The sequence below is a fragment of the Hemitrygon akajei genome, chromosome 23 (genome assembly GCF_048418815.1).
Source record: "Hemitrygon akajei chromosome 23, sHemAka1.3, whole genome shotgun sequence".
NCBI lineage: Eukaryota > Metazoa > Chordata > Chondrichthyes > Myliobatiformes > Dasyatidae > Hemitrygon > Hemitrygon akajei.
This window is the reverse complement of record NC_133146.1, coordinates 36327776-36399864: the sequence shown is the minus strand read 5'-3', so window position 1 is coordinate 36399864 and position 72089 is coordinate 36327776. Positions and strand designations below refer to the sequence as shown.

General features: G+C 40.7%; 1 protein-coding gene across 1 annotated transcript; it reads right to left on the bottom strand.

The window, feature by feature from the left end:
* Positions 1–23418: 23418 nt before the first annotated feature.
* Positions 23419–63675, bottom strand: LOC140715039 (5-hydroxytryptamine receptor 7). The gene is made up of 2 exons (XM_073026767.1): positions 63128–63675; positions 23419–25208 (listed from the first exon to the last, which is right to left on the bottom strand). The coding sequence occupies exons 1-2, from the start codon at positions 63673–63675 to the stop codon at positions 24455–24457; spliced, it is 1302 nt and encodes a 433-aa protein (XP_072882868.1). The 3' UTR covers positions 23419–24454.
* Positions 63676–72089: the final 8414 nt, after the last annotated feature.

The following is a 72089-nucleotide window of genomic DNA, read 5'->3' as shown; positions in this document are numbered from 1 at the left end:
GGCGGACAAGCACAGAAAATTCACCCTCCTTCTGCCTCAATCCGTTCAATGGTCATACATCCCATCTCCTCTGACGTCTTCTCTCTTTTCTGCGTTGCAGTAATTTCAATAAAAGTAACCCTTGTTCAACATTTATTAGCTCCAACTCCAACATGATGCGTTCAGTCACCATTAGAAACCCCACCACCAACTAGCGTTTTGGCAGTGAATTGCAGAGTGACACAGACACACCAACGCACGAGCTCACAACGGCGCAGGCCACGTACGAAGGCTGCAGCGTCGGCTACTATGCAGAAGTATAAATCAGCCTTTAAATGAGCACCAATTGACAATGACAGTAAATATGGAGCAAACATTCTGAGATCACCACTCTGGCTATAGGGAGCGGCCAACTTTATTTCCCACTCATCCACCTGTGGTTGTTGATACCAACAGAATTTCAATAAATTGATATAACCTTGAAGTGTTGAGACAGGGAGAATCATTAACTCTTTGCAGGTTAGTTACTCATTGACTGTCGGTACAATTGTACAAGTATATTTGGCACTGTTCTTTCAAGCTGCAGAAGTCTCCTGTCTTTATTGCATGGAATAAACCAGATGCCCCCACACCTCGGCATAGCTTGGGAAACAGTTTGAGTGGGTGGAAGAGCGGAGGGCATGAGGAGATGGTCAAGCTGGTGAAAGAAGTTGTATGGGAGATAGAAGAGGAAGGGAAGTGTGAATCACAGCAGAAGACCCCAGAAAGCCACTCAAACACCTGAAGTTGAAATAAAAAATAGTCCACATTTAAAAAAAACTTTCATCGGGACTGGAAAGTGGGGGGGTGGGGGTGGTAAAGGCATTATAAACCAGGGTGAGAGGGAAAGGGGTACAAGCTGGCAGGTGATAGGCAAAGCCAGTGAGGGGGTAGATAGATAGGAGAGAGGGAATGAAATTAAAAGCTGGGAGTTTCTTCCGTGGTAGATACTGAGATATAACAACATTTTTGTTTTGTTTATTGTTGAGTAAGTGTTGTGGTGTATTAACTTCTGTTAGAATATTAGATGAAAGTCTGAACAATTCCACTGAAACTTTAGCTCTTTGTGAGATTACAGAATTTAAGCTGTCTGTACAAGTTAAGCACTGTAGGCTTGTTAAATGTTTGTTAATAGCAGTTGTATTCTTACAATACAAGTTTGTTAAATCATAAAACACAAGAAAATCTGCAGATACCGGATCCTGGAGTCCTGATAAAGGATCTTGGTCCGAAACATTCCTTTCCATAGATGCTGCCTGACCTGTTGTGTTTTTTTGACAGACAGACAGACATACTTTATTGATCCCGAGGGAAATAGGGTTTTGTTACAATTGCACCAACCAAGAATAGTGTTTGGTTTGTTAATTGTTTGCTAATGGCATCTGGATTTTTTCCTTAGCCTCAGGCACTATCTGCATGAGAACAAAAGACCAAAGAGTTTATTTGTTTCTCGTGTCACTCAATGCTCGTTGATTGAACCCTTATTTATTGAGGCACATTTTGCTTGGTTCTTGGGACTCCACCTAGATCAAAGTATCATGATCATTAGGTGCTTAGGCTGGACCCAGGGTGATTTCACGAGTCAGAATTCAGAACTCCCCCAACAACGGTGGCAATCAAGTGGCGGCTGAGAATCGTGAGCCCTGAGATATTTGTGGAAATCTTTGCAACTTACTATGTAGTATTTAGTGTGGTTTATTTGTGCTTTCTGTTTTATTATAATAAATTAGCTTAAGTTATATTCTTGTGCTTGTATGCTTATTACCATTTCTTCTGGTCACTCGAATTGGTTTGGGTCTCTTAGGTCTGATCAACCTAGCCATTACATTTTGGCGCAGTGAGCAGGAATATGTCCATAGTCCTGCTGTTTGCCATCATGTGGCACAATACCTGCATGAATGTGACCTATCCCCCAGCATTGAAGTAACTCACTATATAGATGACGTGCTACTGCGGGGATCCTGTGGAACCCTTAATACTTTGATTGATCAATTTCATTGGTGGAACAAGAAATTAACCCCAATAAAAAACAGGGCCCAGCTATGACTGTTAATTTTCTGGGAATATAACTGACTAAGGGCGATTGGATAATTCCAGATAAGTTCAGAAATAAGATCCTATACATAGTAACCCCTACAACAAAACAAGAAACCCATTGTTGGCCTTTTGGGATACTGGCGGCACCACATACCCCATTTGACTATGCTCCTTCGACCCTTGTACTCTGTGACCAGAAAGAAATTTAGTTTTGCATAGGGCCCCGAGCAACAATCGGCTTTTGAGGCTGAAAAGGACGCTGTCTCTGCAGCCTTACCCCTGTCTCCTCATCAAAAAGGCCTCCCCTTCGAAGTGCAAGTTTCTGTTAAAGATGATGTGGCTGTCTGGAGCCTGTGGCAGAAGGACATAAGGATGAAGTAATGAATATGCCTCTGGGTTTCTGGTCCCGAAGCTTTCTGATGCTACCAACAGACACGTTGCTTCTTGCCTGTTACTGGACTTTAGTGGAGACTGAAACACAGCTAGGAGATTCTCTTGTCTCCCTCCACCCTGGGATGGGACGGGTACTCTCTGACAGACTCACCCACAAGGTAAGGCATGCACAACAGAGTTCAATTGTCAAGTGCAAGTGTCATTTTTCTGAATGAGCATCAAAGCCCCAGGAACCACTTGCTGAGTGCCCTCAGGCTGTGTTACCCACAGCTGAAGTTACTCTGATGGAAGTCTCGCCTGCTATGTGGGGGAGTTCCTTGGATCTTCTGACTCCTGCTTAGCAGCAACACACCTGGTTCACTGGCGGCTCTGCAATATGGAAGAATGGTCGGCATTGTTGGAAGATGGCAGCCTTTAACCCTCTCACCCAACAAGTTCAGAAGAAGGAAGGCTCTGTTAGGTCAAGTCAATATGCAGAGCTTATAGCAGTGCGTATTGTCAACATGCATGAAACCAAAGAAGCTCATGTTTACACCAATTCTTGGGCTGTTGCTAATGGACTTACTGTCTGGTTGCCCCAGTGCACCTAGTAGTCTTATACTGTTACAGGACGCCCGTTATGGGGAACAGAGTTATGGAGGGACATTTGGAACTAATCATCGCATGTCACTCGCTTGTGTTGACACAATGACATCTAGCTGTCAGCCTCAAATACTGTTATTGCCACTTGCCGTGAATCTTCTGGTCATTTGGGGGTACAGGGTACCGTGGAGTGGTCTAGGCAGTGGGGATTATTCCTTCCCACTGATGTAGCTCGTACAGTGGTAGGGAATTGTGGGCTATGTTTAGAAATTAAGGGTTGAAAGCTGTTAAAGTGACCCTTGGCTACTATTCACCGTGGGTGTGCACCTGCTCAGATTTGGCAAATAGCATATGTTTGTCCCCTTCCTTTACGGAAGCCATTCCATTACCTCCTCACCATGGCAGACACTTATTCTGGTCTTTCGATGGCAAACACTACTGCTAAATCTAATCAGGATGGTTCCATTTGGGGACAGGAACATCTTGTTCTGCATATGGCCATTGGCTTGAAATTCAATCTGATAATGGTTCAGACTTCATGGGTTCCAGCGTACAAGGGTGGGCTGTCTCTAACAGTGTACGGTGGGTCTTCTGTGTCCCCTATTACCTAGGTCAGTGGTCTGATTGAACAAATAAATTGCCTATTAAAACAGCAAATTCATTTACTTATTCCTGCCCTAACTGCTCTGGATGGTTACCTGTCCGTTCTCATACTTTGCATAATTTGAACAACCGCCCATTGAAAGGAGGCACTCCCTTTTTGATGATGGGACAATTTATTTCTTTTGTTCCTGATGGCACAGCTGAGAGCTGATTCAGTTCTACATTGGGGGTAAAGTTTTTGTGACATATTGTGTACTGACAAGGAAATACACACAGGGTGATGGTATGACAACAGACATCCTGTGTGTGTGGATAAGGGTAAACTGACTAAGAGATGTTTTCTAACCATCTCCCTGCTTTTGTTCTGTGGCTTTGTTCTGCTTTAATGCTTGCCTTGTGTTTTGTCGGATATTGTACTTCTGTTGAGACCTGACAAGCCACTGATAACCTTGTGATTTGTAAAAATATTACTGTTTCGTGAAAATGTACATCATGTGAGAATTGTGCTAAATAGGTTCCTATAGGTGCGAGAGGATGTTGCAAACCTAAAATGGTTGACCTTATACGACTCTTGCAATCTTGATCACAATGTAGTGTCCGTAAATCTTACACATTGTGTTTTAATTATCAAGAAGATGTCATTAGCACTCTTTAAGGGTGAGGACATATATTTTAAGAGATCCTTAAGGTTAATAATTGGATTTGTTTTATGTTTCATGATAGTATTAGCTGTCAATCATTCAAGGGATATTAATATGCATTTTAAGCCAAAGGAAGAGTTCTATGTGTCTTTGAATTGCTCAGTCATTCAGAGGGGAGGATGTGTTGTGGCTAAAGAATTTTGTAAAAACATTACATGAAGTCTGAACAATTCCAAGTGACACTTTAGCTCTTTGTCAACCTGCAACATGTAAACTGTCTGTACAAGTTAGACACTGTACATTTGTTAAATGTTTGTTAATAGCGGTTGTACATAGGTTTGTTAAATGTTTACTGATATCCTCTTGATTCTTCCTTAGCCTGAGGCACTAATGGCATGAGAGCAAAAGTCCTAAGAATTTATCTGAACACAAAAATATTTGCAGGTGCTGGAATCAAATGCAAAATCCTGGAGGAATTAATTAGGCCAGGCAGCATCTATAGAAAGGAATAAATATTTAGTGTTTTAGGACAAGACCCTTCATCAGGGCACATCAGGCCTGAAATGTCAACTGTTTATTCTTTACTATAAATGTCGCCTGGCCTGCTGTATTTCTCCAGCATTTTGTGTTCGTTGCCAAGGAATGTATCTGTATCTGCATGTCTCTCAATGCCTGTGGATTGAACCCCTATTTATTGTGGCAACCTTTGCTTGAAGGTTGGGACTTCACCTAGACTAAGGATCATGATTAATAGGTCCCTAGGATGGACCCAGGGAGATTTCATGAGTCGGAATTCAAAGCGCCCCCAACAACAGCGACAATCAAGTGGTGGCTGAGAATGGTGACTCCTGAAACCTTTGTGGAAATCTTTATAACTTACTATGTGATTGGTGTAGCTCATTTCTGCTTTCTGTTTTGCAATAATAAATTACTCTTAAGTTACTTTGTTGTGCGTGTACACTGATTACCCCATTTCCTGGGCATTCAAATTGGTTTGGGTCTTTTGGGTCTGATCAACCCAGCTAAGTAAGGAAGGTTAGTTTTTATATTAATTTTTATATCCTTTCAAGGGATATTGGTTTTTCAGGCTGAGACAGCATTTAAGTACCCGTGCTTAATTGTCCTTGAGAAGTAGAAATAAGCTTCCTTTTTGAACAGCTACAGACACTGAGGTCAACAATGCTGTTAGAGAGACAGAGATCCAGTATTTTAACTCAGCAGTGAACAGCATGTATTTCCAAGTCTGTATGGTGTGATTTGGTGGGCAACTTTCCAGGTAGTGCCCCCATACTTCTGCATCTCTTCACTGAAAGAGTTGTTAGTGAGATATAATGAGTGGTTTGCCAGATCTTCAATCTTTTACAACCCATATAAATGACAGGGACAAAACAACCAATGTGTGGTTGCTAAGCTTGTTGATGACACAGGGGAAGTAAATTGTGAGAGGACATAAAGATGTTACAGCGGATTGTTACGTACCCCGTAACAAGGTCACTTACCAGCAAAGATAGAGAGGTCCGTTGAAGTCTGATGGTACTATTTTTAACAGTATTTATTGATAAAAATACACAAAATAATATCAAGGCAAACTTACAGATAATATACGGCGTCAATACTAAATCTAAAAGCGCGTGTCTAATAGTAATCAATAAGAAATAGCTCTATCGTTGTCTAGGGGATAATGTATTGTCCGATGGAAATATAAAAGTCACTGTCATTCAAGCTGCAGCTTTTGGGTTGGAGAGAAAGACGGGTTAAAACTTGCCCATTCCTTTTATGATGTCAATCCTTCGAGAGTCGTTGGGAGTTGATTTCCCCGTTGTTAGCTAAAAACCGTTCTTCCGTGGTAAAGGCCACCGATTCTGGGGCAAATGGAAACGGATGCACGTGGCCCTCCCACCGGGTTTCGCTGTTACGGGATCGCTAGCGTTTCTTCTGGTGCGTCTGAGGGGCTGTTCCCACAGACCCTCTTTTTATCCTGACTCACAGGGTCTCAGGTGTCAATCAGGTTGAGATGATGCAATCCCTCCACCAACCTCCCCCTCGGTTCATTGCCTGGGGCTTCGATGCATAGTACAGGATGCAATACACAAGTCCGTTTCCAAGAGACAATAGCCGGTATCAATGGGTCCGCCTTTCGGAGGCCAGGACACATTCCAACTCTTTGTGGATTCTGCATGTCTTTCTCTCATTTCCTGGGCCTCCTGAACTGACTTACTAGTGATCTTGCGATTCTCACAAAGGAGGGGGGCTACCCCGCACCCTTCGGCCCCTCAGAGCTGTGGCACATTCGTAACAGGATATAGGTAGATGGACAAAGCTTTGGCAAATATTACATAATACTGTATGAGAAAATGTGACATTGTTCAATTTGACAGGAAAACTAGAGATGTTTTCAAGATAGAGAGGGATTACAGAGCTCTGAGATGCAGAGGAATCTGGGTCTCCTGGTAACACACACAAAATGCTGGAAGCACTCAGCAGGCCAGGCAGCGTCTATGGAAAAGAGTAAACAGTCAATGTTTCGGGCTAAGGATGACTATTTATTCATTTCCATTGCTGCTGCCTGGCCTGCTGAGTTCCTCCAGCATTTTGTGTGTGTTACTTTGATTTCCAGCATCCGCGGATTTTCTCCTGTTTGGGTCTCTTTGTGCCTGATGTGCAAAAGGCAAGAACTCAGATACATCAAGCAAGGAGGAAATTTAACAGAGTGTTATTGAGAATTAAATACAGAAGTAGAGAGGTTTATGCTTCAGTTCTATAGGCCACTGGTGAGACTGCAGTACTGTGCTCAGCATTGGTCCCGAAATTTAAGATATTTTTCTTAGGAAGTAGAATAGAGAGGGTTGACTAGCAGTAATAGCTGAAGTGGATGGGGCACACAGCACCACTGGACTCAAGAACAGTTACTACTCCACAAGCCGTCTGGTTGATCAACAGATCCACCCACTAACCCACCCCACCACCACTGCATACACATCACCTAGTGTCACTTTATGTACAGTCCATGCTTATAAAAGTTCCTTGTATAATGTGCTTTATAGGATTGATTTTATATTTAGATTTATTTGTTTTTTTATTGTTTATGTGTTTTTATGCTGCATCAGAACAGGAGTAACAAGCATTTCTCTTTCATTTACACTCGTGTACTGAAAAATAACAATCAGCAATCACGATTGACTGATTCTCTGACGAGGAAGGAATGGACAAGCTTGACGCATCCATTGGAGTTTAGAAGAGTGGCAGTAGGCATATGTAATATATGGGAGCTGGAGGAGCCTAGACTGGTAGAATGAAGCTAACAGTCAAGCTGGTGAGGACTGCAAGCAGAACAAGTGCTACCCCTGCCCCTACAACTCCTCCTTCACTACCATTCAGGTCCCCAAACAGCCCTTCCAGGCGACACTTCACCTGTGAGTCTGTTGGGGTCATCAACTGTATTCGGTGCTCCTGGTGTGACCTCCTGTATATCGGTGAGACCCGACATAGATTGGGAGACTACTTTGTCCAGCACCTATGTTCCGTCTGCCAGAAATAGGATTCCTTGGTGGCCACCCACTTCAATTCTACTTCCCATCCCCATTCTGACATGTTAGCCCATGGCCTCGCCTACTGCCACGATGAGGCCACACTCAGGCTGGAGGAGCAACACCTCATATTCTGTCTGGGTAGCCTCCAACCTGATGACATGAACATCGACTTCTTGAACTCCCGGTAAGTGTCCCCTCTTTCACCATTCCCACTCCCATTCCATCTCTCACCACACATCCTTATCTGCCCATCACCTCCCTCTGGTGCTCCTCCCCTTCCTTTTCTTCTATGGTTTCTATCCTCTTCTATCATATTCCTCTTTCTCCAGCCCTTTATCTCTTTCACCTATTAGTTTCCCTCCCTATCTCCCGGTTTCACTATCACTTACCACCTTGTACTTCTTCTGCCATTGCCCCCAACTTCTCATCTTTTATTCCAGTCCTGATGGAGGATTTGGGCCTAAAACCTCGACTGTCCTCTTATCCATAGATGCTGCCTGGCCTGCTGAGTTCCTCCAGCATTTTGTATGTGTTGTTTGTGTAACATCTGTGCCCCCAATTTACCCCATTCGCCTAGGGTGAACCTCCGTTGCCCCGCCAACAGTGCAATACTTCGGTGTAAATACAGTATAATGCCCCCCCAGTACACGCTCGCAACACAAGTATCAGACAATCACCAAAGGCGAGTAAATAACTACAACTTTATAGTTATTTCTTAGTGATGGGTTAGTAGAAACAGATAACCTAAAGGTGCCAAATCAGTAAATTTATCAGTTTGTGAACATAATATTTTAATACGTTGGAGCTCACGTCTCCTGTTCCATCCACAACAACCTTCCGAGCCTTTGGCCACCTTCTGAACTGCCGATGTCCAGGATTCGCTGCCCTGGAACTGCTGTCCACTCCTCACATGTCCGTCCTCCTCGCTCGCCTCCCAAAAAAGACCGCGAACTCCCGCTCAGCTCACACATACAAGATAGCATAACAATTCTGCAGTGGTTAGCTCCCCCCCTTATCTACAGTTATAACACAAACATTCCAGCTACAGAAACCCATTACAGCACAAGTAACATTACAGAGAAGCCATTTTTGTAGCCTGAACAGTTAACACCACAGTTAATGGTACTGAGAGCCCTACATTTGGATTTCCAGCATCGGCAGACTTTCTCATCCTGGTGAAGATTGGCATATATACTCTCATCAGTCAGGGCATTGAATATAGAAATTTGATATTCAGTTGCAGTAGTATAATTTGGAATATTTTGTTCAGTTTTGGTCACCTTAATCTAGGAAAGATGCCATTGAGTTGGAAAGAATGCAGAGCATATTTACAAGGGATTTGACGACTTAAAGGACTGAGTTATGGAAAGAATTTGAGCAGGTTGGAACTTTTTCTACCTGGTGCTTAGGAATGAGCGGTGCTCTTGTAAAGTCGTAAGAAGCATAAATGGAGTCAATATCTACAGTCTTTTTCCCAGGGTTGGGGAATTAAGAATTAGAAGTTTAAGGTGAAAGAGGAGCTATTTAATAGGAACCTGAGAGGCACCTTTTCACTCAGAGGGTAGTCTGTGTGTGGAATGAGCTGTCTGAGGAAGTGGTTAGGCAGTTATATTAATGACATTTCAAAGACACTTGGAGAGGTATATGGGTTGGTGCAGTTTAGGGGGATGTAGCCTAGACATTGAAAAATGGTACAAACTCAGATGGGAATTTTGGTCAGCATGGACCAATTGGTGTGAAGGACCTGTTTCCATTCAGTATGACTTTAAGACTATGTGAAGGTGATATTTCCTCTTGTAGAGCAATCTAGAACTTGAGATCATAATTGAAAAATAAGAGGTCATTTATTTATGACAGAGAAGAAATTGTTGAGTCTTTAGAGCTCTTGCAAAAAACAATGGAATCATAGTTTTGAATGTTTTAAAGGCAGAAGTTGAGAAAAAATAAAGGGTGAAATATTGCCATGAAAATGCAGGGTTCACATTGTAACCAGGTTAGCCATAATCTTATTGATTTGTAGAACAGGGTTAAGGGGCCAAGTAGACCATTCCTGTTCCTAATGAACTAAGAATGTCGGCTTTGATGTGCTACCAAGTGACTTTGGCTGCAAATACTTTGCTTTGAAAGTGCCACATATGAAATAAGAAATGCAAAGCAGCTGACTAGAAGGAAAATCTCCCCAAAGTCAGTGGATGCATTACCACATTCTCCCAGAGAGTTGTGGGGGTGTGGAATGCACTGCCTCGGGAGGCAGTGGAGACCAATTCTCTGCATGCTTTCAAGAAGGAGCTAGATAGGTATCTTATGGATAGGGGAATCAAGGGATATGGGGATGGCAGGAACCGGGTATTGATAGTAGATGATCAGCCATGATCTCAGAATGGTGGTGCAGGCTCGAAGGGCCGAACGGTCTACTTCTGCACCTATTGTCTATTGTCACATATAGGGCACCATGTAGATTCATGCTCAGTTTTAACCAGTAATCATGATGTTTTTGTACTGGAGTCTGAATTAGCTGTTCAGTCAATGATCCAAAGGATGAGGATCTTGTGAAAAGGGTGTGAGCAAACAATAAGAAAGGTCTGTCTATATTCATTGTTCTTCAAAAGAAAGTCTATTTCTTCAAAGAAACATAGATGATCTTATTCAGACAAAAGATGCTGAGGGAACTTGTTGGGGTAGATTTGAAGATTTTCCTTTGGTTGAAAAATCTTAGGATAAATCAGGGTAAGTGATGACTGAGATGAGGAGAAATTTATTTAAACAAAGGAGTTTAAATTGTTGGTAATCTCAACTACAAAGGATGTGGATCTTCAGTAATTACATTTTTAAAGGCTCAATGAATCAAATTTTTGAGACATTAAGATGTCCGTACAATCTGGCGAATGAAGCACAGGCTTGGTCGTGAAGTTACTTAATTGTGGAACGAGTTCAAGGGATGATATGGCAGTGACCATTTCCTAGGTTAGCAGTCCACTTTGCTGCTTCTATCTGACCCAACAAGTTCAACCAAAGAGTGGCTGCTGAGCAGTTGACAGCATGAGCTCACGATTCTAATGGACAACTCATACCCATGTGGTCAATAGAAACCATAGTCCAACACAAAACAAGTTGGATTGGATGGCTAAAACAAAGCTACTGCTACGCATGCAGTCCTGATGGCTGGCTGTGCAATCTTGCACCATGAGTGGACATAAGAATCAGCAGTTCTAAAGCTGAGCAGGCAGCCAAAGGCAATTACCACACTCCCAGTCTCTATGCCAATGTCTCTTTGCAATGCTGCTCTCAGTCAATGAAATTCAGATGGCCTTAGACTTCAAATCAAGAAGCCCAGCTGAAGACTACACTATTTCAAGTTGGGTAATGCACACAAACTGGTGAAAAGACTGTGGTAAAGCCATGACTGTTGGCATCCTGAGGGAGGAGAGCTGATCTGAACACTACGGAGCTCCTGCCATACCCCCAGGATAATGCCTCAGCAGTCTAGGTAATCACTCTGTAAACATCCTTCGTCGTCATCGTTAGGCCACATCTGAAATTTCCAATTGGCGGACGATTTCCCTCCACACCGCTCTGACACATTGGGAAATCATGTACTCGGCAGGTTACAGCACTGGTTTGCCTTTGCCTACTGCCGGGTAAGTTTAAAGAGATTACCACCTCTTGCGGTGGATGACGTGTCTTGTCGTGCTCTTAGCACACCACCAACGCCTGCTGGCCTGCCTTCTTGACCGTTGGACCATTAATCGGTCTCCTCCGCTCAATCTGCCAAGGCCAGACTTCACACGCTGAGACAGGCAGATCTCCTACCTCACCAAGGGTTGAAGACCCGTTGGCTACCCTCACCTGGTTTGGCCCATCTGCCCGTTTACCGGCGTGTGGCCACTGTGTGTGTTACAGCTACTTGGAGCCGCAGGTGAGAGCTGAGTGCCAGGTGGGGACCAAAGGCGGACAAGCTACCCTGTAAAGGGCACAGCAGGCCCCCCACATCAGAGGTGCTACCCCTCCCTTGACACCCCATACATCCTTACCTGTTGTAATTCACAGCTTTGATGATAGAAGTCTGAATATACATGGTGGCATTTAATTTAAAATGACTTCACCATCTTTTTTCTGTCTGCCTCTTGGGCATCAGTTCTCGATGGATCCCCAGCATCCCCAGATGTTTCAAAAAGGCGGCATCTGTCTGACTTGATTCAGATTCTGATTGTATTGAAAGAATCAGAAGTTCAGTTTTTACACATCATGGTAAATTTTTGCAAAATGGATGGCTAACCCAGGATATTGGCCCATTTTACACTCTGCCTCTCAGGCTTCAGTCATTTGGTTTCAAATTACAGAATGTATATGAAATATCAAAAGTACATTTTCTGTTAAGATCCAAAATTTCAAAATTGGTATGACTTGTTATGTCATCAAAGACTATAGCAAATTTCTACATGTACTAATGCAAGTATTCTGACTGATTGCATCACTGTCTGGTATGGAGGTGCCACTGCACAGGATCCTAATAGGCTTTAGAGAGTGTAGACTTAACCATCTCCATCATGGATGTGAGACTCCTCATTAACAAGGACATCTTCCAAAGGTGGTTCCTCAAGAAGACAGCATTCATCTGAAGCACACTCACCATCTGGGACATGCCCTCTTCTCATAACCACCATTAAAGAAAAGGTGAAGAAACTTGAAGACACACACTCAACATTTTTGGAACAGCTTCTTCCCCTCTGCCATCAGATTTCTTATGAACACTATTTATGTATTTATAAATTTATTTTTATCGTAACTTACAGTAATTTGTGTGCCTGTTCTGTACTACTGTCAAGTTTTAGTGACTTATGTCAGTGACAAAAAAATCCTCATTCTGATTCAAACATGTGGTGCTTTGAATTTTATTTTGGTATGGTTGTCCTAATTCTTCAATGAATTTAACAATCCAGCCCTTCTTTCTATCTCTGCCATTTCTCTTGTTCAAAGGTTTAAAGGTTCACTTTAGGTAGGTCAAATATGATGGCAAAATATAGTATTAATGGTAAGACTCTTGGCAGTGTAGAGGATCAGAGGGATCTTGGGGTCCCAGTCCATAGGACACTCAAAGCAGCTGCACAGGTTGACTCTGTGGTTAAGAAGGCAGATGGTGCATTAGTCTTCATCAATCGTGGGATTGGGTTTAGGAGCCGAGAGGTAATTTTTCAGCTATATAGGACCCTGGTCAGACCCCACTTGGAGTACTGAGCTCAGTTCTGGTCATCTCACTACCGGAAGGAAGTGGAAACCATAGAAAGGGTGTAGAAGAGATTTACAAGGATGTTGCCTGGATTGGGGAGAATACCTTATGAGAATAGGTTGAGTGAATTCAGCCTTTTCTCCTTAGAGGATGAGAATGACAGAGGATGACAGGTGACCTGATAGTGGTGTATAAGATGATGAGAGGCATTGATCATGTGGATAGTCAGAGACTTTTTCCCACGGCTGAAATGGCTAGCACAAGAGGGCACAGTTTTAAGGTGCTTGGAAATAGGTACAGGGAGATGTCAGGGGTAAGTTTTTTATGCAGAGTGGTGAGTGCGTGGAATGGGCTGCCGGCAACGGTGGTGGAGGTGGATACAATAGGGTCTTTTAAGAGACTCCTGGACAGGTACATGGAGCTTAGTAAAACAGAGGGCTATGGGTAACCCTAGGTAATTTCCAAGCACAGCTTTGTGGGCCAAAGGGCCTGTATTGTGCTGTAGGTTTTCTATGTTTCTATATTTTGTTGTCAAAGTACGTACACAGAACACAACTCTGATATCTGTCTTCACCAGATACCCATGAAATACAGAAAAACCACGCGAGCCTGCACTGAACAGACAATAATGTGTTTGCTGTTACAGCCTCTCCCTGCATATTATATTCTTTGTTATAAAATATGGTGTGATGTTCCTTTATTAATGCAAATACATGTTTACTAATGTGCGTGAGTTTGTAAGCAGGACGATTGCACTTTACTGATACAAGTCAGTTAATTATTCCAGGTCTACTCTCATTCTGCTCTACTTAACCTTTGTAAAAAGTGGGGAATTAAACCGAACCAACAGGACACCAACCGATGAAACATTTAAACCAATCCAATGACAATTGAATAATGAAAGGACATGTGAAAAAAGTCGCACATAACTATTCAGTGACATACATAAATAAACAAAATCTAATGTTTCAGGGCAGCATTGCAAGATTTATATAAGCTACTTCACATTTGTATAAGTAGTATATTGCACAGGCCTGAAACAGTTTTAAATATTTATAGTTCCAGCAGGAGCTGTCAAACATTTGTCTTTAGCACCTAGGTTGCTCTTTGAAGACTCTCATATGGGAAACCCTTTCTGCCCTTTATCTTTTCTCTATAAGGTGTCTCTCACACTAATCGTTTTGGATGGCTACCCATGTGACAAGAATCACATAAAATAATTCAAACATGTCAAAACCTAAAGCTGACAGATCTGCCTTGGTGTTTGAATCTGCAGACTTAGGTAAGCAACAGTTCAATTATATTGCAAATGCAACATTTTGTCGGCAATCTTTACAACCAAATCATGGTTTCTTTTAATCTACATGCTCTCTGCATTTACTGGAATAAAATATCAGAAAAGTAGTAACAGAAACCTTACTCATTCCCACCTGCTTCTTGATCCTATCTAGAATTAGCTAGCTCTGAGTAGATTGCTGTATAATCACAGTGATTGTGTCATGAGTCAGGCCAAGATTCAATCACAGGGATCTCCAGAGCACCAAGCAATTTTGTTCAATGCTGAAGATGAATGCTTATCCTAAGCTTCACTGCAATATGTTATCTGAAGTGATAATGGGCAATTTAAAGAAAAGCAGCTTCTCTTGCAGTAGTTTGTTTAATGATTACCAAGAAAGACACTTCATTTAAATTGGAATCTCTCACGATAACTCCTGTGTAACTACAATTACAAATGCAGACATGAACATCTAGTAATGGCTTTGATGTAATTAGGCCAAAGTGATGTAACAGAATGCATTTTTTTATGAATCTGTCTCCCATCAATTCCACGATGCTCAAAGCAGGAATTTTGAATGGGGACTGTAGTAGAGGTTTGTTTAGTTCCTTTCAATACAATTTGTAATGGAGTTCAAACACTTGGCAATCAGAAAATTTTCCATCTAAAAAATTACAATACATATATGAAATATATACATATACTTCAGACACAGAGAGGACAAAAGCTTAGGTATACACATTATTCGTTTGGTGCTTATGTTTCATACAGCTTACATGACAGGAAGCATAGTACAAGAACAATACAAAATAACGTATCTCGGTACATGGAACCTCTGTCCACATTATAAACAGGATTAGCTGTTTGTCACGATTTCCATAGCTTTGAACGTTGAGCGTCTGCTGCATGTGGCAGTAATTTGCAAGAGTTTAAGAAAGCCCATAAAATTGTAACATGCTGCGATATGTGAGGAGTATATTACATGAGCTCTCCTACTCCCCCTTTCTGTAAGCCCAAGAGGATGAATTTTTACCAATTACTTTAACTATTAAAAAGATAAAGAGGTGCCCAGGATGGGATATGAAGCCAAAACATTGGAGGAGACAGCATGTTGCTTATTTATCTCCTCACTGCCATTTAAATGCATTTGGTGGTGCTTATTCTAAAGAGGCTACAGGACAGTTGATGGTAAGTATTTCGGTTAGTTCCACGACAACTATAAACACAGGAGATTTTGCAGGAGCTGGAAATCTGGAGCAGCATGTCCAAAATAGCTCGAGGAACTCAGCAGGTCAGGTAGCATCAGGTGAAGACTGGATGAAAGTTCTTGGCCTGAAGTGTTCACTATTTATTCCTCTCTGTAGATGCTGCTTGCCATGCTGAGATCCCCAGCATTTTGTATGTGTTTCGGCATGGACTAGAAGGGCCAAGATGGCCTGTTTCCGTGCTGTAATTATTATATGGTTATATGGTTGCTCTGCTTCCAGGTCTGGTGGTCATGTTGATTTCAAATTCCATTTAAAGGGATACTCATCACTTCCATAAAGTATCACCTTTTCAAAGGTGTCTCGAATGCAGGGAATATTGAAAGGCTTTCTGGAACAAGGTTTCACTAACATTGAACCAGCATTTATTCTAGAGGTCCATAAAGGAATTCATTTAAAAAGAGACACTGCAGTGCTCGTCCAGCCTATTGAATCCTATACATGTGTCACAGACGGAGGGACAGCTTAGTCATTAGCAACTATGAAGATATCTTCTATCTGCAGAAGGAATGGAGGAAAGCATGATAGCCATGGTAGGACTATTTCTGCTTTCATGGTCTCCTTTCTGGCCCTGTACTAGATATCCTGCCCTGCCTATACCTTCCCCACCAGGACCTCGCTTGAGAATGGATAGCCCTGAGTTATCTAACAGCATGCCAGCCACTACTCACCTCAAAAACAATTGGAAGTAAAGAGCCCATATATAAAGATCATAAGACATAGGGGCCATTCGGCCCGTCGAGTCTGCTCCACCATTTCATCATGACTGATCTATTTCCCTCTCAACTGCATTCTCCTACCTTCTCTCAATAACCTTTCATGTCCTGACCAATGAAGAACCTATCAAACTCTGCCTTAATACTTCCGGTGACCTGGACTCCACAGCCGCCTATGGCAACAAATTCCACAGATTCACTACCCACTGGCTAGTGAAATTGCTCCTTACCTCTGCTCTAAAGTGATGTCCCTGTATTTTGAGGCTGTGCCCTCTGGTCCTGGACTCCCCTACCATAGCAGCCATCCTCTCCACATTCACTTTATCCAGGCCTTTCAGTGTTCAATTTGTTTCAATGAGATTTTAAATTCCAGAAAGTAAAAGGTCCAGAGCCATCAATCGTTCCTCATACATCATTCTCAGATCTTCCTCTGAATCCTCTCCAATGTCAGCACATCCTTTCTTAAATAAGGGATCCAAAACTGTTCACGATACTCCAAGAGTGTGCTCACCAGTGCAATGTAAAGCCTCAGTATTATATCCTTGCTTTTATATTCTAGTCTTCTTGAAATGAATGCTAACATTGCATTTGGCTTTCTCACCGCAGACTCAACCTGCAATTTAACCTTTAGAGAATCCAACACAAGGATACCGAAGTCCCCTTGCACCTCAGTTTTTGTACTTTCTCCTCATTTAGAAAATAGTTTATGCTTTTACTCCTTCTACCAAAGTGCAAGACCATGCATTTCCTCACACTGTATTCCAATTGACACTTCTTTGTCCATTCTCCTAATCTGTCCTTCTGCAAGCTCTCTGCTTCCTCAGCACTACCTGCCCCTCCACCTATATTCATACCATCTGAAAACTTGGCCACAAAGCCAACAATTCCTTCATCCAAATCATTCACACACAACGTTGAAAGAAGAGGTCCTAACACCGATCCCTGCAAGACACCACTAATCACAGTCATCCAATCAGAAAGCTCCCTCATTCCCACTGTTTGTTTCCTGCCAAACAGCCAATGCTCTATCCATGCTAGTATATTTCCTGTAATACCATGGACTCTTATCTTATTAAGCAGCCTCACGTATGGGACATTCTGAAAAATCCAAATACACAACATTCACCTATTTTCTCCCTTGTCTATCCTGCTTGATATTTCCTGAAATAATTCTAACCGGATTTGTCAGGCAAGATTTTTCATTAAGGAAACCATGCTGACTTTGGCCTGTTTTACCATGTGCCTGCAAGCACCCCAAAACCTCACCAACACCTTCCCAACCACTGAGATCAGGCTATAATTTCCTTTCTTATGCCTTCCTCCCTTCTAGAAACATATAGTGACACTTGCAATTTTCCAGTCCTCCAGAACCATCCCAAAATCAAGTGATTCTTGAAAGATTATTCCTAATGCCGCCACAATCTCTTAAACCACCTCTTTCAGAACTCTGTGGTGTACACCATCTGGTTGAGATGACTTATCTACCATTGGCGCTTTCAGCTTCCTCAGCACCTTCTCCCTAGTAATAGCAACTGCACTCACTGCACTCTCTTCTGCCCTCTGACACTCTAGATCCTCCAGCACACTGCTAGTGTCTTGCACTGCTAGTGTGATGCAAAATACTTACTTAGTTTGTCTGCCATTTCCTTGTCTCCCACTACTACCTCACCAGTATCTTTTTCCAGCGGTTCAATATCTACTCTTGACTCTCTTTTAAACTTTACATATATGAAAAAACTTTCGGAAGCTTCTTTGATATTGTTGGATAGCTGACGCTTTGGCTTTTTTAGTTGTCTTCTGTTGGTTTTTAAAAGTTTCCCAATCCTCTAAGTTCTCACTAATTCTTTTGCTCTATTTTATACCCTCTATTTTGTTTTAATGCTACCTTTGACTTCTCTTGGCACCCATGGTTGTGTCATCCTGCCTTTAGAATACTTCTTCTTCTTTGGAATGTATCTATCCCGGATCTTCCAAATTGCTCCCAGAAATTCCACCCATTGCTGCTGTGCTGTCATCCTTGCTAATGTACTCTTCCAGTCCTCTATGACTATCATAACATTGCCCTTTTGACAAGCTTTTTCTGTTTGTAATTTTAGCCTACATCTTGGCTACTGTTCAGAGGCCTGTATATAATTCCTACCTGGGTCTTTTTAGCCTTGCAGTTTCTTAACTCTACCCACAACGATTCTATATCTTCCAATCCTGTGTCATCTCTTTCTAAGTATTTGTTTTAACGTTTTACCAACTGAGCCGCCACATCTCCTTTGCCTAACTGCCTGTCCACAACGCCATTTCGGCCAATCTCTAACTACGCTACAAGATCATTTCCTTTCTTCCATGTAAAGTGCATTCAAATATAACACCTTCAGTCCTGTATCCAAAACTCATACTGATTTTTTCCCTCTTCTGCACTGCAACTCATCCCACTGACTGTAATTTTGTCATCATCTGCCTGTCTTTCCTTATAGTCTCCATATCAGCCCCATCACTCTGGTTCCCATCCCCTTGCCGAATTAGTTCAAACCCTCTCCAACAGCTCTAGCACACCGGCCCGCAAGGACATTGGTCCCTTTTGGGTTCAGGTGTAATCTTTCCATTTGTACAGGTCATACATTCCCCAGAAGAGATACCAATGATTCAGAAATCTAAAACCTTGCCTCCTGCATCAGCGTCTCAGCCTTGCAGTCATCTGCTAAATCATCCTATTCTTAACCTCACTAGCATGTGGCATAGGTAGTAATCCAACGACTGCCATCTTGGACTTTTCAGCTTTCTACCTAGCTCCCTAAGTTCTCTCTTCAGGACCTCCTCACTCTTCCTACCTATGACAGCGGTGTCAATATGCACCAGGACTTCTGGCTGCTCACCCTCTGCCTTTAGAATATCATGGACCCAATCTGAGATGTCTCTGACCCTGGCACCTTGGAGGCAACATATCATCTGGGGTCTCTATCGCATCCACAGAATTTTGTGTCTACTTCTCTAACTATAGATTCCCCTCTCACTACTGCCGTCCTCTTCTGAGCCACAGCATCAGACTCAGCGCCAGAGACCTGGTCAATGCGGCTGCCCAGCCTCATCAGATCGTCCCCTTGGCAGTATCCAAAGTAGTATACTGTCTATTGAAGGGGACGGTCACAGGGGTACTCTGCACTAGCTGCCCATTTCCCTTCCCTCTCCTGACAGTCACCCATTTTCCTGCCTCCTGCAACTTAGGGGTGACTACTTCCCTGTAGCTCCTATCTATTACCTGCTCAGTTCTCCATATGAGCTAAAGATCACATGGGAATATTCCAGAAAAACAATTATTCTTATCATCCATTTAATTTTAAGCCTGCAATAATCTTTCTCCAAGCCCAGGCAAGTTCAAATTATAACAATTAGGACCAAAAATATTCTCTGAACATGGATGCTCACGATGCCTGCTATACTAGTGCTGAAATTATTTGGCACCTGTTTTCACCATTCTATCAAAATAATTTCCCAGGCAATTGCACAGAGATGACTATTTAATTCCACACAGAATTGACATGCTCAGACTCCTAACCAAACCAGACAAACCTTCTTGGAATTTGGAGGAGAAGGAGAGGTAGGATCATAATTTAGCACCATTAGAAGTTATTTGGTGAAAGAGCTAAAGCCTGCAATGTACACACAACACCTTCATCCAAGACTCACTTACAAAACTAAGCACTTAACATAATACCAGAGAACAATAAAATTCCAACCAGACTTTACAGCTTATGCGTTCATTTTCAAGGACTCTACAACTCATATTATCAGTGTTATTTATTATTATTATTTGTTTTATGTATTTGCACAATTTGTCTTGTTTTTCACATTGGTTGTTTGGTAGTCTTGATTTTGCGTGTAGTTTTTCATTGATTCAACTGTATTTCTTTATTCAACTGTGAATAGTTGCAAGAAAATGAATCTCAGAGTACTTTGAACTTATGAACTTTGGAATTTTTCAAAGCCATTGTATGTGAATAAGCTGGACATTAAACTTATTGTTCAGTCAGTGTGTTGACAGTTCTTTGCAGATACTGTTAACTGAACTCTAATTAAGCAGAACCAAAGTAAGATCTATTGAATGAGTGGAATAATTTGAACTGGCCTCCTGACCTGCTTCTCAATCAGTGAAATGGTTGAATAATGCCCCTTACTTGAAACTGAAACCTAGACATTGTTAAGGGTTCTTTCATTGTAGGGTTCTCTTTCTAGAATCACCGAGCACTTCTGTAATTAAGACAAAGAGTCTGTACACATCTCCATGTCAGAACTTAAGATTTTTAGTTAATTGATCAATAAACTGAAGATTTAAGATCAAGAAGAAACTTCAACTTGAGTCTTAAGAACCAAACTCTCCCAACGCCAAATCGATTAAGGTTGATCCACAACTCCAGCAAGCACTTCACTGGCATTGCAAGCTCAACTAATAATACAGACAACTAGTGGGCCCCTTGAGAAGCTTAGAAGTTGGTCTGGAAAGCTTTTTAAAGTGCTGAAAAACTGATGAGAGACAAGCTTTACATTCCACAGTCCAGAGGTTTGAACAGTACATGGAGTAACTTGACTGTGTCAAGTTTCGATTCAGGAACAGGAGAACGTTTGTTTGAATGTAAATGCAAAGTGGTTCATACAAAACAACACAGTAAACAAAAAAAATGCTCTGATAGCCTCAACAGTATTAAACCCAAAATTTAAACAGGGAATTCTAGAAATACTCAGCAGATCAGGCAGCACCTGTGGAGAGAGAAACAGTTAATGCAGGGTCCGCAGAATCCTTGCTTAATGGTATTGGTCTATGGCATAAAAAAAGGATGGGAACCCTTGAGTTAATGCTTCAGGTTGATGAACTCACATCACTTCTGAAATTCACTCGTACATTTCCTCACCTACCTTATGATCCAGCACTTAAAAAAAACTTTTGTTCAGGCCAAACTGATTTGATAAGTGCATAAAGAAAATGATTCTTTCTGTTCACTACTGTTTGTGAAACCCCAATAAGTGAAAATGGCTGCCCCATTCCTTACATTGTTGGAGTAACTATTACTTTAAAAAATGATATTAAAGAGCTTTGGGAAGTTTAGACTTTGTGTAAGTGCTCCTCAATTCTCCAGTGTGCCTGAGGTTGTTGTAAGTTTTTATACAGAGATTGCCTGTGCATTTTGTGCTGAAGGACCCAGCTAATGAATAACATGAGATCTCTGGCAGTTTCTGCAGAGTTAGGATACTACAGTCAGCACCTTCATAGAGTGGCTCATGGAGATGAGGGAAGACCTGATGAGTGTCTGAGGACAGAGGATGTCATTCAGCCCACTGGGGCGGGTTGTAACTTGGGCACAAATAAGGTATCAGCCACATCCAAAGGTTAGACCCTGTTTCTCACATTTCCACAGAAATAATCTGAATTTCCCAGCTCCATCTTTGCACTCCCAGATGATCCCATTGTCAAACCTGTCCACTTCAGGTGCATTTCACCAGGCCTTGGATATTTGGCTCCAAATCCATTTAAAATGGTATCAGCAGGTGTGCTCTATTCAGGTGCCAATAGGCCCACTCCAGCTCCCAGTTACCTTAGAGTTAATTCTGTCCATGGGTTCTGCACAGGCCTTACTTTCATAAGACATTGCTGACCTAAATTTGTCGGGTAGTTCACAGTTGATAGCCACAGGTCATGCACAGAGAATGTGAGGATGATCTCTGTGGAGAGATGCCTTGGGTGATGAAGAAGGGAAGAGCAGAAGGTAGGATTAGTACAGGGTCCTCAGTGATTAGGCTGGGCTATCATGGAACTAGTTTTTGATTGACTACAGAAAGAGGGTGGTCAATTTGGGGTGTCAAAGTCATGATATACCAGACAGAATTGACTGTGAGCCCAGTATGGTAGAACAGCTTGACAGGGTCAGGGTACCACAATACTGGGAACAATAGTGAGAGCCAGAACAAGTGGATGGATTCCTTAACATTTCGGCATCTACCTTCTGTCAATATAAAGCACTTGATCTCCAGTTCTCAGGGTATGTACTCGGGCCATTCTCCACAGCCTATGGCTTCTTCCCACAAAGAAAATTTTTAAATCAATTCTATTTTCTCAGGATCTTCTCTGAATGATGTTCAACCCATCCCTCAATGAAGTGCCCTGGGGAGACCCGTTCAGCTGAACAGGTTTCGGCTGAGGTAACTAGGTACCAGCTGGTCTTCTGCAGGATATGAAGTTGGAGACAACTTTCCTGTGCTCTGCCCCCCAAACTGACCAACTTCCAGTTATCTTAAGGATGCTCAGCTCCTCTTGAAGTGTGCAAGGGCACTACTTGGGTAATTGACAATAGAAATGCACGTGGGTAAAGTCAATTCAGATGCTTGTCATGCATCTTTGTTTTTGATTTTCATTTCCACTGGCATTGAATCTTGCAATAACAATTAAACAAATAATGGATCAGTATTAGAAATATATGATTGGCGCATTTCATCTGTTGACGAGCTGTGGGTCTGTTGCAACATTTTACAGCCTTTGGTGGCTCAGTAGGAAAAAGATTATTTACACAAGAAATTCTACAGACACTAGGAATCCAAAGCACCATACATAAAATACTGGAGGAACTCAGCAGGTCAGACAGCATTCTTGGAAATAAATAAACAGTTGACGTTTTGGACTCAGCTCAAAATATCGACTGTTTATTCATTTCTGTAGAAACTAAGTTTCTCCAGCATTTCATGTGTGTTGCAATAGATTATTTAGCTTCTCTCAAGAACCTCTTGTAATCACAAGTCTATTTGTTACAGCATGTTTAGTATGCAGTTACCTGACTATTATACTGTATTTCCTCTCCAAAGTGGCAAGGCCCTAATCATTTGGACGAGGGATTGAATTTTGAAGAACGTCCTGTTGTCTGCTAATGGATGGTCCCAGTACCTCCACAACTCTTTACTCCACATTTTTTTCAAAATAATCTTGCGTCAGTTCCTCAGTTTTCAGTGCCATTGTTTACAATCTTTAACTGTTTAAAAATTAGATCATTTAAACATTATAATTTACATTATGGCCTCGTACCCCTTTGTTTCCAGTCCTGATAAAGAGTCTCAGCTTGAAATATCAACTGTTTATTTATTTCCATAAATGCTGCCTGATATGCTGAGTTCCTCCAGAATTTTGTATGTGTTGCTCTGGACTGTCTTATGATTATAATTTTATTGTATGTGTGAACCTGATGGGTGAAAATTGACATCAGTGTAACAATGGGAATACTTCAAAAAGTTATCCCACTGGTGGTGAAGCACCTTAACATGACTTGAGTTTGTGATAGGAAGCAAAGAAATGAAAACTGAACTTGTTCTTTTGCTGGCTTCTAAACTAGGAAAAGATGTGGTCAGACACCAGGAATTGGGTAATTGTCACTTTTCAAAATAAAGGGATGAAGAGCTGACACAGCTGTGGAAATCCTGTGACCTTCTGTGACAAAAGGACAAAAATTCACGTAAAGTTTGGTTCCTAATCCATATGTCCACGTGGACCTGTATGCTTTCAGTTCTGTAAACAGTGTGCCAAACTGAGGGGACTACTTAGATTCAAATGTCAGTGTGGGAAGCCAATAGAAGCAGTGAGAAACCCAATGTATTTTCTTGGCATTTAGCAAATGTTCTTGTTGAAGAAATCTGATGGTCTCTTTTGCACATTATCCCAGTAGATTAAAAGGGATGGGGTAGGTTGGCAGCGGTGCAGATTAGGGGAAAAGTGGGTTGGGGGTTTGGATGGAAGCATCACAAGGAAAGGTTATGCATTGTGATAAAAAGTGTTTTGAAGACCCAGGAGAAATGTTAATATAAGCAATGCCAAGTGCCAATAAGAGTGTACTCTACCCAGCAATATTTCCAAAATGCATGGTGATCTTTGACATCCTAAACTCCAGTTTGCTGAGATAATCCACTTCACAACATGCATACAAAAAGGTACCAAAGCATCAAAGGGAAGGAGCCTGTATGTCCCACTGCCACCTGTACTCATCTGAACTGTTTGTAGATGCAGTCCAGTGTCCCTGATGCATGAAGGATATCTGAAGAATAAGGTATTTCCAGCGTAAGAGCCCATTTTACAGCAACAATAGTTTTCAAAGAGAATTCTTTTCTTCCTGAGGTATTTCTGTTTCAGAGAGCATACTCTGCCTACAGTACCAGTTCTGGTCTCTCTGCTAGCTTCAGAGCCTCGTGCATGCCTGCAGCAGAGAGCTTACGATTAATATTCCTGTATCTGCACCTCAACAGATTGTGATAGGTTGTCCGCAGGTCCCGGTTGAATAACGCATATATAAAAGGATTTAGGAGTGAATTTGCATATCCAAACCACAAGATCGTTCTTTCCAACCAAAATGGTATACAGCTGCACTTGGTGCCACAGATAAAAGGTCTTGCTGTGGAAAGTATGAAGAATGGTAACCAACATAAGGTGAATGCTCCAACTACAATGCCAAGAGTGGTCGCGGCTTTCTGTTCCCTTTTGAAGATTGACATGTTCTTACGCTCATTTTTGAGAAGACGGGTAAAGTTAGTACATTCCTCTGACTCTTTGCGTGGCTTAAACCCTCTGTGATCTGCCTCAACCATGTTCATATCTCCAGGCCGAGGGAATCCAGTAAAGGTGTGCTTGGCAGCACACTTCTTGGCGGCCTTGAAAATCTGGTGATACATGAGAAGCATGACTGACATGGGAATATAGAATGCCACTGCCGTAGAGTAAATGGTGTAACCAAAGTCTTGGCTGATCAGGCAAACCTTGTCATCGTTGATATTCTTGGCCCAGCCGAAGAGAGGTGGTAGTGTGACAGATGCAGCCAGAAGCCATACGCAAAGGATCATTTTGGCCATGCCTTTCCCACTCTGTCTGACTGGATACGTCAATGGTCTTGTTATTCCTAAATACCTGCAATAAAAAGAAAATCGGTGATTGGCAAAGCCCATTCATCTGACGTACACTTTGTCTACTGTGTTTCTGGCATTAGAACAGCAATTACCTTTCATGGATGTGGCATGCTTTCAGACAGTCTGAAAATAATATGCAATTAATCCAAATCAGTTTTGCTCATAAAAATCTATCAAATAAATCAGGTGTCACCTAAGGGTCTCAACTATTTGTATATACTGAGGAAACTGTGAATGTATTGCAACAGCAGTTGGCGAACACTGCCAATGCACTTCATAGATATAGTTGCCAAATAAAACAGGCATGAAACATAAAGTTATATACACAGCAATGCAAAATAATATAACCAATATAACAACAAAGCAGGATCAAAGTTTTTCATAGCAAATATCTTTAAAGAGACAATGATAAACCATTATTGTGTAACGATTTGATCTCTATGAACAGTATGCAAGACAAGCTTTTCAATGTATTTCAGTGCACATGACAAACATTTTAAAAAATCCAATTCAAGAATGATAAAATGGAACAGTCCATGTTCCAAGCCTACATTTGGTAACATTTTCTCCAACTCTCTCTATTCAACATCAACCACTGCATTGGTGCTGCTTCCTGCACCCATGCTGAGCTCATCAATTTCATCAACTTTGCCTCCACCCTCCACCCTGCCATCAATTGCCGACGGGACATCAACTGTCTCGACTTCACCACACCGTGTTCCAATTCCAATCTCACTCCTTCCGATCGCTCTGCTCTCCACTTTCTCCGCACCAATCCCAACCTCACTATAAAACCCATTGATAAGGGGGGCGCTGTTGTAGTCTGGCATACTGACCTCTACCTGACCGAGGCACAGTGACTAATCTCTGATACCTCCTCTTACTTACCTCTTGATCATGACCCCACTAAAGAGCACCAGGCTACTGCCTCCCATACCATCACCAACCTTATCAGCTCTGGGGGTCTCCCATCCACTGCCACCAACCTCATAGTTCCCACACCCCGCACTTCCCGTTTCTACCTCCTACCCAAGATCCACAAACCTAAGTGTCCAGGTAGACCCATTGACTCAGCTTGCTCCTGCCCCACCAAACTCTTTTCTGCATACCTTGACACTGTTTTATCCCCCCTTGTTCAATCTCTTCCCACCTATGTTCATGACACTTCTCATGCTTTGAATTTTTTCAATGATTTTAAGTTCCCTGGCCCCCACCGCCTTATTTTCACCATGGACGTCCAGTCCCTATATACCTCCATCTCCCACCAGGATGGTCTTAAAGCTCTTCGCTTCTTTTTGGATTCCAGACCTAACCAATTCCCCTCTACCGCCACTTCCCTCCGTCTAGCGGAATTAGTTCTTACTCTCAATAATTTCTCCTTTGGCTCCTCCCACTTTCTCCAAACCAAAGGTGTAGCCATGGGCACCCGCATGGGTCCCAGTTATGCCTGCCTTTCTGTTGGCTTTGTGGAACAGTCCATTTTCCAAGCCTATACGGGTATCTGCCCCCTCATTTCCTTCGCTACATCGACGACTGCATTGGCGCTGCCTCTTGCACACATGCTGAGCTCGTTGACTTCATTAAATTTGCCTCCAACTTTCACCCAGCCCTCAAATCTACCTGGTCCAACTCCGACACCTCCCGCCACTTTCTTGATCTTTCTGTCTCCATCTCTGGAGACGGCTTATCTACTGATATCTAATATAAGCCTACAGATTCTTACAGCTACCTGGATTATTCCTCTTCCCACCCTGTCTCTTGTAAAATTGCCATCCCCTTCTTGCAATAACACCCTCTCCAATGCATCTGCTCTCAGGATGAGGCTTTTCATTCCAGTACGAGGGAGATGTCTTCCTTTTTTAAACAAAGGGGCTTCCCTTCTTCTACCATCAACTCTGCTCTCAAACACATCTCTCCCATTTCCAGCACATCTGCCCTCACCCCATCCGCCCACCACCCCACTCGGGATAGGGTTCCCCTTGTCCTCACCTACCACCACACCAGCCTCCAGGTCCAATGTACAATTCTCCGTAACATCCGCCACCTCCAACGGGATCTCACTACCAAGCACATCTTTCCCTCCCCCCCTTTCTGCTTTCCGCAGGGGTCGCTCCCTACGCAACACCCTTGTTCATTCGTACCCCCCATCCCTTCCCACCGATCTCCCTCCTGGCACTTATCCTTGTAAGCGGAACAAGTGCTACACCTGTCCTTACACTTCCTCCCTCACTACCATTCAGGGCCCCAGACATTCCTTCCAGGTGAGGTGACACTTCACCTGTGAGTCGGCTGGTGTGGTATACTGCATCCGGTGCTCCCGGTGTGGCCTTTTATATATTGGTGAGACCCGACACAGACTGGGAGACCATTTCGCTGTACACCTACGCTCTGTCTGCCAGAGAAAGCAGGATCTCCCAGTGGCCACATATTTTAATTCCATGTTCTGATATGTCTATCCATGGCCTCCTCTACTGTCAAGATGAAGCCACACTCAGGTTGGAGGAACAACACCTTATATACTGTCTGGGTAGCCTCCAACCTGATGGCATGAACATTGACTTCTCTAACTTCTGTTAATGCCCCTCCTCCCCTTCTTACCCCATCCCTGATATATTTAGTTTTTTCCCCCTCCTCCTTTTTTTCTCTCACTCTGCCTGTTCTCCATTACCCTCTGGTGCTCCCCTCCCCCTTTCTTTCTCCTGAGGCCTCCCGTCCCATGATCCTTTCCCTTCTCCAGCTCTGTATCCCTTTTGCCGGTCACCTTTCTGGCTCTCATACTCACCCCACCCCCTCCGGTCTCCTATCATTTCACATTTCCCCGTCCCCCTCCTACTTTCAAATCTCTTACTATCATTCCTTTCAGTTAGTCCTGACGAAGGGTCTCGGCCCGAAACGTCGACAATGCTTCTTCCTATAGATGCTGCCTGGCCTGCTGCGTTCCACCAGCATTTTGTGTGTGTTTCATCAAATTTATGTGTCTCTCTCTGACACCTCTCTCCCCTTTCCTGATCTCTCTGTCTCCATCTTTGGAGACGCACCATCGACTGATATCTTTTATAAACCTACTGACTCTCTCAGCTATCTTGACTCTTGACTATATCACTTCCCACCGCGTCACTTGCAAAAACACCATTCACTTTTATCATTTCCTCCATCTCCATCGCATCTGTCCTCAGGATGAGCTAAGAATCTGAATCAGGTTTATTATCACCAGCATGTGAAGTGAAATTTGTTAACCTAGCAGCAGCACTTCAATGCAATATATAATATAGAAGAAGAGGAAAGTAGTAAGTAAGTAAGTAAGTAAATAAATAAATAAATAAATAAATAAGTTGCAGCCTATATATATTGAATAGATTAAAAATCATGCAAAAAAGCAGAAATAATATATATTTAAAAAGTAAGGTATGTTCACGGATTCAATGTCCATTTAGGAATCAGATGACAGAGGGGAAGAAGCTGTTCTTAAATCGCTGAGTGTGTGCCTTCAGGCTTCTGTACCTCCTACCTGATGGTAACAGTGAGAAAAGCCCAGGGTGCTGCAGGTCCTTAAAAATGGACACTGCCTTTCTGAGACATTGCTCCTTGAAGATGTCCTGGGTACTCTGTAGGCTAGTAGATGGAGCTGACTAAATTTACCACCCTCTGCAGCTTCTTTCGGTCCTGTGCAATAGTCCCTCCCCATACCAGACAGTGATGCAGCCTATCAGAATGCTCCCCATGGTACACCTATAGAAGTTTTTGAGTGTATTTGTTGACATACCAAATCTCTTTGAACTCCTAATGAAGTACAGTTGCTGTCTTGCCTTCTTTATAACTGCATCGATATATTGGGACCAGGTTAGGTCCTCCGAGATCATGACACCCAGGAACTTAAAACTGCTCGCTCTCTCCACTTCTGATCCCTCTGTGAGGATTGGTATGTGTTCCTTTGTCTTACCCTTCCTGAAGTCCACAATCAGCTTTTTCGTCTTACTGTTGTTGAGTGCAAGGTTGTTGCTGCGACACCACTCCGCTAGTTAGCTTTTCCATTCTATAACACCTGAGGTGTCCATCTTATTCAGAGAACAGAGTTTGCTTCAACCACCATTGATGTGCCCTCACCCTCATCTTCCCTACTCCTTGCACAGCTACCTTCACTCTATCCTCCCAGCACCATTTCTTATTCAGGCATCTTCCCCCTTCTTCTCCTGTTCTGATGCAGGGCCGTGTTTGCTGCTGGAAAATGAGGATCTTGGTGCTGCTCTCTACCACCATAAATCACTCTTCATTCTATGTTACATGTCTTTCAGGTTCTGAGTCCATATCCAGCTCATCCCCCAGCACCATTCACTTTGTACATCCCATACATTTAATGTTGGGTGTGACTCGTCTGCTGGAGGCTTTGGTATCTCATCCTCCATAAAAGTGATGTCATCCACAATGATTCTGCGGCTTGCCCGTGATAGGACTGTAAATTGGTGTGACCAGTCAAGGAAGCGGAAGCTAGACCTTGCCTCCATGATCCATTCCTTAACACTTGGCCAGTTCCAAATCCCTTTGGATGAACACTTCCCAGAAACATGCCATTCAAGATAACCTTCTGCTGGTCCAAACCTGAATACTTCTCATTGATGAAACTACCCCAGATATTCAACAGGCGTCATTATGGGCAAACTCGATGCATGAAATGATACACTTTGAAAAGTCAAACTTGAAGACTGAGTGCAAGGTCAATGTCAGGATTCTTAGTAGTGTGGAGATCAAGAGCAGCTCAGTAAACCTCTGGTTAGACCACACTTCGAGTATTGTGTTCAATTTTGGTCACCTCATTATGGGATGGAAGTTTTAGAGAGGGTGCAGAGGAGATTTACCATGATGCCGCCTGAATTAGGCAGCATGTCTTAGGAAAGGCTGAGCGAAATAGAGCTTTTCTCTTTGGAGTGAAGGGGGATGAGACGTGACTAGATAGATGATAAGAGGCATGGATTGAGTGGATAGGCAATACCTTTATCCCTAGGTAGCAATGGCTAATAGAAGAGCATAAATTAAGGTGATTGGAAGGAAGTATAGGGGTAATATGTGGGGCAGTTTTTTTACATAGAGAGTGAGAAGTGCCTGGAACACACTACTGGAGGTGGTGGTAGAGGCAGAATCATTAGAGACATTTATTTAGATAGCTACATGGTATTTGGGAGAGAAGGGTTAGGGCGATCTTTGTATACATTAAACGTTTGGTGGAATACTGTACTTTGTTGATTAGTTCTGTATTCTATGTTTTATGTTGCATGTTTGATGAGGAAGTTAATGTTCTAGGGGGACCTTGATCTCTGCAGAGAGAGCAGTCTACATTAATGTTAGGTTTTTCCAAAACATGTTACAACACTGTGATGACAGACATGGAAATCTGAGCTGTGGAGATATTACTCATTAGAGAGGACCAGTTTGGAGATCTATCCAGGTTTGACTGTAAAATTAAAATCTGAATCAAACCTGACCCAATTACAGCCAATCTGATCCATCCTTGAACTCAAGGACATGCCTTGTTCAATATCAGACATGACCTAAATTCAACACTTTGCAATCCAGTCCCATCAGGCTTGAGTTGTGTAGACAGGGTCAACTACTGAGCCTTAGTATACTTATTTGTAAAGAGGCCTGAACTCACTGCAACCCAGGAACTTACAATCAATTTATTGCCTAATCTGATAGCTGCATGCAACTAAGTCAGACTCAAACTGAGTAGCCAAGTTCTAGACCAGATATGCTGTGGCATCTTTGTAGATTTTCTGGGAAAATGTTTTCTGCAGATGAACAGGAATTCACTACCTGCTTTGACATCTCCAACACCCTCTAAAGGGGTAATTACTGTAATGCCACAACAGCACTGCCTGCAATGGGTTGCTGGTAGCATTTTCACCACTTGGGCAATATTACGTGAGTATCTCTGCAGCGAAATGTTGCAGAAAACGTTCATTGTAACTTACTTGTAGCTCAAAACGTAAACATTGCTTTAGCAGCCTGTGTTAGCTCTAAAGCTGACTAGTCTGGTGTGCAGACAAGAGCAGAATGCCCCTTTAAATGGTTTGCTACTGCTTGGTGTATTCCTCGAGCATTTTGCGAGTGCTTGTGTACCCCTGGTTGTACTATGAGTCCGCAATGGCCATAGACTGCATCCCAAAAAGATACTCTATATTAGGTTGATAAAAGACAAAAATGCAATTCTTGGCTCACAATAACATTTGGAACACAAAGAAGGCTAAGAAATCTTCTAAGGGTTTATGACATATTTCAAACAGAAGTGTGCTGGCCAGTTTTTCAAAGGACATAATTTTGTCTGGAAATGATCATGAATGGACTTCATCCAGATTAATTGCTTTTTATAAAACCATATGATTATTGGAGCAGAATTAGGTTATTTGGCCCATCAAGTTTGCTCTGCCATTCCAACATGGTTGATTCATTATCTCTCTCAGCCCCATCCTCTTGCCTTCTCCCCGTAACCTTCGATGTCCTGACTAATCAGCATCTGCTTTAAATGTACCCAAAGACTTGTTCTCCATGGACGTTTGTGCAATGAATTCTACAGATTCACTCCACTCAGGCTAAACACATTCCTCCTCATTTCTGTTCTAACTGGATGTCCTTCTATTCTGAGGTTGTGTCCTCTGGCCCCACCCTCACCAACTAAAGGAAATATCCTCGCCACATCCACTTTTTTTGCCCTTTCAATATTCAATAGGCTTCAATGAGTTCCCTCATCATCCTTCTAAACTCCAGTGAGTACAGGCCCAGAGTAATCAACTCTTCCTCATATATTAACACTTGCATTCCACAATCATTCTCATGAACATCTTCTGGACCGTGTCCAATGCCAGCACGTCCCTTCTTCGATAAGGGGCTCATAATTGCTCAGCATACTCCATGTGCAATCTGACTAATGCCTTATAAAGACTCAGCATTACATCCTCTCAAAGTGAATGCTACCATTGCATTTGCCTTCCTTACCACCAACTCAACCTACAAGTTAACCTTCAGGAAATCCTGCACAAGGACTCCCAATTTCCTTTGCAACTCTGATTCTTAAATTTTCTCCCCACTTAGAAAATAGTCTATGTCTTTATTCCTTCTATAAAAGTGCATTATACATATTTCCCTACACTATATTCTATCTGTCACCTTCTTGCCCATTCTCCTAATTTCTATGTCCTTCTGAAGACTTCGTGCTTCCTCAATACTACCTGCCCCTCCAACCATCTTTGTATTGTCAGCAAAATAGCCCATAATGCCATTAAATCATTGACCAATAACGGGAAAAGAAGTTGTCCTAACACTGACCTCTGCAGAATGCCACTAGTTACCAGCAGCCAATCAGAAGAGGCCCCTTTTATTCCCACTCTTTGCCTCCTGTCAATCAGTGGATCTATGCTCGTATCTCTCCTGTAATACTGTGGACTCTTGCTGAGCAGCTTCGTGTGCAGCACCTTGTCAAAGGCATTCTGAAAATCCAAGTAAACAACATCAACTGACTTTGTATCCTGCATGTTATTCCTTCAAAGAATTCCAACAAATTTGTCAGGCAAGATTTCTCCTTCTGGCCCGCTGCGTTCCACCAGCATTTTGTGTGTGTTCCGTGTTGACTTTAGTCTATTTTAACATGTGCCTCCAAGATTCCCAAATTCTCATCTTTAATTCTGGACTCCAACATCTCCCAACCACTGAAGTCAAGCTAACTGGCTTATAATTTCCTTCCTTCTGTTCTTAAAGATTAGACTGACATTAGCAATTTTCTAATCCTCTGGAACCATTCCAAAATGCGATTCTTGAAAGATCACTACTAATGCCTGAACAACATCTTCAGTGAACTCTTTCTGAAACCTGGGCTATGGTCCATCTTGTCCAGGTGACTTCTCTACCTTCAGACCTGCCAGCTTCCACAAGCACCTTCTCCTTAGTAACAGCAACTGCACTTACTCTTCCTGCCTCCTTCTCCTCTCAGTACCTTCAAATTTCTGGCTTACTGCTAGTGTCTTCCACAGTGAAGACTGATGCAAAATGCTTATTAAGTTTGTTCACCATTTCTTTGTTCTCCCCACCACCATTACAACTTCTCCAGGTCGAATATCCACTCTTGCTGCTCCTTTATTCTTTATATATCTGAAAAAAACCTTTTCGCATCCTCTTTTATATTATTGGCAAACATGCCTTCATACGTCTGCTTTTCTCTGCTTATGTCTTTTTCAGATGTTGATTTTTAAAAGCTTCCTAATCCTCTTGCATCCCACAATTTTTTGCTTCTTTCTAATAGCCCTCTTTTACTTTTATTCTCTCTTTAACTTCCCTTGTCAGCCACAGTTGCAGATAAGAGAGAGAGAGAATAAATTGTGTCCATAGTTCACTGATGTTAATAATAATTGTTGTAGAATTTGAGGAAAAATAAAAGTAATAAACACCAGGACAAGAGGCCGCTAACTAAAACACTCAAAATGAAAGTTAATGCCAACACTGTTGATGGCAGCAATAACTAAATATTTAATACCGTTCCTTTACAGTGTCAATCAAAACAGTCATCTTCTTTCCCGGATAAGGATGAGGGTAAGCAGGGAGCATAACTGTTAAGTTTTGTAACTTAAAAACATTGCAACAATAAACATTTCTGAGCTTTTGGTCAAGTCTCAACAAGTATAGAACTTAAAGAAGGGTGTTAAGTGCCACCAGAATGAACCACTACTTAGCTGGAATATGCAGACACATGAGTGTGATTGCCCAAGCTGTTCCGAAGCCCACCTGCGCGGGCACGTAGACTGCATGGCAGAATATACGGTTGTGACATTCTTCTTTGGGATGTATCTATCCTGCACCCTCTGAATTGCTCCAAAAAATTCCAGCCATGGCTGTTCTGCTGTCATCCCTGCTACCTTCCAATCAAATTTGGCCATCTCTTCTCTCATGCCTCTGTAATGCCCTGTACTTCACTGTAATACCGACATCTCAGCTTAACTTCTCCCTCTCAAAGTGCAAGTGAATTCTATTATATTATGACTACTGTCTCCCTAATCAAATCTGGTTCAGTACTGAACAGGAAATCCAAAGTTGTCTCTCTCCTAGTGGACTCAACCATAAACTGCTCTTAAAAGACATCTCATGGGCATTCTACAAGTTACCTCTCTTGGGATACAGCACCAATCCAATTTTCCCAATCTATCCTTGTTCTTGCAATCTTGGTCTTTTTACAAGCCTTTTCTATCTCCCATTGTTATTTGTATCCCACATCCTGGCAACTGTTTGGAGGCCTGTATATAACTCCCATCAGGGTCTTTTTACCCTTGCAGTTTCTTAACTCTACCCACAAGGATTCTACATCTTCCAATCCTATGCCACCTCTTTCGAAGAGTTTGATTTTAATTTTTACTAACAGAGCCATCCTACCCCCTCTGCTTACCTGCCTGTTCTTTTGATTCAATGTGTATCGTTGGATGTTAAGCTCCCAAATATGGCCTGCTTTTAGTTATTACTCAGCAATGCAATTGCCTTACCTGCCATCTCTAACTGTGCTACAAGATCATCTACTTTATTCTGTATTCTACATGCATTCAGTCTAACACCTTCAGTACTGTACTTGTCACCCTTTTAGATTTTAGACCACAAGGCAGAGAAACAGAATTAGGCCATCTAGCCCATCGAGTCTGCTCCGCCATTCAGTCATAGCTGATCCTTTTATCTCCTCCTCAGCCCCACTCCCTGCCCTTCTCCCCTTAACCTTTGATGCTGTGTCCAATCAAGAACCTATTAATCTCTGCCTAAAATATACCCAACTACCTGGCCTCCACAGCTGCATGTGGCGACAGATTCCACAATTTCACCACTATCTGGCTCAAGAAATTTCTCTGCATCTCTGTTTGAAATGGATGCCCCTCTATCCTGAGGCTGTGTGCTTTTGTCTTAGACTCCCACCATGGCAAACATCCTTTCCACGTCTACTCAGTCTAGGGCTTTCAACATTCAAAAGGTTTCAATGAAATCCCCCCCCCCCCCCCCATCCTTCTAAATTCCAGCAAATACAGATCCAGATCCACCAAACATTCCTCATACGATAACCCTTCATTCCCGGAATCATCCTTGTGAACCTCCTCTGAACTCTCTCCAATGCCAGCTCATCTTTTCTCGGATGAGGAGCCCAAAATCGTTCACAATACTCAAGCCTCAGCATTACATCCTTACTCCTGTATTCTAGATCTCTTGGATGAATGCTAACATTGCATTTGCCTTCCTCACCATCGATTCTACCTGCAAGTTGACCTTTAGGGTGCTGTGCTCGAGGACTCCCAAGTCCCTGTGCATTTCAGATTTTTTGATTTTCTCCTTGTTTAGAAAATACTCTGCACACTTATTTCTACTGCTAAAGTGCATGACCATGCATTTTCCAACATTGTATTTCATTTGCCACTTTCTTGTCCATTCTCCTAATCTGTCTAAATCTTTCTGCATCCTACCTGTTTCCTCAACACTACCTCCCCCTCCATCAATCTTCGTATCATCTGCAAACTTGGCAAACACAGCCATCTATTTCATCATCTCAATCATTGATATACAGCATAAAAAGAAGTGGTCCCAACATCGGCCCCTGCAGAATACTACTAGTCACTGGCAGCCAAACAGAAAAGGATCCTTTTATTCACTGATGCCTCCTACCAATCAACCAATGCTCTAACCATGCCAGTAACATTCTTAACTTGGGAAGCAGCCTCATGTGTAGCACCTTGCCAAAGGTCTTCTGAAAGTCCAAATATACATATCTACTGCATTCCCTTTACCTATCCTGCTTGTAATCTCCTCAAAGAATTTCAAAAGGTTAGTCAGGCAAAATTTTCCCTTAAGGAAACCATGTTGACTTTATCCTGTCTTGTCCTGTGTCACCAAGTACTCCATAACCTCATCCTTAACAATTGACTGCAACGTCTTCTCAACCACAGAGTTCAAGCTAACTGGTCTGTAGTTTCCTTTCTGCTGCCTTCCTCCTTTCTTGAAGAGTGGAGTGTCATTTGCCATCTTCCAGTCCTCTGGCACCATGCCAGAGTCCAATTATTTTTGAAAGATTATTATTAATGCTTCCACAGTCTCTACTGTTACCTCTTTCAGAACCCTAGGGTGCAGTTAATCTGGTCCAGGTGACATATAAGTTAGGTCTTTCAGCTTTTTGAGCACCTTGTTCCTTGTAATTGTAATTGCACTCACTTCTGTTCCCTCACAACCTGCAACATCTGGCACACTGCCAGTGTCTTCCACAGTGAAGACTGATGTAAAATATTCATTCTGTTCATCTGCCATCTCTTTGTCCCCCGTTATTACTTAGCCAGCCTCATTTTCTAGCGGTCCTATAACCTCTCTCATCTCTATTAATTTTTACATACTTGAAAAAGCTTTTACTATCCACTTTGATGTTGCTTGCCAACTTGCTTTCATATTTCATCTTCTTTCTCCTAATGATTCTTTTCGTTGCTCTCTGTGGGGTTTTAAAAGCTTCAAAATTCTCTATCTTCCTGCTAATTTTTGCTTTGTTGTATGCCCTCTCTTTTGCTTTTCCATTAGCTTTGACTTCCCTTGTCAGCCACAGTTTTGTTATTTTGCCATTTGAATATTTCTTTGTATTTGGAATACCTCTAACCTGCAATTTCCTCATTTTTCCAGAACTCAAGCCATTGCTGCTCTGCCTTCATCCCTGCCAGCATCTCCTTCCAATTTACTTTGGCCAATTTCTCTCTCATACCGCTGTAATTTCCTTTACTTCACTGAAATACTGCTATGTCAGACTTTACATTCTCACTACCAAATTTTAAGTTGAACTTGATCACTGCCTCCTAAGGGTTATTTTACCTTAAGCTTCCTAATCATCTCCGGTTCATTACATAACACCCAATCCAGTATAGTTGATTGCCTAGTAGGCTCAATGACATAATGCTCTAAAAAGCCATCTCATAGACATTCAACAAACTCCCTCTCTTGAGATCCATTACCAACCTCATCTTACCAATTGACCTACATGTTAAAATCTCCTATGACTATCATAACATTACCCTTTTGACATGCTCTTTCTATTTTCCTTGTACTCTGTGGTCCACGTCCCAGCTACTATTGGGAGGCCTATATATACTGTAACTGCCATCAGGGTTATTTCACCCTTGCAGTTTCTTAACTCAACACACAAGGATTCAACATCTTCCAAACCTATGCCACATCTTTCAACTGATTTGATGCCATTTTGTCCTCATGCTACATAGCAACTCATCCCACTGACTGTAGTTTTCCCCTGTCATCCACCCGTCCTTCCTCACAGTCTCACCTGCTTGTATACCAACTGTCCTATCCTTAGCCCTATCACTCTACTTCCCCTCTCCCTGCCAACTCGGCTTAAACCCTCCCCAACAGCTGTAACAAACCTGCCCACAAGGATATTGGACCCCCTCAGGGTCAGGTGTAACCCATCCTTTTTGTACAGGTCATACATTCACCAGAAGAGACCCAAATGATCTAAAAATCTGAAACTCTGTCCCTTGCAGCAGTTCATCAGCCAAGCATTCATCTGTGGAATCATCCTGTTCTTACCCTCACTGACACATGGCACAGACAGTAATCCAGAGATTACTACCCTTGAGGTCCTGCTTCTGAGCTTTCTAACTCCCTATATTCTCTCTTCAGGACCTCATCCCTTCTCCTACCCATGTTGTTGGCACCAATATGAACCACAACTTCCAGCTGATCACCTTCTCCCTTTAGAGTGCTGTGGACCAGAACTGAGCCATTCCTGACCCTGGCACTTGAGAGGCCATGCCCCATCCGGGTGTCTCTTTCACATCCACATATATGCATACATTTTTTCTATAAAATATGAGCATGAAATCAGGCACTAATGAATCCATGTTTTTTGTTTCCGAGATTACCCTGGATTCTGTGCATGTTATTTCATTTTATTTCGGGATCAATAAATTATGCCTGTCTGTCTGTCTGTAGTCAGGATTCACAGGTGTATTTCCATTATAGATGAGATTTCAAAAGTAGGAGGTAAGATTGTAGAGGGTTTTGAAAGCAACGATGGTAATTATAAAATAAAACTTGTTAAACTGGAGTCGTTTCTGTTCAGTGTGTGCAGTGGTGATATCTGAGCAGAACTTGGTGCAAGTTAGGATTAGGCCACCGAAGATGCTGACATTTAAGAGATAGTAGACGAGAGGCCGATCACGTGAGAACTGGAGTACTCTAGCCTCAATGTAACAACAGTGTGAATGAGTGACATACATAAAATGCTGGAAGAACTCGGCAGGTTATGCAGCATCAATGGAGAGTAAAAATAGTGGATGTTTTGGGCTGAGACCCCTGATTGGGACTGGAAAGGATTAAGAAGTCAGAATAAGAATGTGAGGGGAAGGGAAGGAATATAAGCTGGAAGGTGATAGGTGCAGCCAAGTAATGGGGAAGGTTAATGGGTGGGGCACCAGAGGGAGGTGATAGGCAGGTGAGAAGAGAAGGGGCAAGAGGAGAGCCAGAATGGGGAATGGAAAAAGAGCGGAGGTTGAGAAGGGAGAAGTTACTGGATGTTAGTGAAATCAATGTTTCACCTACTCATTTTGTATGTGTGTTACTCTGGATTTTCAGCATCTGCTAAATCTCTTGTGTTTAAATGTCCAAATGATGTTCTCAACAACTGATAAGCTGATTTCACATAGAATCAATCTAAGTTATGTTTGCATTCAGGATGACCATTGTACACTGAGATCTTTTAGCAGAGAAGACCAAGCCTTGTTATTGCTTCCTGTCGTCTCCTCAGATCTGGCAATGAGTGGCCCAGACAGTTAGTCACTTTTAAGTTGTGTTTCAAAATCAACATTACAGCTGCCATTCTTCGGACTGAAAAAAGCACAGAGGAAGGTCACGCCATAGAGTAACCAAAGTTACATTTGAGTTTACTGTCACATCCTCAAGTACAAGTATGCACAGGTGCAATAAACATCTGGCTTGCAGCAGCACCATAGACACATAGCAACCAGAGTCCAAGTTAATATTGGTTCTATTGATCCAAAGGCATCAATGGAAAGTGATGATCAGATTATACCTGCAGAAATACTGAATAGCCAGCTAAGATTTGATGGGATTATGGAAAATAGGCCAGGTGAGCAAAGTGAGCAGAGAATATGAAAGGAGTAGACATACAGAAGGCAGTGGCAAGCAAGTGAAATAGCAAAACTGAGGGAATACCTGTAAGCTAGAAGATTTACACTCAGTGGCTATTTTATTAGGTGCCTCTATATAACTGCTCGTTAATACAAATACTTCATCAGCCTACCATGTGGCAGCAACACAATGCATAAAAGCATGTAGATGTGGTCAAGAGGTTCAGTTGTTGTTCAGACGAAACATGAGAATGAGAAAGAAATATAACCTAAGTGACTTTGTTCCAGACTGTTGGTGCCAGATGGGGTGGTTTGAGTATCTCAGAAGCTGCTGACCTCCTAGGATTTTGACACACACAGACTCCAGAGCACCTCTGAACACACAACATGTCAAACCCTGACGTGGATGGGCCACAGCGGCAGAAGACTGTGAATATACACTCAGTGGCCATTTTATTGGGTACACCCTGTACTTAAGTATATATATATATTTTTTAACTTTTTTATTGTGTTTTCAAATAGTTACAGAATAAAAGTGTGTGAAAAAGAAAATATGTGTTACCCATCCCCCCTCCCCTTAACCCCTCCCCCCTAACATCCCTATTGAAAAAAAGAAGAAAGAAAGAAAGAAAAAAAAAGGAATGCCTGGATATTGGAAGATCCCCACATGCTCCATGGAGCTCGTAATAACTTTAGTATATATATTTATTTCTTTCCCCAAGTAACCAATTATTTCATCTTCGGAGCACCTATATATTTACTCCTGTCTTTTGTAAATAAGGGCGCCAAATTTTCAAAAATGTTTCATATTTATCTCTTAAATTATAAGTAATTTTTTCAAGTGGAATACAGCCATAAATTTCTTTCTTCCAACAATCTATACTTAGATATGTATCCGATTTCCAAGTAACTGCAATAGCTTTTTTGGCTACTGCCAATGCAATTTTTATAAATTCTTTCTGATATTTATTCAATTTGGATATCAGTCTTATCCCTTCAATATCACCTAGTAAAAGTAATATTGGATTATGTGGAAGTTGTATTCCAATAATTTGTTCCAATAAAACTCTTAAGTTTGTCCAAAAAGGTTGAATTTTAGAACAAGACCAAGTAGAATGTAAAAAAGTACCAATTTCTTGGTTACATCGGAAACACTGATCAGATAAATTTGGGTTTAATTTATTTATTTTTTGTGGTGTAATATATAGTTGATGTAAAAAATTGTATTGCACTAATCTTAATCGGACATTTATTGTATTTGTCATACTCTCAAGACATAGTCTTGACCAATTTTTTTCTTCAATTTTAATATTCAAATCACTTTCCCATTTTTGTCTTGACTTATGGACTTCTTGTTTAATTGCCTGTTTTTGAATCAAATTATACATACAAGAGATAATTTTTTTAATCTTTCCTTTTTGAATTAAAGTTTCTATTTCATTGGGTTTCGGTAATAACATTGTTTGACCTAACTTTTCTCTTAAATAAGCCCTTAGTTGAAAGTAACAAAAAAGAGTGTTGTTTGATACTTTATATTTATTCTTTAATTGATCGAATGACATTAATATACCTCCTTCAAAACAATCTCCTATATATCTAATCCCTTTTTGAAACCAATTATATAAAAGTTGATTATCCATTGTAAAAGGAATAAGTCTATTTTGAATTAAAGATCTCTTTGCTAATAAGGATTTCTTTGTCTCATCGTCAACATTTATCTTATTCCATAAATCAATCAAATGTTTTAATATAGGAGATTCTTTCTTTTCCCATATCCATTTAGATTCCCATTTATATATAAAGTCTTCTGGTATGTTTTCTCCTATTTTATCTAGTTCTATTCTGATCCATGCCGGTTTATCTTTCTCAAAAAAAGATGCAATAAATCTAAGTTGATTTGCTTTATAATAATTCTTAAAATTTGGAAGTTGTAACCCTCCTAGCTCAAATTTCCATGTCAATTTTTCCAACGATATTCTTGACATCTTACCTTTCCAAAGAAACTTCCTCACATATTTATTCAGCTCTTGAAAAAACTTCTGGGGTAATTGTATTGGTAGTGATTGAAATAAATATTGTAATCTAGGGAATATATTCATTTTTATGGTATTTACTCTACCTACTAATGTTATTGGTAATACCATCCATTTATCAAGATCTTCTTGAATTTTTTTTCAATAGTGGTAAATAATTTAATTTGTATAAGTTCTTTATGTCATTATCAACTCTTATACCTAAATATTTTATACCATTTGCCAGCCATCTAAATTGGGTTATTAATCGACATTGATTATAATCTCCTTTAGTAAGAGGTAAAATTTGACTTTTATCCCAATTTATTTTATAACCTGATATTTTCCCATATTCTTCTAATCTATAGGATAATTTACGCAACGAGTGCAATGGGTTTGTTAGATAAAGCAGAACATCATCAGCAAATAAGTTAATCTTGTATTCTTCCTGATTAACTCTGAAACCCTTAATATCTGGGTCCATTCTAATCAATTCAGCTAATGGCTCTATCGCCAACACAAATAAAGCAGGTGATAATGGACAACCTTGCCTAGTTGACCTTGTTAACTGAAATGGTGTTGAAATTTGACCATTTGTCACTACTTTAGCTTTGGGATTAGTATTTAAGGTTTTAATCCATTTTATAAAAGATACTCCTAATCCATATTTTTCCAATACCTTAAATAAAAAATCCCATTCCAATCTATCAAATGCTTTTTCTGCATCTAAAGCAACTGCCACACTCATTTCCTCCCTCTTCTGCGCTAAATGAATTATACTAAATAAGCGAGTTACATTATCTGCTGATTGTCTATTTTTAATAAATCCTGTTTGATCCATATGTACTAATTTTGGTAAGCATTTAGATAATCTATTAGATAAGATTTTTGCTATTATTTTATAATCAGTGTTTAATAAAAAAAAAGGTCTATATGATGTTGGCTTTAAAAGATCTCTATCTTTTTTTGGCAATACTATTAAAATAGCTGTCGAAAAAGATTCTGGAAGTTTATGCGTTCTTTCCGCTTGGTGTATTAACTCCATAAAAGGAGGAATTAATAAATCTTTAAACTTTTTATAGAATTCAGGCGGAAAACCATCTTCTCCTGGAGATTTATTACTTTGAAGTGATCCTAGGGCTTCTTCGACCTCTTTCAATGTAAAAGGCATATCTAATCCCTTCTGTTCTTCCGTATTTAATTTTGGAAGAGTTATTTGTGATAAAAACCTTTCTATCTTGACATTGTCATTTTGTGATTCTGATTTATACAACTCAGAATAAAAATTCTTAAAAGCTTAATTAATTTCTAAAGGTTTATAAGTAATTTTATTTACTCTTGTTCGAATTGCATTTATTGTTTTAGAAGTCTGATCTGTTTTTAACTGCCATGCAAGAACCTTATGTGATCTTTCACCTAGTTCATAATATCTTTGTTTAGTTCTCATAATTGCTTTTTCTGTTCGATATGTTTGGAGCGTATTATATTGTAACTTCTTGTTAATAAGTTGTCTTTGTTTTTCTTCTGTCATATTTCTTTGGGATTCTTTTTCTAATTTTGTAATCTCTTTTTCCAATTGATCTATTTCTATCATATATTCCTTCTTAATTTTAGAAGTATAACTTATTATCTGACCTCTCAAGTATGCCTTCATTGCTTCCCACACTATAAATTTATCATCAACTGAATGTGAATTTATATCTAAAAAGAACTGAATCTGTTTTTTCATAAAATCACAAAAATCTTGACGTTTTAATAATATTGAATTAAATCTCCACCTATAAATTGATTCCTCTTTATCTATCATTATCATTGTCATTATTAAAGGAGAGTGATCTGACAATATTCTTGCTTTATATTCCACATTTTTCACTCTATCTTGAATATTCATTGATAATAGGAAAAAATCTATCCTTGAATATGTTTTATGTCTATTTGAATAAAATGAATAATCTCTTTCATTTGGATTAATTCTTCTCCATATATCAATCAAATTTAAGTCTTTCATCAATGATAGAGTTAATTTTACTGCTTTTGATTTTGTAACAACCTTTGTTGATCTATCTAAAACTGGATCTAGACAAAAATTAAAATCTCCACCTATTAATATTTTATCATGTGTGTTAGCCAAATTCAAAAAGACCTCCTGTATGAATTTTACATCATTTTCATTTGGTGCATAAATGTTCATAAGGGTCCATAGTTCTGAAAAAATTTGACAGTGTATAATTAGATATCTCCCCACCGAATCAATTAATGCATTTTGTATTTTAATTGGTAAATTTTTGTTAACCAAAATTGCAACTCCTCTCGCCTTTGAATTAAATGAAGCTGCAATAACATTTCCAACCCAGTCTCTTTTTAATTTCTGATGTTCTATGTCTGTTAAATGAGTTTCTTGTAAAAAAGCTATATCTGTTTTCATTTTTTTTAAATATATGTTAAAATTCTTTTTCTTTTTACTGGCCCATTAAGCCCATTAACATTAAAACTTTAAAAATTCAGTAGATTAGTCATTGTTTTTTTATTATATTACTCCAATCTATAATAATACCTAATCTTTCAACTTTCGTGGTAACTTAAGTATATATTGAGGAGGAAATTAAATAGTTTATGGCAGCTTTGAAGCCAGAGGAGAGAGGGTATTGTTGAGATGATGGCAATAAATTATTACTTAATAAACAAAGAAAATAAATCAAGTTTGGACACTGACTATATCAGCTATTTTTGTTTTTTTTTGGAAAAGTTATTTAAACTCTGCTGAAAATTAAACTTAGAATGAGAAACTAGTAAAAAGCAAGGACCCAGTAGATGATTATGTGTAATCAACCTAGCTTTTAGGAACCAATTTTTAAAGGTTAGATGTGTTATTAGAGTTAGTAATATGCGACATTTATAACAGTAATATCAAAAGGAAAATGACTGTGATTCAGCATTGAAGTCATCAAACTGATTGACTGATTTTCACATTTACTTTATTTTCCCCGTGGGTCATTTTTGGAACACTTCTTCCAACATTAAGCACAATATTAACACAATTCTTGTGTAGATCCAAATCTCTTCATTATTATGTTATGTTCCTCCAATTGATTTGTATTATAAAATTAAAAAAACTGAAAACATTGGAAGCACTCAGATCTCAAACAGCATCTGTGCAGCAAAAAACAGAATGACTGTTTTTGAGGCCATCAACCTAAAACGAATTGGCTTTCTCTTTTCTGACCTGAAGAGCATTTTTATTATTTCCCAGTTCTGTTTTAGATTTGCAGGCTTTTTTAAAAACTCATTAGAGTAGAGAGGGTCTTTCCTATTGTGGGATAGTCGAGGACCAGAGGACACAGCCTCAGAACAGAGGGGCATCCTTTTAGGAAGTAGATGACGAGGAATTTCTTTAGCCAGAGAGTGGCAAATCTGTGGAATCCATTGCCACAGGCAGCTATGGAGGCTAAGTCTTTATGTATATTTAAGACAGAAGTGGATAGATTCTTTATTGGTCAGGCAGCTGTGGCGGCCAAGTTTTTAGGTATATTTAAGGGAGAGGTTGATAGATACAAAAAAAATTACAAATACTTTATTGTCACCAAACAATTGATACTAGAGCGTACAATCATCACAGTGATATTTGTTTCTGCACTTTGCTCTCCCTGATAGATGATTAGTCAGGGCATGAAGGGATACGGAGAGGAGGCAGGAGATTGGTGTTGAGAGGAAAAATAGATCAGCCATGATGAAATGGCAGGGCAGACTTGTTGGGCCAAAATGCTTAATTCTGTTCCTCTAGCTTATGGTCCCATGGTCTTATGGTTTTATGGTTCCAATCTAAGTCTTTGCATATGTGCACAATCATTTTTACAATTCTGGACTGCTGCATATGGCAGAATAAAGAAATGGAAAATACTCTGAAATAAATAATTATTTAGAAACAAATAGTATATAGCTTTCAAGCGTAAAAGTCATTATAAATGCTTCATTATCATGTATGTAACATATAATAATTGATGGCTCCAGATTCCAGCTGGTAACTCTCAACTATGCCACTGAAATGGGAATCTGCACTGTTACAATTGTGATTCCATAAGAACAACTCCTTGTCATACTGTAATAGGCTTGTATGTGTCAGAAATTATATGAGGTGAAAGATAAATTTTGAATATCACTCAGGTGAGAAATCACTAATTATGCTTTCTGATGGTTTCATATTGATTAGTTTCTTGCCTTCACTAAACCTTTTGAAAATACAGAATAACCTATAATCTGCAGAGCCGGTAATTAGAGAAGATGAGTTTGAACCAGATCTATATAGTACAACCGTGGCAGACAAGGCGCGTCAAAGCTATTGTAAAAGCAAAAGAAAGGGCATCCAACAAAGCAAAAATTAGGGGGAAGATAGAGGATTGGGATGTTTTTAAAAACGTACAGAGAGCAACTTAAAAATCATTAGAAGGGAAAAGATGAAATATGAAAGCAAGCTAGCAAATAATATCAAAGTGGATAGTAAAAGTTTTTTCAAGTATATTAAAAATAAAAGAGAAATGAGAGTGGATATAGGACCACTAGAAAATGAGGCAGGAGAAATAATAATGGGGGACAAGAAGATGGCTGATGAACTGAATATTTTGCGTCAGTCTTCACTGTGGAAGACACTAGAAGTGTGCCTGATGTTGTAGTGTGTGAAGGAAGAGGAGTGAGTGCAGTTACTATTACAAGGGAGAAGGTACTCAAAAAGCTGAAAGACCGAAAGGTACATAAGTCTCCCGGACTACAGGAACTGCACCCTAAGGTTCTGAAAGAGGTAGTGTTAGAGATTATGGCGGCATTAGAAATTATCTTTCTAAAATCATTGGACCATGGCATGGTGCCAGAGGACCGGAAAATTGCAAAGGTTACTCCAATCTTTAAGAAAGGAGGAAGGCAGCAGAAAGGAAATTATAGACTAGTTAGCCTGACCTCAGTGGTTGGGAAGGTGTTGGAGTCAATTGTTAAGGATGAGGTGATGGAGTACTTGGTGACACAGGATAAGATAATACAAAGTCAGCATGGTTTCCTCCAGGGAAAATCCTGCCTGACAAACCTGTTGGATTTCCTTGAGGAGATTACAAGCAGGATAGATAAAGGGGACTTTCAGAAGGCCTCTGACAAGGTGCCTCACATGAGGCTGCTTACTAAGTTAAGAGCCCATGGTATTACAGGAAAGTTACTAACATGGTTAGAGCATTGGCTGATTGGTAGGAGACAGTGAGTGGGAATAAAAGGATCCTTTTCTGGTAGGCTGCCAGTGACTTGTGTTGTTCTGCAGGGGTCAGTGTTAGATCCACTTCTTTTTACGCTGTATATAAATAATTTAAATGATGGAATAGATGGCTCTGTTGTCAAGTTTGCAGATGATACGAAGATTGGTGGAGGGGCAGGTAGTGTTGAGGAAACAGGTAGGATGCAGAAGGATTTAGACAGATTAGGAGAATGGGCAAGAAAGTGGAAAATGAAATACAATGCTGGAAAATGCATGGTCATGCACTTTGGTAGTAGAAATAAATGTGTGGACTATTTTCTAAATGGGGAGAAAATCCAGGAATCTGGGATGCAGAGGGACTTGGGAGCCCTTGTGCAGAACACCCTGAAGATTAACTTGCAGGTTGAGTCGGTGGTGAGGAAGGCAAATGCCATGTTTGCATTCTTTTTAAGAGGTCTAGAATACAAGAGCAAGGATGTGATGCTGAGGCTTTATAAGGCACTGCTGAGGCCTCACCTTGCGTACTGTGTACAACTTTAGGCCCCTCATTTTAGAAAAGATGTGCTGGCATTGGAGAGGGTCCAGAGGAGGTTCACAAGGATGATTCCAGGAATGAAAGGGCTATCATACGAGGAACGTTTGATGGCTCTGGGTCTGTACTTACCGGAATTCAGAAGGATGAGGGGATCTCATTAAAACCTCTCGAATGTTGAAAGGCCTAGACAGATTATATGTAAAAAGGATGTTTTCCATGGTCTAGGAGTCTAGGACAAGTGGGCATAGCCTCAGGATAGAGGGACTTCCTTTCAAAACAGAGATGTGGAGAAATTTCTTTAGCCAAAGGGTGGTGAACTTGTGCAATTTGCTGCCACATGCAGCTGTGGAGGCCAAGTCGTTGGGTCTATTTAAGGCAGAAGTTGATAGGTTCTTGATTGGACATGGCGTCAAAGGTTACAGGGAGAAGGCTGGGAACTGGGGTTGACAAGAAGATAGAAAAAAAGGATCAGCCATGTTTGAATGGTGGAGCAGACTCAATGGGCCAGATGGCCTAATTCTGCTCCTGCGCCTTATGATCTCATAGTCTTATATGAAATGTCAGTAACACTTCTGACTAAAACTTTGTGAAGGGTGTTGGGGAGGCAGGTCAGGTTGCAGGATCTTAATGTCAGCAAATGAAGAGCTGGAAGCAAAATTCATTGCGTGGGCATATGATACCAAAACATTTAATTCAGCTTAGCTGATCTGTGCTCCAAAAGATTGACCTTTCACACTATTTCACCCAGGTACATCTATGTATTACTCTGTTACATTACCCTTTACCTAGATTTCCCTTACTTCCATCTGTCTGTTCCCCTCAGCTACTCCATATGGTAACCGGCTGTGCAGCACTAAATCTCCTATCTATAGTCAGTGCTGGTAATAAATCATTACTATTCCCCATTATACATGCAGTATGTTGTGTGACAGACCTTGTACCTACTACAGCAGACTTAACACTTGATGTCAAATTTCTGCTTTTTTAAATGAAAAAAATCATCAATACTGTAAACTACAGTGAGAATTATTCACTATAGTTTGCATTGTAAATAGAATCAAAGAATTTTACATGACAGGAAGTTTTTACCTATTGCACCTGCATGATCTCTGTGCAAGTGAAGGCCTGTTTCTCTGAATTTTCCTTGAATAGAGCAAAAATCACACACAAAATGCTGGAAGAATCAGCAGGTCAGACAGCACCTCTGGATATTAGATTAGGTTCAACTTTATTGTCATTGTGCTGAGTACAGATACAAAGCCAATGAAATGCAGTTAGCATCTAACCAGAAGTGCAAAAGATTAGTGTTATTTACAAAATAGCTGCAAATAAAAAGTAAGTGCTACAGCACACAAATATAAAAGTACTGGGACTGTACAATATGGGTGCAATACTGCTTAGCGCTGTGATGTGAGGTTCAGCAGGGTCACAGCCTCAGGGAAGAAACTCTTCCTGGCCCACTGGTGCAGGAGCGGAGGCTCCTGTAGCACCTACCGGATGGGAGGAGAGTAAAAGTCCATGGTTAGGGTGAGATGTATCCTTGATAATGCTCTTCGCCCTGCCCAGGCAGCGTTTATGGTAAATGTTCTCAATGGTGGGCAATTGGATGCTGATAATCCGCTGGGCAGCTTTCACCACCCGCTGGAGTGCTTTGTGGTCCGATACAGGACAATTGCCATACCACACTGAGATGCAGTTGGTGAGTATGCTCTCAGTGGTACAGCAGTAAAAGTCCGTCAGTATCATGGGACAGAGGTGAGCTTTCTTGATGCTCCGCAGGAAATAAAGACGCTGTTGCGCCTTTTTGATCAGGATGGAGGAATTCAGGGACCAGTGAGATCATCGGAAATGCATAAACAGTCAACGTTTCGGGCCGAGAACTTTCTTTAGGACGGTCCTGGCCCAAAACGTCGACTGTTTATTCACTTCCAGAGATGTTGCTTGGCTTGCTGAGTTCCTCCAGCGTTTTGTGTGTGTTGCTTTGGATTTCCAGCATCTCTGCAGACTTTCTCATGGTACGTCAGAGCAAAAATGAGCTTTCTAAATATGAGTGAACTCTTTATGGCAGCAACGTACTGCAGGGCATTCAGATACAAAAGTGAAAAAGTCTGTAGTGTGAGAACACTCTACTACAGTGTGGCATTACTGTGCTCAGTAGCTGGTAGTGTGAGTCTGAAGGCTGTGTTACCTTCCAATGCCAGGGTCAAAGTCATCTCCTTCAGTATATACACCACAATAGCTAAAATCTAACAGACCAATGAGAAGTAAACCATCAGGAAATAGCTGTACGTAGTTAAGAATCTCATTGAGATCAATTCACGAGCTTGCATTGTGGCTGCCAACAGAAGAATGCATGGCTTCTGTGAATGGGCTCGAGCAGAATTATTCAAATATTCCCCTGCTCTCCAGATTAACTTCCTTTACTATTTCGCAACAGCTATAACCAAACCATTCAAAAACATTTTTACAATTGCAAATTTTCCCTGGAAAATTTAAAAATGTTTAAAATGGGCAACTCCTAGCTGAAAAGGGATTTACACTACAATGGCTTAATTTTGTATAGTAGCCTTAGTATAATAAAACTTTTATTCAGTAATATTTTGTAGAATTTGACACTGCGCAATGTAAGCAGGCATTAAGTTACATGGCAATATTTTTTTTAAGAGTTGGGTTTTCAGGAGTGTGGCTTAATGGAGAAGTAGAAGGAAAAAACAGAGGTCGAGGGGTGATGGAATCTCAAAGATTAAGCCATGAGCAGCTAGAGGCATTGCTGTCAGAATAGAAGAGATTAGACCTGGAGAGCCAGGACATCTCAGAGAATTGTGAGCCTGATAACGACAGAAATAGAGAGTGGCAACATGATGGAGGAATTTCATCTGGAAGCACAGGGGTGATATCGGAACAAGATGTGAAGTGTGTTGGAAGTCAGTTAGGAGAACACATCTTTTACACATTAGAAGCCAGTTAGGAGAACTTTGTAACAGCTGAGAACAATTCAATTCAAATAACTCTAACTATAATATAACTATATCTTAAATATTTGTTACGACAAATGGCGTTTGCAGAATTATTATCGCCTCAACATGGCTGCATTCACAGTCCAGTGAATTTCTCCAGCAGTGTAATTGGGAACTTCCTGGAGAAGTATCCAGTAATAAAATGAATGCCATTTTAGAAGAGAAAGGTATTGAATGGTAGCAATTATAGGAAAAATTGTAAATGCTTTATAAAGGAATTACAGTCCAAATGTCTTAAATATTCATCTCATCGGTCAGCATCCAATTGAATAAGTGTGTGTTTTCCTTCTCTTTCACATGCTGTTATACTTCCAATGTCTTTGTAACATGAAGAAGGAGTGGTCACATGGTTACAACTGACACCAGTCCCAGAAGAACATCAGTGCCCTAATATCGAGTTACATTCCTTCAAGTGTCCTAGTTCTATGTGTAACGCCCTGGGAAAGGTTTCACTGTTGATGTAATGGTTTCTCTGTAGCAGCAGTATTTGGGTTATGACTAAAGATAAGGGGGGCTTTGGAATGTGCACCATCCAATGAAGGGAAAGTTTTACCTTCTTGTGTGCTGAGAGCAAGGGATTCATTCGGTAGAAGATGCAGAGAGAAGATGCTAGAAGGGAGAGATCATAGACTGCAGGACTGGGTGGATGTAGAATGGGGTCTGGAGTCAATGATGCCAGGGGGAAATCGATGGAGAATGAACGGACAGGAAAATTGTGAGCTCCAATGTACATATTAGACTGTTTCCTTAAAATGGGCCCTTTTCTTTATGTTTTCTTTACTAACTCTCTAGTCAAATTAAGAATTATAAAGCTAAATCGTATAATTGCATATGGTGTACTGCTTGTTATTGCGTGGTACTGATTTGTAACAGGGGAAAACATCACGCAGCATCCACACAAATGAGATTTCACAAATTTGGCATGCCAGAGAGTATCTTTCCCTAGACTAACGCAGCCCACCGAACTTAGGGGTTACATTGCTTCCTACACAAAATGAAGTACGTTTTATGTGCTAGCTAAACACATTGATATTTCTTCAGGAATTTTGAAAAGAAAATTCTTTCTTGCTTCAAATTGTGATAGTGTTACATCACTCTGCTGTGGAATTTGGCAATTTCTGATTCTTCCAACATTTGAAAGAAACAAAATAAATTTGTTTTGATTTTGACTGGAATTGTGAGTTATCATTACAGCTATCTGGCTAAATAAAATCCAAATGCAACACATCCTAAATAGATACATTTTTTTGTCTAAGTTGCCTATCGCTATCAAAATCTGCCTCGGCTTCTTTATGTTTCCTCCCAGCTTCTTGCTCAGTTCATAGAGAATGAAAATCTCTAAAGATTAATGGCATTTTAATACCAAATTGTTGAATTAATCCCTACTGTAAGCCATCTTTTATTGTGTATCTGTAACAAATTCATCTATTATATATTGGAACACACACAAAATGTTGGAGGAACTCAGCAGGCCAGGCAGCATCTATGGAAAAAAGTACAGTCGATGCTTTGAGCCGAAATCCTTCAGCAGGTCCCGTTGAGTTCCTCCAACATTTTGTGTGTGTTGCTCAGATTTCTAGCATCTGCAGATTTTCTCTTGTTTGTGATTATACACATGCTACATTCTTAAGGGTTAAATTTAGGACGTGGGGGTGGTTTAGACTTACATTAATAAACAAAATTTTTTTTTGGCAACATAAAGTTCAGCAATTTAGGTCTTAAATATCTCTCCCTTTTCTCCTTGCAAAGTTGGAACTGGAAATAGAGGAGGGCTGCAGCAGAGACATAGGTTGTACAGGAAGTATGTGAGAACTTCGGGTGGGGTTTTCCTATCAGTACATGGCTAGAGGGATAACCCACACCCTTGCAGCCCCTGGAGCCTAGTCCCCTCTCTGTTACCATATTTTTGGCCCACATGAACCGTTTCATGCCAGATTGCCATCTTTTCCCTCCTGTTTGCTCATTTAGGCCCATTTCTTATGATACATGCTTCATTTACTTCTGTTGCAACATTCCTTTTGGCATTTTGTCAGTCACAGCCTCCACTAACACAGAGTTGCCAATCAAATGAAACTCATAGAATATTTGGTGAAGGATTATTGTTTTATAGTAGTTTACAAGCTGTACATTTTACAATTCTGAGAAAACAGTCATCATACCAGAAACATTAACTTAATTTCTCTTGCCACAGATGCTACCCAATCTATTACTTTTTTAAAACTTTTAGGTTGCTTTAGTTTAATACATTTATGATATTTTATTGTTGATTGATAGATATTTTTTCTGTAATTGGAGTGTGAGCTTTAGTACAAAAGCTGAATCCATAAATATTGGAATTGAGATCCATTAATTAATTGGTCAATAAAATGTAGTTTGAATAATAACTTAAATAATCAAAGTAATTCTTTGTTTGATTTTATTTAAAATGCAAAGGCTAGAGCTTGAAACGGTCAAAATATATTTCTGAAGCAGGCAGCTGATCAGCAGTGAGCCCATAATTCAGTTCCTGACTGAAAGTTCTCAACAATTGCAGACTGGCAGGAGACGTTTCATGAGAAGCCAAGACAAATTAAATGTTCTGTATCAAGAAGCATCATTTGATCTAATCTACAAAGATCTCCTCCTATATAAGCCAAAGGTGCTTGGCAAGCTGAAAGGTCTGAAAGTAAATAGGTCAACTACACCCTAGGGCTTAGAAGGAGGTAGCTGAAGCAATTGTGGAGGTATTAGGGGATCACTAGATTCTGGAGTAGTTTCAGAGGACAGACAATCACATAAGTCACTTTCCACTTTAAGAAGTAAGATAGGCAAAACTCAGGCAGTTATAGACCAGTTATCCTGACTTCAGTGTAAGATATTGGAGTCTATTAATAAGGATGAGGTTTTGGGGTATTTGTAGGCACACAATACAATAAACCAAATTCAGCATGGTTTCCTTAAGGGAAATCATGCCTGACAAAACTGTTGGAATTCTTTGAGAAAATGATAGGCAAGATAGACAAAGATAAGTCAATAACTGTTTTTACTTGTATTTTCAGAAGACTTTTGACAAAGTGCTGCACATGAAACAGCTAAACGAGATAGGAGACCGTGGTATTGTCAGAAAGACACTAGCATGGACTATAGATTGGCTAACTGACGGAAGGCCAAGAGTGGGAATAGAGAGGCCTTTTCAGATGGGTATATTCTGCAGGGGTTGGTGTTGGGTCTGCAACTTTTCACATAGTATATGAATAATCTGGATGATGCAGTTGATGGCTTTGTAGTCACATTTGTGGATGATACAGAGACAGGTGGAGCGGCAGCAAATGTTGAGCAAGCTGGGAGTCTGCAGAAGGACTTAGACAGATTTGGAGATAGGGCAAAGAAGTGGCAGATGGAATATAGTATAAGGAAGTATCATGGTACATATGGGAAGAAGAAATAAACGTGCAGGCTATTTTATAAATAGTGACTGAATTCAAAAAGCAGATGTGCAAAGGGACTTGAGAGTTTTAATCCAGGATTCCCTAAAGTTTAACTTGCAAGTTGAGTCAGTGGTAAGGAAGGCAAATGCAAAGTTAGAATTCATTTTGAGAGAACTAGAATATAAAAGCAAGGATGTGATGTGGGGGCTTTATAAGGCATTGATTAGACCACAGTTGGAACATTGTGAGCATTTTTTGGTGAATATCTATGGAAGGATTACTGGCATTGGAGATGATTTGGAGGAAGTTTGAGAGAATGATCCTGAGAATGAAAGAGTTAATGCATAAAGAGCATTTAAAAGCTCTGGGCCGGTACTTGCTGGAGCTCAGAAGAAGGAATCTCATTGAATCCTACCGAATACTGGAAGGACAAAACAGAGTGGACATGGATAAGATATTTCCAGTAGTGGGAGAGTCTGGGACTAGCAGGCACAGTCATAGAAAAGAAGGTCATCCCTTTAGAATGGAGATGAGGAGGAATTTCTTTTGCCAGAATCTGTGGAATCACTGCAGACAGTGATGGAGTCCAAGTCACTGGGTATATTTACAGTAGATTTGTGATTAGTAAGTGATGCACCATCAATAACTCTCTCTGAGACGTAAAGGCGAGATATCGGCTTTTATTGACTGGAAGAAGGAACAAGCAGTGGTTGACCACCATACTACATCCTGGAGACAGAGAGGCCGGGCTCAGGCCTCAATCGCCTTTATACCGGGGTCTGTGGGAGGAGCCACAGGAGCAGTCAGCAGGGGGCGTGTCCAGACAGGTATATGTAGTTCACCACAGTAAGGGCATTAAAGGTTTTGGAGAGAAGGCAGGAGGATGGGGTTGAGAGTGAAAATAAATCAGCAATGATCGAATAGCTAAGCAGACACAACGGCCCAGTTAGCTCCTATGGTCTTATAATCAATCATGATTTTTTTTTCAAAAGATGCATTTTATGTGTTTTCACTATTTCTACAGTTCTTAAATTTATTTTTTTAGTACTGCATTGTAAATTATATCGATTGCAAGTAAATGTACCTGACTTTTTTTTTTAGTTCAGAAGCCTCTGCTCTTTGATCCATTAGTATTTTAGTAATAGTGACCATCTGACAAAGTGCATCACATCTTGGTCTTCACACCTTATGTGTGGGGTGATCCCAGGTACTTTATGCAGGCAACAAGGCAAATCACCTGGATCAATTGTGGTGATTGACATGTTTGCTCACCCTGAAAATGAAGGAAAAGGACTGCTTTCATATCATAGACGGTAAGGTGTGCTTGGAGGGAGCATTGGATCACTGAGGGCGATACATTTATACAAAATCTTCCCAAGTAACCAAAAATCCAAATACAACCCCACCTCAAAAGCATGAGCCAGTGTTCAGCTTTGGCTCATGCTTTCTCACACAGCATGTGAGTATATCGAAATACTTCCTATCAGAAATTTACTACAGCTGTGGGAAAAGTCACAGGAAGATTGTGCCATTAGCCAGTCTGTGCAGAACTTCCTTCCTCCGTAACCCTGCAAATATTTTCCCTTCAAACACTTTAAAATTGTACAAGATTCAAGATTCAAGTTTATTTATCACGTGTATATCAAAACATACACTGAAACTACTTCTTTAGTTCTGAGGTGCAGTCTAAATTCCAACCAATCATGACATGAAAATGTTTCTCCTAATGCAACTTCTGATTTTTTAAAACTCCACTTTGATAGGTGTACCTGTACACCTGCTCTATTAATGCAAATAACTAACCAGCCAATCATGTGGCAGCAAATCAATGCATAAAAGCAGGGTTGTTGGAGTCAAATGGGACACTTTGGAGTAACTCAGAAACTGCTGATCTGGGCACACAACAAAATTCAAAGTAAACTTATTATCGAAGTACATATATGTCACCATATGTAACCCTGAGATTCGTTTTCTTGCGGGCAATCACAGTAAATACAAGAAACACAATAGAATCAATGAAAGACTGTGCACTAAAGAACGGACAAACAATGTGGGGAAAAAAGCAACAAACTGCAAATACAAAAAGGAAGAGGAAAAGAAAAAAATAATAAATAAATAGATAAATAAATACATTAACAGACAAACAAGTGAATAAATAAGCAATAACTATTGAGAATATGAGATGAAGAGTTCTTGAACGTGAGTCCATAGGTTGTGGGAACAGTTCGGTGATGGGGCTAATGAAGTTGAGAGAAGTTATCCCTTCTGGTTCAAGAACTTACGGAGAATGGTGCGAAAAACAAACAACGTCAAGTGAGTGGCAGCTGTGTGGGCAAAAACGCCTTGTTAATGAGAGAGGTCAGAGGAGAATGGCCAGACTGGTTCAAACTAACAGGAAGGCAACAGTAATTTAAATAATCATATGCTACAACAATGGTGTGCAGATACAGAGGAGCATCTCTAAATGCACAATGTGTTGAACCTTCAAGTAGATGGGCTACAGAGGCAGAAGACCATGACCACAAACTCAGTGGCCACTTTATTAGGTACCTCCTGTATACCTACTGATTGTACTTTGCCGAAAAAAAATCTCAGTTTCGTTCTTCAGTTAAGTTCAAAATGTTTCAAGGTCACTGAGCTAAAAAGCAGAGTCAGATGTGGAGTCAATTTTTAAATTGTAAGTGAAATCTTAATTAGATTCTTGACCATTAGTACTGGGTACAGATATTTATAGGCTGAATCTCAAAATGGAATTCTAAAAGATGTGTAAATTATGTCCAGTCAGAGATTGGAAAGCCTTGAGCTAAAGGCTTTTTGCCTTATTGTCTGCATAAGGTCCCTGGAATCAGTCCACACCTTGATAGTGTGAAGGCTAGGTTTGTTTGCTCAAAGCATGCTGAACTCTAATGGTGTGTCATAAGTGATGGCAGGGCCTCTACTGAAACAAGAAACTTCCACCCTTAATATCCTCAGAGAGCTTTGACTGCAATTGGACTGTGAGGTGCATTATGATACCTAAAAATATTTTTTCAAATGCTAAATTAATAATGCTTCATAAAATCAATAAAATTGCAAATAATTGCAAAATTATTTGCAATAATAAATAATAATTTATTTATTTGAAAATAATTGATAATATTAAAAGACTAAATTAATTAATAACTCCACTGCTTATTTTTCCCTGGATCTGCAGTCCCTATTGAAATCAATAGGGTTGTAAATTATGACAGGGCACGTACTATTAACCAGTAGGTCTAGGACTTTCACATTTTGACTACAGTGCCTAAAAAGCTTGGAATTGCTCCTGTCTAATAAGGTAAATCCCAACCATTCTGAATAGAATTGCAGACAATTTTCCAGCAAGGATCTATTTCCATATGCACTATATGCAATATGCAATATAGAATCCATTGACGATATCTTGAATCTTTTGAAGTCTAACCCTATCAGGAGAAAGCCCCTTCCCTTTCTAATTTCTGACTGTCAAATCTTTAATATTTTGAAACCTAGGGAATGAAAATTAAACACAATATTACACAGTTTACCACTGTTTGTGAAACTGAGCAATTCAATTTTTTATATTCTTTGAGATTAATAAACCCCCATTGCTTTATTGGATGGATCATCAAAAACAGCTTGGACAAGCTAACAAAATGAACAGCAACTGGAAAAGAAATAAATAGACATTAACAATTAGTAATATATCATATTTGGACACTGGCACCTAAACAAAAGTTGACATTCAACTGATATTAGCATGTCAAATTGAACTGAAGGGATCCATTTAAATACAGAAATAGCAAGGAAGCCAAGTGGAACCAAACCGATGATGTGGGACTGCCATTATTCCCACAATTATATCCATGGATTAATATTGAAGCAAAAACTCAAATGTCAATGCCTTGATCTGTTGTTACCTTGATAAATGTCTTTGCTTGAAGTATAGATAAATATTTACCTGTTGTTATAAAATAGCATTCTGAATGACACAAAAACCTGCCTACCTAACCTATAGGAAGGTTAGCCTAAGAGTTGGAGCACAGCTCCCATTTGTTACAAGCAAATTACACATAACATCTATTTAATGTGATTGTGCCCATTCCAAATAGATATCCTGCCTATTGAGAAAATGGACTATTTCACCTTATTGAGTCACTCACTTGCCAAGAGAAAGTAATAATGTGCAATCTATATCCTTCAATTTTACTCTCAGTGAACCCATCAACAGAGAAATGCTGATTCAAACACTGTTACATTGCTATTTTAAAATGTTTGCTGGAGTTCCCAACACTATTAACTTATACCTCACACAGACTTTAAAATTTGTCTGTAAATTCATCTTTTTACATTATATGTCAATGACCTGGATGACAGAATTGATGACTTTATGGTAAAGTTTATGGATACTACCAAGATAGGTGGAGGGGCAGGTCGTATTCAGGAAGTGGAGAGACTATAGAAGAATTTAGACAGATTAGGAGAATGGGCAAATAAGTGGCTGATGGAATATAGTGTCGGGAAATGTATGGTCATGCACTTTTGTAGAAGAAATAAAAGTGTAGACTATTTCTAAATGGAAAATCCAAAATTCTGAAGTGCAAAGGGACTTAGGAGTCCTTCTGCAGGATTCCCTAAAGGTTAATTTTCAAGTTGAGTCGGTGGTGAGGAAAGCAAATGCAATGTTAGATTTCATTTCAAGAGGATGAGAATATAAAAGCAAGGGGATGTATTGCTGAGGCTTTATGATGCACTGGTGAGACCGCAGTTGGAGTACTATTGACAGTTTTGGGCCTAATGTCCAAAGAAAGGATGTGCTGGCATTGGAGACGGTTCAACACAGGTTCACAAAAATGATTCCTGGATTTAAAGGCTCGGCATATAAAGAGCATGTGATGGCTGTAGGTCTGTACTCACTGAAATTCAGATGAATGAGGGATGACCTCATTGAAACCTATCAAATACTGAAAGGCCTCAATAGAGTGGATGTGGGAGAGCATGTTTCCTATGGTGGGGAGTCTAAGACCAGAGGACACAGCCTCAGAATAGAGGAGTATCCTTTTAGAATAGAGATGAATAAGAATTTCTTTAGCCAGAGAGTCACGAATCTGTGGAATTTCTTGCCAAAGGTGGCTGTGGAGATGAAGTCACTGGGTATATTTAAGGTAAAGGTTGATAGATACTTAATTAGTCAGGACATGAAATGATACCATAAGACCATAGGATCGTAGGATATAGGAACAGAATTAGGCCATTTGGCCCATCAAGCCTGCTCTGCCATTTCATCAAGGCTGATCCAATTTTTCTCTCAATCCCAATCTCCTGCCTTCTACCTATATCCCTTCATGCCCTGACCAATCACGATACAGGGAGAAGGCAGGAGATTGAGGCTAAGAGTGAAAATGGATCAACCATTATGAAATGGTGGAGCAGACTCAATGGGCCAAATGGCCTAATTCTGCTCCTATATCTTATGGTCTGTGGTCTTCTATACTATGGTCTCTGCCTGAATAATGATCCTGGGCTATGTGGAGGCATGACGCACAGGAGGATAATTGCAGCAGCTGTGTGATCACACACACGTGCCCACCTGCCCTATCCACACCTTCTCTGGATGCTATGGAGATTATTCCTAAGAGCTTTGACTGACTTGTCATGCACCCAGAGCCATAAAGGAGGCAGCTATGATGTTTGCAGCAACTGCCAGGGAGAATGCACAAGGTATGTTGTAACCCAGCAATTAGGGCTCAGCAAAAACCATCTTAATTTTCATTAATGGGTTTTATAAATTTTGGCATTTTTGAGGGCTCCTATGATTGGGCATTAGAACAAATGTAGAACACTCCTTTAATGCTCCAAATAAGGGTGAAATCCAGTTATTTGGAAATAGGTGATAAAAAAAAACAACAGCATCAACGGTGTGAATGGGAATAAGTGTTTCCACAGATCGAATTTTAATGATAATAAAGATTTTCTCAGAGTTATTTGCAAGTCTCTAACATTAACTGTGTCAAAGAAAAAGATGCCTGCATCTGCTAGAATCCTAAGAAGTGTATTATACCTCAGTAAACGTATATGATACTTCAGTCAGATACCTTTCTTACCCCACTTTTGTTGTGTTTCTATCAATTATTTACTTTTTCTCCTTTCCCAGCTCTCTACGGCTCCAATGATACTACATGGCCGCTTAACATATTTCTGTAATAGTACTCCAAAGATTCAGAAGTCATAATAAGTCCATTACAACAAAATCTCTTGGACTCCTGATACCTTTACCTAGTACTAAAAAGTTAACCAAGAATATCTCGCATTGTACCTTGCCTGATATCTTTAGAATTTATTTCCAAAGATAGTAATAGTTTTTGGATACCATGATCAGTATTTTGATGGTAATTGCTCAACGGATGCCTGTGGTCTCATGTAACTTCAGCTGACAAATTATAGGAATATATTTCTATATCATTCCAAGTGACTATCGTTGGTATAAGCTGATCAAACATTTTGTATCCAGAGTTAAAAGAGAAGCAGTAAAACACTACAATTTACATCTATGTTTGTTATTTTTCATCCATGAGTTTCTGTCGTTTTAACAGAGAGATGATAAATGAACTTTCACATCACCAAAAACCAGTTGGTAAGTCATTATTGGCCAATGCATTTGTGGGCATTGTAAACATAAGAGAAAAAGTAATGGTAGAATGGACAGTGGAGCTGGTCATCTAAGATTACAATGGGATTTTGTTTTTATTTAGTTGGACAGTACAGAGTAGGCCCTCCTGGCATTTTAAACAGCATTTCCCTAGCAGCCCCCGACAACCTGGATTTAACCCCTAAACTAATCAGAGGACAATTTTATACTGACCAGTTAACCTGCCTGGTATGTCTTTGGACTGTGGGAGAAAACCAGAGCTCCTGGTGAAAACCTCTACATTCCACAGGGAGGACGTACAGAATCCTTACAGAGGATACTGGGTTTGAACTCTGAACTCCGAAACCCTGAGCTGTAACACTCACCACTACAATACCTTGATAGCCTAATCATATTCAAATAGGGCAGTGGGCCAAGAAAAAGGCAGATTTAGTTTATCTCAGATAAATATAAGGTTGCATTGTAGTAAAATAAATCAGGGCAGGACTTACATAGTAACTAATAGAGTCCTGGGACATGTTATAGAACAGAGAGACCTGGAGGTGCTGGTACATAGTTCCTTGAGACAGGGTGGTGAAGAAAGCGTTTGGCACACTTGCTCAGAATATTGAGTAACAAGATGTTGGTAAGGCCCCATTTGGAGTACAGTGTTTATGTCTCTGAAGTGAAGATGGTACAAATGAGATTTAAGACACTGTTACTGGGACAGGAGGATTTGGTTTAAAGGAGGGACTTGATGGCCTGAAGCTTTATTTACTGGAGCATAGAGGGGTCACTTTACAGAGGTTGATAAAACCACCAGGGGCATAGATAAGATGAGTAACAAAGTCTTTTTCTCAGGGTAAGGGAGTCCAAAACTAGAGTGCATAGGTTTAGGTTGGGAAGGGCAAGATTTAAAAGAGACCTAAGTGACAACTTGTGCCACACAGCGGGTGGGGAGTGTCTGGAAAGAGCTTTTAGAGGAAGTGCTTGAGATGTGTACAATCATGATACTTAAAAGGTATATGGACTGTAACATGGATAGGAAGGGTTTAGAGGGATATGGACCAAACCCAGACATGTTGCACATGCTCAGTCTGGCTATTTAGTTGGCTGGGACCAGTTGGGCCAAAGAACTAGTTTCCATGCTGTTCCATGCAGCCTCTTGGATTTATTCTGCCAGTTGAACTTCTGCATCAGCTCCATCTCTCCATGACCAATGCTTCCCTGAAACCTTTAGGTCTCAGTTTTAATTGAAAGTCTAGGTGTCAGGAATTACTTCCTAATCTGTTTTGGAAGATCATGGTCATATTGTCAACAGCTGTGGTTAGTTTATGCATGTCTTATGGATTCCATTAAGCATTTCAATTGCCAAAATATCCTGGTGAACGTGTGCATGAGTTGATCATGGTCTGCAAATTCTATTAAAATGATTAGGGATTGATCGTTTTAAGCTAAATTACAAATGGAATCAGCAGTCAGGTTTGCGTACTGCAGCATTTCTTGCAGAGATGACGCAATTAGTGATCTGCCATCATTTCATCTCTATTTCAATTTTTGCAAAGAAGAAAAAAGTGTTTCCCATACCTGTATCCCGGGATAAATAGAACTGGCGAGTTAATTCGCAAGTAAATGTTACGTTAACGCGGAAGCATTCAACCGAGTTTATTTGTTTTTTAAGCCTTGTCACAACGCGTCGCAAAATTATCCATGTAATCCAAGTTAATATGCAATTGGACGAAATATCTGGAATAAGATTCGTTATAAGAGAACCTCTTGCGATAGTTTCAAATTAAGTTCAGTGAGTCTAAAGCTATTTGCCATTGACCGTTTTATATCGGTGTTACAAAAATAATGCGATTGGACTGTTGAATTTTAAAAGCAAGCTGTTGAATTCATGCACAAGTTCTTTCAATGCCTACTTAAAGAAGCATAAAGAGATGGGAAATGTGAATAACATTCTCCGTTTCGAGTCTGTTTGCTCTAGGATCTGAAATTGCAACATACAATGTGCAGTTTCTACCCTTCGTAGGTCCGCCGAGGTTATGCATTGGTACATTATTTTCCCACAAAATAGCACCTCATAGTACTGTAACGCTAATGGAAACGGCTGCTATTTTGCAAACGGGCAGAATTTGACGCTCAAGCTCACATACGTGTGCAATCAGACATCCAATTATCAACATTTCGCCTCCTTCTCCGGCTGGGGGGACCGTAACTGACAACAGACCCTCTGTGCCAGATGGGACGTGGATTCCTCCACATCGGGTATGGACACACTCTGCTTTCTAGACTCATAGGTAGTAGAAAAATGAGTGTGTGTGTTTGTAAAAGCTTCATCCTACTTGAAGATCAAATCAAATAAACACTAACAGGGGCACCGCACGGTCACAGTGACAACTACAAGGGGCGTCTATAGTGTGTACCAACTGCGGCCGTGAAGATGCTTTACAGACTGTGGCAGACGTGTCAATACAGGCTGGACTCTCTCCCTTTCTCCATCCTATTGACTGAGTATACCCGCGGTTCTCTACGTCTCGAAGACCCTCTTAAACGACAAGCTAAAGCGAGATTTATACATGGACTGAATGAAGTCCAGAACCACGCTTTCATTCGCCTTCTCAAAATTATTTTCATCGTATCCCTTTATTTGATCTGAAGAGTTGTACTCTATTTACAACGACATTCTTGAGAGGATTTATTTCAAACACACCTACACAACGAAACAGTTCGGGAAACATCACAGAGTAATTTTAAAACTGGATAAGTTCGCATTACTGCGCATTGAAATCATATTAATTTCTGATGAGCGGGCAATTACTATTAGACAGCCGGCCGTTTCGTGGTAATTGAATCGCATTTTGCATACAGTGGGTTTCGGGGGCAACTCTTGCTTTCCCGCTCAGTGGCGGATACACATGATTGCGGGGCAGGTATGTGAAGAGCTCACCTGTCTATACTTATGACACACAGCGTCATGATGGAAGCGGTGCAGCACATCACATCCATCGCAATGAAGACGTTGCAAAAAACTTGCCCAAATATCCACTGGCCTCCGATCAGGTCGGTAACGATAACAAAGGGCATCACGGCCAGGGCCACAGACAGATCGGCCAGGGCCAGAGACACGATGAGATAGTTAGAAGGCTGACGTAGCTTCTTCACGAAACACACCGAGATCATCACGAGACAGTTGCCAGAGATGGTGAGTAAGGTGATGATGGACAGAACGATCCCAATGATCACCTTCTCCGTGTCGCCATAGGGCAGGATCTCCGCTCCGCACTTGGTGTCATTCTGCCGCGGGGAGGTGTCAGCGATGGGTCGAGCACTTGGAGTGGGCTGCGGGGCAATGTGTAAGATCTTGGGGTTCAGCGAGCCAGGGATCGTCAGAGGGGTGTTCAGCTCTTTTAGGGCTCCCCCAACGGTGTGCCAGCGGAACTTGCTGATATAGCTGCCGTTAATGTCCATCACCAGGTCCGACAGTGCCCACAGCATTTGGTCGGCGCCGAACCTCTGCTGTCGAAGATGTTCACACAATGTGCAGAGCGAATCCAGACTGGTGATTAATTGGCCGTGCCTGCCTTCGCGGCGTCAATCATTCGACAGATTAGCTTGTTTTCTAGTTACTTTTTGCAGGACGTTGGGCTAGTTGGAGAGCCCGCGCGGGTTCTGCGGATCCGTCTACTTGGGGCGCGCCAGTGGCGAAATTCGCCCGCTTCCCCTCGTTCCCTGGCATTGCGCAGATTCTCTCCAAAGGTGAGCAGCTTTGAACAAAACCGAAGCCTGCCTCTGGCGCGCCATGCAGTCCGAGGAGGATCAACAGATCCTCGATGCCGGAGAACAGCGAGCGGTTCTTCACACGGAAGTTAGATTTAAAACTCACTGATTATTTCTCCTCGCTGTACATCCTTGGGAATTCCCTCAATGATGTTACGTTCTGCATGGGTCAAACTCGTTTTAATCATTTCCGTCATTCTGGGAACTCCTGAACCCCTTCCCTGTTTTCTGTACCTTCAGGTGCATAGGTAGATCTGTCCCATAAAGCGCCACCAAAATGACTTCAGACGTAGTTTTAAATCTCCCCGTCGATGTCTTTTTTGTTGTTGTTGTAGCCAGTTTTTTTTAATGGAGCTCTCAGCTCAGTTCGTACACGGGGGCTGGGGGACAATTTCTAACGCCAGTGTGATTTATACACCGGCAGTCTGACGTGGCAGGGTGTAAGGTTAGGAGAATATATATATTTGGTTCGGTGTGTCTCCAGTTCATCAGCGTATTGATTCAGCTGGGTAATCAAACCCAAGTCTTGCCTCTATTTCCGCTGTTCCTACATGGCAAGTGTGAGCTCACAATTATTCCCACAGACAAACCCACAGATTTACAGTAGTTACTTTCTATATGATTGAGCACTCTGCTTCTGAAGGCTAATGCTGTTTCCTTATCGATTTGTTTAATTTGCTCTTTCACTCCGAAACTTTTTTATTTCACCTGTTTTAAGCGCTCGTTTTATTCTTGCACAGTCGCTGTTTTATACGATAATGGAAGAGTACAAAAATTAACTTTAATGCCGGGATTTGTGGCTGCCCCCAGCACATCCTTATGTCGTGTTGGTTGTTGATGCAAACGGCATGTTTCACCGTGTGTTTCGATGTACATCTGATAAATAAATGAATCTGAATCTGAGCTTTAGTCTTTCATCTGGGAGGAGAATGCTCACAGTGAAGTGAATTCCCTGTTGCAATGACGGACAACCTGTTTCTCTGCAGGGCAGGGCCTCTGGTCTGATTACCCAGCCGGATCAGTACATGGGTTAACTGGAGATTCGCCGTATAAGGAAAACCTGTTTTCTGGAACTGAAATTCTCTCTTGGTTGTAGGTGCGCGCACATGCCATTACCACACTGGGAAGGAGTAATGCCAACTAGATAAGCATGGGGATATGCAATGGATCCCTGCTGATAATGCAGGTAGTTTTAAAAAAAATGTGCAGCAGAGAAACAAACCCTGTTAGGTCTGTGTTGATCTTTTTGCCCTCCATTAATCCTATTTGCCCCACTGAGAACTTATTGCATGCTTTGCCTTTTTAAAGTGCCTGTCTAAATGTCTCTTAAACGTCTCTGATTCCACCATATTCCCAAAAAGAAAACTTGTCGCTAAGGTCCCCTTTAAATCTTCCACCTCTCTCACTTTAAAACGATGACAACACGAGTGAATCTGCAGATGCTGGAAACAAATAAAAACACAAAATGCTGGCAGAACTCAGCAGGCCAGACAGCGTCTATGGGAGGAGGTAGTGACGACATTTCGGGCAGAAACCCTTCATCAGGAGCTTTTTTTGAACATTCTAACAAGGTGGGTAGTTAGATTTTCACTGCTTTATCTATGGCTCTCATCATTTCATTTAATTCTATCACGTTGCAGCTCAGCCACTTTTGCTCGGGGGGCGGGGAGAAACACAGCCTATCCAATGTCTCGTCATTACTAAAGTCCTCCAATCCAGACCACACCATGGTGAACTTCCTCTGCATAAAAAAATTATGTGATTCCATAGGCCACTGTCCTTGTTGCCTTGTGTTTTCTTAATAAGCAGAAATTATATTCAGGCAGATTGGAACTCCACCCATCAAAATCACCAATAGATGAAAACTTCTAAGCATCGTGATGGCATGTCTTGATCCATTTTGGGCAGAAGATTAAACTTTTTTTTAATGATAAGTGTCTTCACAAAATCTTGAAAAGATAGTATTCATGTCTGATTGGGTGATATTGAGATAGAATTTCATTTTTTCTATTTGGGAACTAAACTCATATTATGACTTAACTTTATAATTTATTATAAACTTGCTCAAAACATTCAGCATGAATGCTGTTAGGTAAAAAAGCAAATGTTTTCATTTCAAAAGTACAGCAAACAATGATCAGCTTCTTTAATCTTGATTAAACTATTTCTCAAAGGAATCCCCAATCGAAACTCAAATTGTCATGATGGGATAGAGCAGATAAAGAGGGTATTAAAAGAAACCTCACTCCCCGTGTACTCATCAATAACTTAAGAAAAATATTAAAGTTGAGAAGTAATATTGGTAGATCAAATATGATGGCAGAATATAGTATTAATGGTAAGACTCTCGGCAGTATGGAGAAGCAGAGGGATCTTGGGTCCGAGTCCATAGGACACTCAAAGCTGCTGCATGGTATGCTTTCTTAACCACAGGACGTCCTGACGAAAGGTCTCGGCCCGAAACGTCGACAGTGCTTCTCCTTATAGATGCTGCCTGGCCTGCTGTGTTCCACCAACATTTTGTGTGTGTTGTTTCTATGTTTCTGTTTCCATTTTCCTATTTGATTTTAGCTCTGAGAAGTATTACTTTGAATCTGAACAGTGTCATTGTAAATTTCCTGAAAAAATATTTTCATGTTCAGTACCTATCATTTATTAAACTTAGATGTCTTACCTAATCAAATTTTATACTCATTTCCAGTAGTGTTTTCATCAATACTCTGAAGGTAAACAATTATCTGACACACTAAATTTCATTCTCAGAAAATCATTGGTCCTGTCAATATAAGATTATTATTTGGTAACTTGGGACTTAGTCTCATGTTATATTAACAGAAATGGGACAACTAGAGTGTAAAAAAAACATATTACTGGAATTTTAATATTGTTCTTAGATAAATTATTAAAAGCAAATGATTGCTGGATGTTCGCTCAGCAATGGCTTTTAGTATTCATTCTTGCTAACAACATTTTCATGGTAAAAGATAAAACTTCCTAGACAGAAGCAAAATCTAATCACGAAATAATTTACAATACTGAATCAAATATGAGAGCTAAAAATTTTTTATGTTACTTTTACCTCTGCTTTTGCCAAAAGATGGCTAATGAGAACCATTGCAATGTGAAACCAATTTGCAGTACTGTAGCATCTTTTAATGATATTTGCCAAATTTCATAAACAAGTTGTACCAATTGACAGTTTTTAATTTGCAAATGACCAGGATGCTGTTACTATTGAATAAATTCAGAGAGTGATAGAGCTTTGCTGCACTGAAGCAGGCCATTTGGCCAAACATGTGCATGCCCAATAAGTTGCCTACTCAAGTTAGTCTGCATTTGGCCCATATCCCTCTGAACCTTTCCTATCTATGTACCTGACTAAATGGCTTTGAAATATTCTAATTGTACCAGGCTCACCACCCTCTGTGTGGAAAAAGTTGCCCCTCAGACTTCCGTTAAATCTTCTTCCTCTCACGTTAAACCAATGCCCTCCAGCTTCAGACTCCCCTATCTCATTCACATTATCTATCCCTTTCATAGTTTCATATAAGGCACACCACTAGCCACAGGCCTCCAGCAGAAGAACGACCCTCCACTACCACACCTATCACAAAGCTATTTTTGTATACAGTTGGCTCGCTGACCTTGGATCCAATGAGATCTAACCTTCTGGACCAGCCTGCAATGTACGATATCACATGCCTTGCTTAAATGCATATAGATGATATCTATCGCCCTAACCATCTTTGTCATCTCTTTAAAAAGTTCAGTCAAATTTATGAGACATGATTTCCCACACACAAAGGCATGCTGTCTGTTTCCAATCAGTCATCACATTTTCAACCGAGGTACGTTTTATCTCTCAGAATCCTCTTCAGTAATACTAATATTCTGACTGGAATGATTTTTGTTTGGATACTGAAACTACAGTAGCTCTCAGTCTTTCTCTGACATTTACATAGAAACATAGAAATCTACAGCACATTATAGACCCAATGTTGTGCCAACCATGTAACCTACTCTAGAAGTTGCCTAGAATTTCCCTACTGCATAGCCAGTTGTATACAATCTCTAGAAGTCAGAGGATGGCTTATGGTCTTGCTGTTTCTGAGATGGTTAATGAGATCACAGTAAGAGCCTTCTACTGCTTACACAGAGCTCCTGTCTGATGCTGATGCGTGACATCAAAGTAGGAGTACTATCTTGAATGCCTCTTCTCCAGTTCATGCTGTTAGGAACCAGAGTTTTCTAAGAATCAGTGAGAATTTTTCTAAAAGGCTTTGAGCACATTATTGAATCTCTTTTTTTGTTTGACTGGTGATCTCTTCTCATTACAGAGCTCAGATGGAATGCCTGCTTGGAATTGAACATTCAAATGGTATGACAGGCTGGAATCAGACCATAAGAAATAGAAACAGAATTAGGCCATTCGGCCCACCACACCTGCTCCACCATTCAGTGACATTTGATTTATTTTCCCTCTTAACCCCATTCTTCTGCCTTATCCCCATAACCTTCGATACCCTTATTAATCAAGAACCTATCGACTCCATTTTGAAAATACCAAATAATTTGGCCACCATAGCCACCTCTGGCAATGAATTTCACAGATTCTCTACTCTCTGACTAAAGAAATTCCACCTCATCTCTGTTCTAAAGGGACATCCTTGTATTCTGAGGCTGCTTCCTCCGGTACCAGACTCTTCTACTTTGGGAAAGATCCTCCCCACCTCCACTTTATTTACATAGGCCTTTCCATATTTGGTAAGTTTCAATGAGATCTCCCCTTATTCTTCTAAATTCCAGTGAGTAAGGTCTCAGAGCCAGCAAACATTCTTTTATATTTACATCCCTTATACAAAATGCTGTTCAACAACTATAGTTCAGCATTTAATACCATCATTCCCTCAATCCTGATTGAGAAGTTACAGAAACTGGGCATCTGTACCTCCCACTGTAATTGGATCCTCGACTTCCTAACCGGAAGACCACAGTCTGTGCAGATTGGTGATAACATCCTCGCTGACAATCGACACTGGTGCACCTCAGGGGTGTGTGCTTAGCCCACTGCTCTACTCTCTATATACCCATGACTGTCTGGCTAGGCATAGCTCAAATACCACCTATAAATTTGCTGATGATACAACCATTGTTGGCAGAATCTCAGATGGTGACGAGAAGGCGTACAGGAGCAAGATATGCCAACTAGTGGAGTGGTGCCGCAGCAACAACCTGGTATTCAATGTCATTAAGTCGACAGAGCCGATTGTGGACTTCAGAAACAGTAAGACGAAAGAGCACATACCAATCCTCGTAGAGGAATCAGAAGTGGAAAGCGTGAGCAGTTTCAAGTTGCTCGGTGTCAAGATTTCTGAGGACCTAACCTCGTCCCAACATACTGATGCAGTTATAAAGAAGGCAAGACAGTAACTATACTGTACTTCATTAGGAGTTTGATGAGATTTGGTATGTCAACAACAAATACACGCAAAAACTTCTATAGCTGTAGTGTGGAGAGCATTCTGACAGGCTGCATCACTGTCTGGTATGGAGGGGCTACTGCACAGGACCGAAAGAAGCTGCAGAGAGTCAAATCCATCTTGGGTACTAGCTTATAAAGTACTCAGGAGCAGTGTCTCAGAAAGGCAGCATCCATTATTAAGGACCTCCAGCATCCAGGGCATGCCCTTTTCTCACTGTTACCATCAGGTAGGAGGTACAGAAGCCTGAAGGCACACACTCAGCAATTCAGCAACAGCTTCTTCCCCTCCGCCATCCGATTCCTAAATGGACATTGAACCAGTGAACACAACCTCACTTTTTTAATATATATTATTTCTGTTCTTTTGCATGACTTTTAATCTATTCAATATATGTATATTGTAATTGATTTCCTTACTTATTTATTATCATTACTATTTTTTTTCTTCTAGATTATGTATTGCATTGAACTGCTGCTGCTAAGTTAACAAATTTCATAGCACATGCCGGTGATAATAAACCTGATTCGATTCTGATTATTGATAACTGTTTCATTCCTGGGGCCGTTCTTGTAAACCTCCTCTGGATTCGCTCCAATGCCAGCAGATCCTTTCTTAGATATGGGGTCCAAACATTGCATTTGCCTTCCTTACTACAGACTCAACCTTGAGGAAATCCTGCACCAGCATCCCGAAGTCCATTTGCACCTATGATTTCTGAATTTGCTCTCTGTTCGGAAGATGGCTTTCACCTGTATTCTTTCTGCTATACACACATTGTATTCCATCTGCCACTTCTTTGCCCATTCTCCTAATCTGTTCAAGTTCTTCTGCGGGAGCTCTGCTTCCTCAACACTTCATGACCCTCCATTTACCTTGTATTATCTGCAAACCTGACCACATAGCCATCAATTCCGTCATCCAGAACATTAAGATACCGTATAACATGAAAAGTAGATGACAAACCCCAGCTCCTGTGGAACACCACTAGTCAACCAGAAAAATCCCCAATTATTCCCATTCTTTGCTTCCTGCTGGTAAGCTAATCTTCTATCCATGCTAGTACAATTCCTGTAATACCTTTGGCTCTTACCTTGTTTAGCAGTTTCAAGTGCAGCATCTATCAGACGCCTTCTGAAAATCCAAGTAAACAACCTCTACTAAGTCTCCTTTGTCTATTCTGCCTGTTATAGAGTGACACGGTGGATGGTGGTGTAGTAGCTAGTGCAACGTTTTATCACACTGGTGGTAAGATCGGGGTTTGGTTTCTGTTGCCGGTAAGGAGTTTGTACGCCATGACCATGTGTGTGTTCTCCCAATGCTCCAGTTTCCTCTCAGGCTCCAAAGATGTATGGTTAGAGTTAGTGAATTGTGGGCACACTACATGGCATCGAAAGCGTGGCGACACTTGTGCGCCACCCAGCACAATCCTCGCTGAATTGATTTGATGCGAGTGACACATTATTCTGAATGTTTCAATCAACACATGACAAATAAAGCTGATCACAAACTTTTTCTGCCAGAAAAAGCAGTATCTCCCAATGGCCACACATTTTAATTCCACTTCCCAATCCCATTCCGAAATGTCTATCCATGGCCTCCTCCACTGTCATGATGAAGTCACACTTAGATTGGAGGAACAACACCTTATATTCTGGCTAGGTAGCTTCCAGCTTGATAGCATGAACATTGATTTCTCGAACTTGCAGTGATGCCTCCCCCTTCACCATTCCCATACCCTTTTCCTCTTTCACTTTATCTCCTCACCCGTCCATTGCTTCCGTCTGGTGCTCCTCCTTTCTCCCCTTTTCTTTCTTCCATGACCTTCTGTCCTCTCCTATGGCACTCCTGCTTCTTCAGCCCCGTATCTCCTTCACACTCAGCTTTCCAGCTCTTTACTTCATCCCCTCCCCCTTCAGGTTTCACCTATCATCTTGTTCATTCTCTCTCCCCTCCCCTCACCTTTTAAATCTACTCCACAGCTTTTTTTCTCCAGTTGTGCCAAAGGGTCTTGGCCCAAAACCGCGACTGTACTCTTTTCCATAGATGCTGCCCGGCCTGCTGAGTTCCTCCAGCATTTTGTGTGTTGCACAAATAAAGCTAATCTAATCTTTAATTTATATTTCCTCAAATAATTCCACAGATATGTCCGGCAAGATTACCCTTCAAGGAAACCATGCTGACTTGGGCCTATTTTATCATGTGTCTTGAGGTATTCCGAAACCCCGTCCATAACAATGAATTCTAAAATCTTGCCAACCACTGAAGTCAGGCTAAGTGAACCATAATTTCCTGTCTTTTGCCTCCCTCCCTTCTTGAAGAGTGAAGCGACACTTGTGATATAACTGAATAAATGTAACTAGGAGGCACAAGAGACTGAGTTGATGCTTTGGATTGAACCATTACATCAGGACTGTTGCAGGGTTTTGTCCCGAATGGTGGCAATCCTTTCCTCACATCGATGCTGTTTGATCCACTGAGTTCCCCGAACAGACGGCTCATAGCTCAATGTGATTAAGTTGGTAAATTGATTTATTATTGTAAGGTAAAGTAAAAAAAAATTTGATTTGCATGCCATCTCTATAGATCATTTCATTACAACAGTGCATTGAGGTTGTACAAGGGAAACAATAACAATGCAGATTAAAGAGC

What these genes read in the sequence shown, in the direction of transcription:
- LOC140715039 (XM_073026767.1), bottom strand. Translation starts at nt 63,675, where the DNA reads ATGCTGTGGGCACTGTCGGACCTGGTGATGGACATTAACGGCAGCTAT. An exon ending in TGTGTCATAAGTATAGACAG is followed by an intron (nt 25,209 to 63,127) that starts GTGAGCTCTTCA and finishes TTTTTATTGCAG; the next exon opens with GTATTTAGGAATAACAAGAC.